This window comes from Lampris incognitus, chromosome 2, assembly GCF_029633865.1.
Source record: "Lampris incognitus isolate fLamInc1 chromosome 2, fLamInc1.hap2, whole genome shotgun sequence".
Taxonomy (NCBI): Eukaryota; Metazoa; Chordata; class Actinopteri; order Lampriformes; family Lampridae; genus Lampris; species Lampris incognitus.
The window spans coordinates 124,148,322-124,220,410 of record NC_079212.1 but is presented as its reverse complement, the minus strand read 5'-3'; the positions used below and the strand labels follow the sequence as shown (position 1 = coordinate 124,220,410).

Here is a 72,089-nt window from a genome sequence, read left to right as displayed (position 1 = left end):
GTCACAAAGGCACCACTCACGTCCTCATTGTTGGTCATCACCAGGCCGATGTAGTAGGGCAAGATGGCCACCACATCAATAATACTCATCACTGAGCGCATGAACCGGTAGCGGCTGGGTGCTGCAAACAGGCGCATCAGGTACTCCACGGTAAAGATCATGACACAGGCTGTGTCCATACAGAAGAAGGCCACGGTGTAGCGCTCCCCGCACGGCATGTCCTTCTGGTTGGCTGTGGCGCCACAGGGCACAGTCTCCACCACATTGGTGATGACTGAGATGGCTATAAAGAATCCGGTGACATAGTAGAAGACAAGGGCCATGGTGGAGGTGTGGGGGTTCTCAAAGGCCCGCCACATAGTCTCCCTGAAATTCATATTGGGCATCTTCAAGTCTTTATTTTCTTCCTGATCATCCTGAAGTCGTTCTGCATTCTCCCTTTTCCTGTCCTTGTACTCTTCATAGCAGCAGTCACCAATAATCTCAGGGATGATGCCAAAGAAAGCCAACTCTTCATCATATGCTGAGATGCACTCGTAGCGTGGGTAGTGGAGCTTCCCCGTTCGGTAGAAGTTGAGGACACTTCGGAAGGCATCTGGGTCTCGGTCAAAGAAGTACTCTTTGGTTTCCTCATCGTAAAAGAACTCCTTTTCAGAGCTGCCAAGCAGAGTGTCTGGGTAGCGGTCCAGGGTGGTTCTCCATGTCTGAAAACGACGGCCACTAACATTGAGGATGATCAGCTCATCCTGTCTCTTGCTGTGGTCTCTTGGAGCAATGGGCATGGGGCAGTTGGCTATAGGCATCCAGCCAATAGCTGCTGCCCTGGCAAAGGGGAGCCATGCAGCTACACCTGCAGCCATAGTTAGAGTCTTGGAAGTAGTTCTCCTCACCTTCAGACACCTCTCGCTTTAAAATCAACTGTCATCTGCAGAAAATAGGATAATCAAAACATGAGAAACAAGACTGTTCTTAAAGAGTAAGTAAAGAGTAACTGTGTCGGATTTACGTATGACAGCTCCCCTATCAGCATTGCCAGACAGTGCTGGTTCTTTGGGATACCTTGCAAGCCCATGTTATTAGCTGCAGCTGTGTTTATCCTGCTATACTAACATCCCAGAGTACCAAGAAAAGCCTGTCATGTTTAACCTTTACATGGTTTTTAACCTGTGGATGTCAGCAAACTCACTAAAATGGTCAAGTTACTGGTTTAGTCACTCTTTTAGAAGAAAATGAAGAAAATAGACTCTGTAGCTCATTCAAGGATTTGAGGTACACCAGTGAGTACCATTGAGCAAAAGGCAACCCAGATATACTATTTTGCAACATCATGGGTTGAGCAGTGAAGTTATAGTCAAGAGAAAAAGTGGATTTCATAATTTCCAATTTGAACTCAAGTTCAATTTTGAGTTTAATTGTTAAGTTTGCATGAACAAGGAATTTGACTTGGTTTGATGCTAAGGTGTCTCTGAATGTCTAAGTCTATTCAGAACTGATTAAGAGTATTTGTGCAAGTATCAAGCAGCTTAGGCAATAGGTATTTTGTACAGAGTGCCGTATCAACAAAATAACAGAACACAAGAAAAATTGTGGATTGTGGATAATTCATCACCACTACACATTGAGTAAACTGCTATTGACACATTAAATTGCACTATATAAATTTATCCATCCATCATCTAAACCGCTTATCCCACTCTCAGGGTCACGGGGATGCTGGAGCCTATCCCAGCAGTCATTGGGCGGCAGGCAGGGAGACACCCTGGACAGGCCGCCAGGCCCTCACAGGGCCAACACACATAACCTCATTAAATGAAACACTCAGCGGTAGGGAAAGTGCTCAACAAATACATGCATATCAGGAATCAGGAACACTATATATATATATATATATATATATATACATACACACACACATACATACATGCATACACACACACAAACACATATGTATGTATGTATGTATGTATGTATGTATGTATGTATGTATGTATGTATGTATGTATATATATATATATATATCACATTGGCAGCTGATGAGTGCGTGACACATGGTGACACATTAAACAAGCTTGTACTGTAATGCATTAAAGGTTTTTTTCTCCTACATCTATCATGATATATGTATGTATAACAATGTATGCAGATTTTATCTCATTATCTCATTTTCATCTGCATACTGTCCAATCCAGAAGAAACGTAATTAAATGTCATCCATCCTCCAGGCCAAAGCGGATATCTGACAGAGAGCAAAGCACGAAACATATCTAGCTGAATTTTTAGGGGGGGGATTTGCAAAATTCTTCAGATCGGTTTACCTGTATTCTGAACTTTAATTGTAGCAAAGTAACGCTATACTCTAAAATTTTAGATTATTGCTAAAGCTTGAGACAGTGAAACAGCGATGAGCGTTCACGTTATGCTGTTTATATTTCTATTCTAAATGCCGACGTGATCAGAGAGAATGAAAGAAAAAAGTTGGCGTCTTTTTCTCCCCCAGTGCTGCATGGCGCGGATACCGACGATAGTTCACACCGAGGCTCGTGACTGCAAGGATTCGCCGAAGGACAGACAGTGGTGACAACGACATCACAAACACAATTAACACGCATTTGTCGATATTTTATACCATTAAGAAGCAGCGTGTTTACACCTAACGGTCCACAGGGAGAAGGACCGATCGCTATAAACGGAAACCTGTTGAATCCGGAATGAGGAGTTAGGATGATATAGGATCAAGGCGTTACTCCGCCAATTCCAACACCATAAGCTTCGTTGTGCTGTCAACAACGTGCGTCTCGCCCACTTTTCCTTCCAACTTCGCCGGATGAATTATGACCACAAAAATAAACGTTACGTTAGATGTGCGCACGCAATCCGAATTAACACACTCACCGATAAACTCTTCTCAGAGACGGAAGAGAGAAAGAGGTCCTATCGAGGGTCCTCAGCAGAAGTGCGACTTGAAGCCATTCAGAGGAATAAAACGAGTCCGGCGACCGCCGTCTGCACAGCGGCGGAGCAGAAACTCTGGAGCTAAGTGATGCCTACAAAACACACCGGCATCCTTCTCTACTCAGATGTGCCGACAGCCTCATTCTCGGTTTGCCAGTTCTACATAGTGGCTTCTTTGTTGTTATTGTTGTTGTTTGGTCTGGATTACTGCGCAGGGTTTGGAAAGTGGTTCTGATGGGTAGAAGATACAGTACTCCCGTGCTGCCCTGCTCGTCTCTCTCCTCTCTCTCGTTCTGATAGCGCTGCCTCGCAACCTACCCCCCCCCCAACTTGTGCATTTACACCCCCCTCACTTCTGCATCTACCCCCTTCTGCATTTACACCCCCCACTTCTGCATCTACCCCCTCTTCTGCATTTACACCCCCCTACACTTCTGCATCTACCCCCCCTCCTCTGCATTTACACCCCCCCCACTTCGGCATCTACCCCCTTCTTCTGCATTTACACCCCCTCCCTCACTTCTGCATCCACCCCCCTTCTGCATTTACACCCCCCCTCACTTCTGCATATACCCCCCCTTTCTCTTTCTGCATCCTGTTTTCTCATCACATGTTGGAGCTTTAATTCCTTTCATCTCGCTTTATTTGCATATCATAACACTGACCATAATTGAAAAAGTGATTCAAGCAGCATCAGTAGATATCATTATATGTGTAGATCCCGGATACAAAAACGAATGCAGTGAGTTATGTGCAAAATTGCCTGGAAGAGGTAATGTGGACTTTTCCTCGATTTCAGGCCAATTCTCCTTGTCAAAATCGCAAACCCAAGCCATTTAAATTATAGATGGGTAGCACCGTAGAACAAGGTATACTTCATAAAGGGTTTCTAAGTGTTACTAATAACTTTACCACTGGTTAATAACTGATTTATTAATGTGCAGTAGATCAGTAATAAGATGTTACAACGACTAAATAAAAAGGGACTTTTTGGGTTGCCAGGTTAGGGAGCCCACATGACATTCTGAGAACAAAGCTAGCCAAACTGTTGCATTACAGCCCTACTAACCACTACCTAACCTTAACCCTAAACTTAACCAGCTATAACTGTAACGGTGTCAAATGGACTTTTGTACAAGAATTGCCCAACATTTTCAAAGTGTTATTTGTACATTGTTTGCTGAGAATGTAAATTGACAGTCCTCACCAGTCATGTGGTTTCCAAAACAATGTCTATGGAGACTCTGTCATATTGATAAAATGTGGGCATTTTGTTCAACTTTATTTTATAATTTTATCCATTTTATCCATTTCATTCCAACCTGGCAGACCAAAAAGTATGTTTGCAAATGTATTATAAAATGTAATTACAGATTTATAATGCATCGACAAATGTGTTATTAACCATGAGCAAACCACTTCTAAACCCCTTTATGGTATCACTAAATGTTTCTATGAACAACAGGCTTTGCATCTTTTGACTGGCATCTTACAATAAGTTTGTGTTATATCCCAACACTTAACACTGCCCAAAAAGAAGTGTATCTGGACTGGAATACTCCTGTATACTCCCAGACACTCAAATCGGGTGTATGCAGGAGTTTGCTGACCTGTTTCGTGGGCTGGAATACTCCTGGATATGTACCAGGTTTGGGGGCCCGCCTAGAGGCATTAGTTGTCATGATGAATAATCCCCCAGGGATGCTTGCAAGGGAACATTTGCATTTCCCACCTTGGGCCACCAGGTACCCTTCAATTGGTCAAAAGTCTTACCTTGGCTTGGTGGCATAATTTCTTGCCCTGCCTCTAAACACCTCCCCATTGGTCCAATGTGTGTCCTCTGATATGATTTCACTTGGTTTATATTACTATTATGATTGGTGTTGTTTTGTGTTCGTAGGTAGATTATATAGTCTGACAAACAAAAATGAATTACACAAATACTTGTATTATAAATGAATATAATACAGTATAATATAAATTATTAGATAGATAGATAGATAGATAGATAGATAGATAGATAGATAGATAGATAGATAGATAGATAGATAGATAGATAGATAGATAGATAGATAGATAGATAGATAGATAGATAGATAGATAGATAGATAGATAGATAGATAGATAGATTGTTTATTAGCCACACAACCAAGGCTGGTGGAATTTGTTTTCGGTACAGCATGTTATACTCTGCAGCACAATACATCCATAGACAACAGCAGACACACCACATAATATCACGAACAATACAGTCACACAATAGCAGCAACAAACACATTATGCACAACAATTAGGTGAATGGTAGTATACATGCAAGTAGTGTGTGAGGAGGGGACTATAGAGAGGAATTCAGAGTCCTGATGGCTAGGGCAAAAAACTGTGTATGCATTTAGTCTTAGTGGACAGTGACCTGTAGCGCCTCCCTGAGAGAAGAAGGTGGAAGAGGTGATGAGCAGGATGTGAGGGGTCAGAAATTATCTTTGCTCGCTTTACAGTCCGGTGAGTATGTAGAGATTCAACTGAGCGGAGTGGGTTGCCTATGATTTTGGATGCCTTGTTGACAATCCTCTGTTTTTCTCTGTGTTTGACTGTCCGTGCCGCTGTACCATACTGTAATAGAAGATGTTATGATGGACTCAATAATGGCTGAGTAAAACAGAATGAGATGCTGATGTTTGATCCAGTATTTTTTAAGCTGCCGAAGAAAGTAAAGTCATTGTTGAAGTTTTGCAATGATGTGTTCAGTGTTACTTTTCCACTTCAGGTTACTGTTGATGTATGTTCCAAGGAATTTAAGAGTCAGTGGTGGTGATGGGGTCTGCGTTCATTTCTATGGGTGTTTTGGGATTCAACATGCATCGGAAGTCAATAATGAGTTCTTGGGTTTTGGCTGCATTAAGCAGAAGGTCGTTGTTTGTGCATCAAGTGACAGTTTGGTCTACTTCAGTGCGGTACGGGGTTCCATCATTGTTGGAGATGAGGCCTACAATAGTTAGGTCGTCTACATATTTTATTATTTTCACAGAACAGTCCGTGGATGTAAAGTGGGTGGTGTAAAGTGAGAAGAGCCAAGGGGAGAGAAAACAGCCCTGAGGAGCACCTGTACTGAGGGTAAGAGGGTGTGAGGTTAGGTTATTAACTTTCACCCTCTGTGGCCTGTTCCACAGGAAGCTCTGAATCCAGTGGCATATGGCTGGGTCAATGTTCATATTCAAGAGTATGGTAAAGAGTTTGAGTGGGTTGATGGAGTTGAAGGCATATAAATTGACTATATATACACACACACATATATTGTAGTGAATTCAGGAGGCAGTCTGGGAGACCGTCGCCACAGCCGGGATGCGAACCCATGTCTCCCATTCCGCAAGCGACAATGTTAACCAGTCGACTAAAGGGTCCGACCTGTTAATCAAGGACCAACATGTCTACTTATCCATGCATGTTACAATATATAGTATATATAATATATTTGAACAGAACAGAATAGAAATGGTTTTTGGGGAAATAAAACCAACACTAATTGTTGAACATTTCCAAGAATGACCCAGATTCTGTGATCTCCATTGTGAATCTATCCAAACCAATATTGTGCATGATGACTCACAACATATGTTTGGTCTACATCCAATCTGCTCTGTAGCCCCCCACAAAGTGCAGAAAATTCTGTGCTACAGGCTGGAGGCCGGACAACCCACACTGGCCTTCCATCCAAGATGGCATCCTCCTCTTCAGACATCATATCTACTGTTGCGGTCTTCCATATCACAGCCTCTTCATCAGTTTGAAGAACACTAGCTCTGACCTTGTGCAGCTGCAAAACACAGGGAAAACAGAAATTAGACCACTGACAACATAAAATGGGGTAAAGTCTAAGAACTACTGAGAAAATTATTGTGTTTTGACTTACTCTTCTCTTCCTTTGCGTCATGCAAGTGCATGTGAGTGATGATCCCATCCTTCACTTTCTTCTCTAGATTCTCTTCTTAAGTCATCCTGTCATTCTTTCAGATAGTCTCATAATAGGTCTTGCAGGTTGCTAGAGAGAGAAAAAAATTTTCTTTATCACTAAATGCAGCCTATACAGTTGAAACATTTTTTTTAAGTTTAGGACTTTAGACATACTCCCTAACAAGGATAGGCCTAACTATCTGGACATTGTGACTCACCTTTTACAACTTCAGGATCCACAGCTGGAAAAGCCATTGACCCATCATTCAAAAGATGTGTTGTTAGCTCCTGGTTGTGTGGGGAAGATACACTGTGGAGAAGAAAGAGTGATTGATTAAAAGTTTATTTAGAATTACAGGTACTGCAATGAAACAAATGTGATGATATACCAACAAAACACATTAACTTACCTTGTCTGTGGATCATATATTTGCGTGTTGTTTTCAGCATTATGCATTCTCCGTACAGCTTCCTGTAAAAAGCAAAATTAGTACAAGGGTTAGATTCAACCATATTAAGGGATAAAGCAGATAAAGAAATGCTAAAGAAATGCGAACACATCAGAATGTGTGGCAGTTATACAAAAACCAACAGACTACAGAGATAAATTTACTTAAAGTGAATCATTTCCCGCTCGTTTTATCCTCTTTTGGAGCAGACTCCTCTTGCATCTGTTTGAGCTCTCTGACTCCATCCTGTTAGACCGCCAAATAACATTGTCCAAGAACCTTTCCTGCTGTTCAGACATCTTCTTAAAAAAAACAACAAATACATTCAACATGGACACCAGTTATTTGTTTTCGTTCAGACTTGACGTTGGAATAATCCGATATTCCAGGCGCAGAGGAGTAGTAGCGTCCCTACTCCCCTGTCATTTAGAAAACTCAAGTGTTCTTTTGCAAGCCATTTCCAAAATGCGCACTATCAACAGGATATTGTGTACAACTTTAACATTCTATAAACATGAAAATAACATTTTACTTGGAGTGATACCAGGGCTTAAAGAACCCAAAATCGATATAATGCATATCTTGAGACCTTGGCTGATGACCTCTGAGAACTGTGGGAAGAGCTTCTCATGATGGACTCTTCAACCTTGGGATGCACGGTTTACAGAGCAGCTGCACTCTGACTCTCATCTGATATCCCAGCTTCCCGCAAGTGTGGTAGTTTTGTTGGCCATGAGGCACTGAGGGGTGTTTTCTGTGATATGGAATGAACCAAACAATAAAACCCATCTGATTTTCTGTTCAGGTGGTGACAATTGTCTGAAGACATCATTTGGAGGGAAAACCGACTTCTCTGGATTTGACAGATAAACTTGAATGGACTTTGCGCGCCTCTGAAGAACACAACAGATTTGCAAAGATGACAGAGAAGGCCACAACAAAGGCAGCCCAGAAGAAAGTGGGTGTGCAGTATGGTGCTAAATGGTCTGAACTTTTCTTCCTGCCATACTATGATGCCATCCGATCGGTTGTCATTGATCCCATTCACAATTTACTTCCCTGAACTGCTAGACATGTGCTAAAACTGTGGATTGATTCAAGACAAGGAAGTGTCAGTCAGAGGTAAGAATAGAAGTAGTTCTAAAGCAGATTTTAAACATCAACACCTGTTTCCCTGAACTACTATAATTGGGGGAGGGAGAGGGGAAGAGGGCAGGCTTCAGTACCAACCCCAGGACTGCCCATAAGGGATAAAAGGAAAAAGGCTGCCCAAAAGGAGAAAGTTTTCTGGGGCCCTGCCACTGGGGGGGGGGGGGTGGAGCGGGGGGGGGGGGGCTATGGAGGCCAGAAATAATTATGTTCAGCCTAAATATAACCAATGATAATGGCAATACTTGCCATTGAGTGTGAACTGGCTAAAAAGACAGCCTTTAAAGACATCATAAAGGACGTTGTATCCAGTAAGAATAGGAAGATGGCTATATAAGAGGCAAAGATGAAGCCATAAGGTAAGAAATTGCATTTTCTGCTAAGAAATGTGTAAGTAGCAGATCGTTGTTGACCTTGGTGTATTTAAGTGTACCAAAGATTTCTATTATGGTGGTGTGTGTGTGTGTGTGTGTGTGTGTGTGTGTGTGTGTGTGTGTGTGTGTGTGTGTGTGTGTGTGTGTGTGTGTGTGTGTGTGTGCATGCACACGCCAATGCCTATGTAGCCCCCATTACTGAATAAGTCTCTCAGTTTACATGAATGTGTTTAGTAGGAGAGAGAGCACACACATGCATTGACATGAGTGAAGTAGATTATTTTTTTTGTAGGGGTGGGGGGCATTCACTGGACCTTTTTAGGGGCCCAGCCATTTCTGTGGGCCCCACCCAGACCATTGACTGTTAATAGCATTTGAAAGGCCAAGCCATTAGCTAACAAATGCAGTCATTTGAATTCCTGAAAACCTCCGTCTAACAGTTGTATTCGGACATTTGCGGGTGTTTGCAGTTCCATAAAACAAAGTTCTGTGGGCATCTGAATACCACCAAAGTTTACTTTGTCTGGACATTTCCAGATACACAACCCCTCAGGCAGTGTAACAAGATAACTCCCGCCCTTGGCTCAAACAAACCTTCACTGTCATCAGACCCTCTGAAAAGCAGAGAACAGTGACAAAAGAGAAGAACCACCCTACTTTTCTATCGCCCACGTTAATCCAAATTGATGTGCTTTCCATAGGCACCTTTAGGTCCTGCTGTCGCTGCATGATGAAGGTCTTTGAAAGAATGTGGCCTTGCAGGTGGACCTTTGGTGGAAGCAGAGAGGAAGGAAAGAGATAGGAAAAAAAGATGGGTGGGGAGCAGGAGAGAGAGAGAGAGAGAGAGAGAGAGAGAGAGAGAGAGAGAGAGAGAGAGAGAGAGAGAGAGAGAGAGAGAGAGAGAGAGAGAGAGAGAGAGAGAGAGAGAACGAACGAACGAACATGACAGAAACAGGGAGACAGTGACAAAGACATATTTGAAGACAGAACAAGGGAGGGAGAAGGGTCTGGGTGTGGCTGATGAAAATGAAAAAGACAGACTATCGACAGAGTCAAGAGCATTCTTATGTTCAGACAAACCATGAAAGAAAATATTCGTTAATTAAGACTTATTCCCCCATTAGCCGATTTTTAAGTTTAGAGACATTTGTTCAATATTTCCTTTGATATATGATGTAATAAGTTTAATTTCTAGTTTGTTAGTATAGCTCATAAGCTCGCACAGCCAAAGAATTTGATTAAAAGTATGGCCCTTAATACCAAGAAGCCACTTAAACAGCAATACAGTGTAAAATTGAAAGAAAAGTTGCATATAACAGCATCTACATTACAAAAAAAAATTGCAACTGCATATTTTCCTGCTGAGAATCATCTTGCACTGGTGAGAAAAGCATTACCATTACTGTGATGGTACACAGAAACTGAGTATTGACCTCGGTATGTGAGTTCAGATAAACCATGTGTTGACCAATCATATGACCAAATGTTACTATGATAAACTTACACAGAGCGGGAAAATGTGTAAGAATCATTTTTCACTTTAAGTATGATCTAAGGTATCTCCCTTTTTTTTATTGCACCAGTGCCTCCCATGCTTACAGAGCATTAAAAAGAAATGTTAGAGCCTCCAGTTCAAAAACTGCAGAGGCCAAAAATACAGAGAGAAAGAGACAGATTTTTCTTTTTTTTTTGACACTGCTTTGTCTTCAAGAGATGCATGTTCTTTCTTTCTTTTTTGGGGGGATGTGGGGGGCAGGGTTCTGCATTTCACCTCAATACGCCAAATGTCACCCACTCAGTCTCCATGTCATTTTTCCCACTTCTGCCACTTTAAGTGATATGTTCGAATCTCCTGGGTGGTAGTTGAACTTTGGAGAAAAATACCTATGGGTAATTTTTCTTGCTGCTTTGCATAAGTTAGTAGACAGTACAGGCTTTCCGATTTTCACCGAGGGAGGATGTCTTATGAGAAAGTGAAACTGAATGGGGAAAAAGGAAAGGCAAGGAGTTGGGATAGAATGACTTTCCAGGGAGGAAAACTGAGGTGTAGAGCATTTTATAGCTGAGTAACTATGGCAACCATCATTCAAATACAGTACCTTTTGAGGAAATGTGATCATGTTTACTCCAAATGGTCTATTTCTTCTAAATTCTCAACAGTAATCCATCTGGGATTTTGACAGGTCCATGGCAACTTATCTCCACAACATTTCATTTAGGGATACAACATATCTGATTGGGGTTTTTTTTACATCAAAAATCTTTACGATGGCAGCTTTCGGGGAATTTGAATGTCATGTATTCTGCAATTTGCAACGCACATCATGCTGCTTTGCGCTGATAATGGATCAGTCGTTTGTGTTGTGCATTTTATGAATGATAAAAATTCACGTATGAGACGTAAAACGGTGCACACTACATCCAAATGTGTGCGGATTACTGTCATTTCTCAGTTTGACTGCTCCAGTGATGTAAAACTTTGAACTATGGACTGCGACCTGAAGAATATTGTCAGCACTGTCTGTGAAGACTGATTTCAGTAGGAAGATATTACAAACAATGTAAATACACGTAACTGGACAGTTCAGTTGCATGTATTTACATTGTTTGTGATTTATTTTAGTAGTATTTCTAAATCCAAACCTATTTTTAACCTCATTACACTTCTCCTAGACTTGTGGATGACCAAATAATTTAATTATTGACCCCTATACCCAAGCACCAAGTCAATGCAGATCCAGCACAGAAAGCTGTATGTATACAGCCATTGTCTGAAGTGTGCTGCATTCCCCTGATCATTGTTCTTGTTTCTAATCAAGCTTTTAAATGAGATAAAAGCTCAATAATAGGATTCTATATTGACATTTGATCATTGTTATGTTATAAATAACACTGGGTTATTATCCTCTACCCTCTATTTGAGGAGGGATTTATTTTTTATTTTTTGCATTGGACTTAAATTGTCCAACTCTACCCATGTGGAAAATTAATGTAGCACAAAGGGCCAGGAATTTTAAATGTTTTTGTTCAGTCCCGAAGAATAAATAATTGAAGTTGGCTGAGAAAACAGTGCACTGTATTTACAGCATCCATGCCAGGATGTTTTTCAAAATGGTAGAGCATGTTATGTAGATCCACGTGTCACTGTATGCCCCCCCTCCAAAAAAATAAATTTTGCAACATAAATTCAAATAATGAATGCAAAACTTTACAATTGGAAACCAACATAAGCATTTCTCAAATGGGAAAACTCCATGCAAACTAGACACACCTTCAAGCATCAAACCTTTCTCCATACATTGGAAGTGGTACAGTGTAGGAGGTATACAGGTGTATCCTGATAAATTCCGAGGCTTTAAAGCTAATAGGAAGTGGTTTTAGAAGGCCGATGCCTTATCCATCCATCCATTATCCAAACTGCTTATCCTTGCTCAGGGTCATGGGGATGCTGGAGCCTATCCCAGCAGTCATTGGGCGGCAGGCAGGGAGACACCCTGGACAGGCCACCAGACCATCACAGGGCGCCCACACACACACACACACACACACACACACACACACACACACACACACACACACACACACACACACACACACACACACACATTCACCCCTGGGGACAATTTAGTATTAGTATAGCCAATTCACCTGACCTTCATGTCTTTGGACTGTGGGAGGAAACCAGAGCACCCAGAGGAAACCCACGCAGACACAGGGAGAACATGCAAACTCCACACAGACGAAGACCCGGTACAACCCCCAAGGCTGGACTACCCCGGGGCTCGAACTCAGGACCTTTTTGCTGTGAGGCGACCGCGCTAACCACTGTGCAACCGCGCCACCGATGACTTATGAGATTTCTTATTAGCGCCTGCCATCAGATTGGACTCACAATGTTATGACTCTTCAATCAAAGGTTACTTTGATTCATTCATTTTTTTAGACTCAATATTTATTTATTCATCGAATAGATAATATATTGCACCGTAGCCTTTGAAGGTGGCCTTCTCTTGCTAATTCAAATCTTGGTGCTGTACTCACCGACTTATAGACAAAACAACAAATCTATCCGGGCCTATTCAATTCTAAATCATAGCGCTGACTCTATCTGTGTATAATAAACACCTCATAATCTCATAATACTCACTCTGACTTCTCATATGGCATACCTTCTATATGAGACTTTCCTCTCCTCCATCGTATATTATGAAATTCAGCAGAATAACTATCGTGAACCAGTGTGCTGTAGATATTGCAAACCCGATCTCCATGCCTGTCTTTGCAGGAATCGGATTTTTCTCGTCAGTCCATCACCCAAAAAGTTGCTTCTATGCTCTGTTATTGCACGGATATAGGGGCACCATTTCAAAAAAAGCGAACGGCAACCTCATCATCACTCAAAGTATGTTATGCAGTCCCACTCAGCTGTGAATTCAACACTTTCTGAAGCCTTGATTTGAGAGACCTTGTGAACTTATAGAAAGGAGCAGTAATGAGACCAACATTATCCGTAGGTGTCCGCCAAAGATTTACAGAACACAGACCCATGGAGAGGCAGTGAGGCTAAGAGGTCACTGGAAAATAACAAAAAAGCTTGCAGATAGACAGGGGTCTATAGAGCACAGCCTCGGTGAATGAGTTTGACAATCAAAACATACAAAATGTGTGTAATGTGTGTGTGTGAAAGGGAACGAGGGAAGAGACAGAAAGAAAGAAACAGACAGAGAGATTGGTGGGGGAAGATAATGTGTCAGGGTGAGCGGATAAACGAGATGAGTTGAATGCTCAGAGTATTGATTGTGCTCAAGTGGTCATCTTGTGACTCACACAAGATCCAGGGTCAAGCCATCATCATTGGGGATTCACCGCCGAACATCAACACGCACACGGCACAAACCTCTCTGTAGTGCGAGACATCATGGCAAGCTGATGATATCCAGAACAAAAAGGTAACAGATAAACAGAGGCTGGATAGTGGTAGACATGCAAGAGGCAAGGCAGCCCCTTGCTATCCTTTGTGATAGCAAGTGTAAAGCCAGAGCTCTTCGTTGTCCGCTTCTCAGAGGAATATACCTGAATGTGAGCATCTCTTAGGCTCGGAGCGACAGAGGAAACGGAACAAACACAAATAGCCAGAGAATGCCATATGCAATGCTAGCAAACAGCACACAACGTAAAGGGACATTAGAATAAGGACAAAACATGTTAACTGTGTCATTACACAGCCATTCGAGTCAAGTTTATTTGTATAACCCTACATCACACTCACATTCACAGTATATATATATATATATATATATATATATATATATATATATATATCAATACAGATGCAGGAAAAAAAGTTTTAATACATAGCAGTACAGGCCTGTTTCGTGCATCGCACACTCTCTCTCTTGCTCTCTCTCTCTCTCTCTGTCTCTCTCTGTCTCTCTTTATATATTTTTTTTTCAAAGGGCTATAAAGCGCTATATAAAATGCAACTTGATTGATTGATATATTCACAGTAGATTTACATTATATTCTCCAATAGAGAATATAATGTAAATCTACAGAGGAGGTAAATACGGTGTAATGCCAATGGCCATTGGTACATTTTGTTTGTTTGTTTGTGTGTTTGTTTTTTCTCCAGAAAAGTAGAATGCATTACTTACACCAAGTCTACACATTTTTCAGCTATGACAGTTCTTAATTCTACCACATCCACTGTGGTTTGCATATGAATGGTCCAATCAGGTAGAAAGAAAGAATAAGAAGGAAAAAAAACACCTGCTATGGCCTTCAGTTAATTATGTGGTTCTGCCTAAAGCCCTTGTTTTGTTCTGAATTCACTTGAAGGCGTTTTTTTTAACATCCTGGGTCTTATTTATGTAGTTTTTGCCATATTATTTTATGATATTATTTTATTCACTGGCTCCACCGTGGAGCTTTTGGACACAGGAGCAATGGTCGACAAAACTTTCACATAGCCTCTCTGATCTGGAAGAAAATCTCTGCAATGAAGTAAAATTAGTAAAATGATTTCACAACCAACATGCACAAATGCAAAAACTACGAAAATAAGACCCAGGTTGTAAAAAAATGGGATTACCCTTGAAAGCCTCTCTCTTATAAAGTGCAGAACATACACCTTACTTAGATACCCACCAAAAAAATAACAAAATAAAATAAAATAAAATAAAATGAAAACCCTTCTGAAATTCATAACATCTCATGCTGAATCTTGGTTCATCCCTGTTTAGATTTTATTTTGTTTTGAGCACAAATCAAGGTTCACTCTGAACTGTACAACCTGTGAAAAACAAAAACTGTACAAATGTGTCACTGTATTTTTGAACTGTATGTATACAGATGTATTCACTATTCGGATTTCCTTCATAGAGAAGAAGTACTTGGGTTACAACAGTACTTAAATGGGCCCAGTCCACAGGCCAAACGGTGTATTGGTCTTGTGCTTCATGAAACAGAAATACAGCTTCTCCCAGTGTATTTAATTGCCCTTAAGAAATGTATAAAATGATCCTAGTTTAGTGTTTTAATGAAACCTCGGTTGAATTCAGTGAATGGTCGAAGTCTCAGGGTGTTTTGAATGAACGTAATAAATTGCATGCAGCAATGAATATTTTCAATTAGAGGTCTTGGCTGACAGAAGTCTCAAAAGGCTCAACTGAGACAAACTCCTTGTAAGAGCTAAGATGAGATAGGGCACCAGAGTCTGTTTATTTCTTTTGGTTTATTGTTACTACACTCACACACACACACACACACACACACACATACACACACACACACACACACACACACACACACACACACACACACACACACGTGCACAGTTGTGATAACTTATAGACACACACTCTTACAAACACATACGTGTACCATCCTTAACAAGCAAATACACACACCTAGTCCTTATCACACACACACACACACACACACACACACACACACACACACACACACACACACACACACACACAAACACATGCATCATTATAAATAAGGAAATACACACATCCACACTTTTACCAACACACATTCATGCACACACATACACATGAACACAGTCACACAACTGCATGCATGCACGCATGCACGCACGCACACACACACAGACACACACACAAACTTGTAACAATGTAAACATCCAAATAGACTAACCACCTCGCCAAGTGACAGACACACATACATAGACACACAAAAAAACACATGCATCCTTCTAAATAAGCAAATACACACAGCCACACTTGTACCGACACATTCATGCACACACACACATGAACACGGTCACACAACCACAACCGCACACACACACACAAACTTGTAAAATTGTAAACATCCAAATAGACTAACCAACTAACCACCTAGCCAACTGACGCACACACACACACACACACACACACACACACACACACACACACACACACACACACACACACACACACACACACACACACACACCATATGTGTACCAGCACACCATTATACCTATACAATCATGAACAAACACAGTCCCTCAACTACACAAACACACACACACACGGGGAAAAAAACCAGCAGCACGGTGCAGATGGATGGAAATGCAGTGACACCAGAGTGCTGAACCCGGAGTGGCTGTCTCCTGTCTTGACCTACTTCTAATGGCTTGTATCATTATCCACAATACAGTTGCTGAGAGACATCAAAGTGTTGAGCGCAAACAAGACAGACACCACAGAGCATCCGCGGGGAGACGGGGGCTGAATGACAGTTTGTGAAATTCCACCAAAAGCATTTGTTTCTTTTTTGGTCCGTTGGAGTATTGCACAAACAAAACCATTAGGAGTAATATAGGAAAAAGATGACAATACGGTGTATATACACACACAAATACACACACACACACACACACCTTTTTGTTATGCCTTGACAGAATTATCAAGTGAAGAAATAAATTTCACTTTGGGGGATTTGGAATCTAAAATGTTGAAAACATTTCATGCGAGAGAAAAAAGGAGAGGAAGTGAGCGAGGGAAGGTAAAGACAGAGAATAAGAGTAAGAAAGAAAGGATGCTTGGTGTATGTGTGGTGTGTGTGTGTGAGAGAGAGAGAGAGAGAGAGAGAGAGAGAGAGAGAGAGAGAGAGAGAGAGAGAGAGAGAGAGAGAGAGAGAGAGAGAGAGAGAGCTGCCAGGTTCTCTGAAAAAAACAAAACTGAAATCATCGACAGGGTCAACAGCAATACAAAACTGAAGAGATAAGAAAAGAGAATAAGCCATAATTATGTTATGATGACATTTAAGACACATTTTCATGGACAAGGTAAAATGTTCTTGTAAATAGGATGAAGTCCCTGAACTTGATGTGCCAAACACAGAAAACCGCTTTGATGCCGGTGTATGAATTTTAGTTTTAGATATCAGCAATTTAACACGTAAGTGCTTTCATTCTTGTCATGCGTGAGGTAAGTTATTTAATGGGGACTCTTGAAAAGACTTCGTTATATCAAAGACCAATGGCAATAACGATTATGAAAATTGCAATACTGACCTTAATGTGCAGCTAGAAACCACTTCATTCTTCTGCAGTGCACTAAGAACAAAGACTCGGTGCTCACACAAAATGTTAAGTGTGTGACGGAAAATAATAGGCTTCAGAAAAAAAAAAACCTTATCTTAGTTTTCACTTGTATTTTCTCGTATATTTCCCTGAATTTTGTTAATTGCAAGAGAGGTGCATGGGAGAAACCAGCATAGGATTCCCAGACCACTCCTAGCTGGCCAGATGTGTTAAATGGACTGTATTTATATGGTGCTTTTCTGGTCTACTGACCACTCAAAGTGCTTTACAGTGTACGCCTCACATTCACCCATTCACAAACTGATGGTGGGGGCTGCCATGCAATGCACCAACCTGCTCATCAGGAGCAGTTAGGGCTTCACTGTCTTGCTCAAGGACACTTTGGCATGCTCTCTGGAGGAGCCAGGGATCAAACCAGTGACCTTCCAATTACTAGATGACCCGCTACCTCCTGAACCATGCCACTCCCCCCCCCCGCGCCTTGTTTTTATGGATGTTCCCCAAATGCTGAACCCTGCACCGAGACACACCACCAAAGGAAGAGTAAAAACGAAAAAAACAACACTTCACAAAGTTAAGTATATTGCTTTTAATATTCAACTCACCCTGCATGATTCAAAACTGGTTCTGAACGCTGACAAAACCGAACTCACAATGTTTTCAAATGCAAAGACAAAACCACTGAACCTCCCGTCTATGACCGCTTTTCAGGGCTCTGAGATTGAGTTTGTGCCTCAACACAAATACCTGGGAATCAGAATGGATTTAGGCTTCACATTCAGCGACTGGTGAAAAAAAAAACTGAAGTTGAAATTGGGTTTTTATTGTAGAGCCAAGTCTTGCTTTTCCTTCGAGGCCAAAACGAGGGTTGTTGCTGCTACTCTTGTGTCTGTGCTAGAATATGGCAATGTTATTATACACATGCATGCATGCATCCACACAATGCCTACATCCACTGGATACTGTCTACCATGGAGCACTGAGGTTCACTATACATTTTAAAGCATTTACTCACCATGGTTCCTTGTATGCTCAGGTTGGATGGTCTGCCTTGTCCACCCACAGACTTACACTACTGGCATCGTTTTATTTACGAAAATGATGAAGATGAAGATACTTCATTGTCACTGTACATACCTACAATGAAATTCATCCTCTGCATTTAACCCATCCCCTATACACACACTAGAAACAGTGGGCAGCTGCCATGCAGTGCCCGGGGACCAACTCCACTTCTTCTTTCTATTGCCTTGCTCAGGGGCACAGACAGGAGTACTAACTCTAACGTACATGTATTTTTCATGGTGGGAGGAAACCGGAACAAACCCACGCAGAGAACATGCAAACTCCACACAGAAATGACCTGGGACGGCCTGGGGTTTGAACCCAGGACCTTCTCGCTGTGAGGTAACAGTGCCAACCACTGCGCCACCGTGCTGTTTATAAACTGATTGTTGGTTTGCTTCCATCTTACCTACGGATCTACATCCTTCAGAAAAGCATGTGAAATTATTGTCTCCACTCCCAGGCCTTATTCTTACTATATGTCCTTAAAGCCCGTACTGACACTGGACAAAATGGTGTTTAAGTATGCTGCTCCCTCTGCCTGGAATCAGCTGCAAAATGACTGGAGTCTTCAGGAGCTGGTCTCATCGCATGCATTTAAAGTAGTTTTTAATGATTTGGAGGCAGGCACATCTGAATGCAGATGTTTTGACTGATTTACATCGCCCCTGTATGATCCCTGATGTTGATGACATGTGTGAATATTTTCTGTCATTTATTTTTGCATTTTATTGCAAATTGTTACATTTGTATGTCTGCAACCCTGTCAATTGTGCTGCTGCCGCCTGTCTTGGACGCTCTTATAAAAGATATTTTTAATCTCAATGAGCCTTTTCCTGGATAAATAAAGGTTAAAAGAAATAAATTAAACTGCTGCTGTGAGAACTGACAAAATGGAAAAGAACCGTTTTCCAGAACAGGGGTTTATTGGTTTCAAGCCATATAAGCTGCCTATAGTAATCATATGCCTGGTAAATCATATGCAGTAAAAGATAGCGACCTCACAAAAAATACTTTTGATTCTTAAAATCCTTTTTTCACAAACAAGACGTAAAATCTGCCAGCGCTGTTGAGAAAGGGTTCTTGTTTAAAATACAAACGGTTAAAATAATTTCCACTATATCGCAGCCTTTTTTTCATGGTAAAGTGAATTCACAATTTAAAAAGATATTGATGAGTTTTCTAAAAAAAAAGAAAAAAAATCTTGACAAGTGAAACTGCAAGGTTATGTATGGCATGGTGGTTAGCACTGTTGCCTCACAGCAAGAAGGTCCTGGATTCGAACTCCAGGCCATCCCAGGCCCTTTCTGTGTGGAGTTTGCATGTTTTCCCCGTGTCTGCGTGGGTTTTCTCTGGGTGCTCCGGTTTCCTCCCACCATCAAAAATACATGTATGTTAGGGTTAATACTCCTGTCTGTGCCCCTGAGCAAGGCAATGGAAAGAAGGACTGGAGTTGGTCCCTGGGTGGTGCAGCTGCCCATTGCTCCTATACAATAGGGAATGGCTTAAATGCAGAGGACAAATTCTTTGTAAGATTACAATTTGTTGTAAGAAAAAAATGTCAAATAAAGTGGCTTTCAAAGCTTGCTTTCATGAAAATATACATCCCATTGGTTTCATTTTTACTTATTTCAAGAACACGTCCCATTATTATTGCTGTGCATAAAGCTGCATAAATACACCAAAGAAGGTTGAATCAGTTCATCTGGATACGTTTACTGACAGATACGTTTCATCACTCAACTAAGTGACATTTTCAGTCTCATAAATGCATAAATACACATTAGCATAGACACACTGTGAATATTCTAGAGAGTTGATCGTCTTCCGTTTTTTTTCCCCCTCCTTTTTCTCTCCAGTTGTATCTGGCCGATTACCCAACTCTTCCAAGCTGTACCGGTCGATGCTTCACCCCCTCTGCCGATCCGGGGAGGGCTGCAGACTAACACGTCCCCTCCAATACTTGTGGAGTCACCAGCCGTTTCTTTTCACCTGACAGTGAGGAGTTTGGCCAGGGGGATGTAGTGCATGGAAGGATCACGCTATTCCCCCCAGTTCCCCCTCCCTGCTGAACAGGCGCCCCGAATGACCAGAGGAGATGCTAGTGCAAAGACCAGGACCCATACTCACATCCAGCTTCCCAACCGCAGACGTGGCCAATTGTGTCTGTAGGGACACCCAACCAAGCCGGAGGTAACACAGGGATTCGAACCAGCGATCCCCCTGTTGGTAGGCAATGGAATAGTCTGCCCCACCACCTGGACGCCTTATCTTCTTCAATTTCTAATCTTTATATCTCACTTTTATATTTTACCCTTATATATGATCCTATGTTAACTTGATTTTTTAATTTCAATTTTTTTTTTACATTTTTATACTTTCTTTAGATTATGAATGTCACTGTATAACTGCTAAAAGTGAAAAATAAACTTGAAAAAAATATAGATTTTAAAAGTGAATATAACTGTCAGTGACTTGTTAAGATCGGCATTTTGTGCAGCGTAAAATGGACTCGATATCATTACATCCAATTTTCTTTGTCTATTCTTATACCTCATTTATAAAAGCTCTGTCACTAACCTTATTCTGGGGCTTTAATTTCCAACTCAATTAGATTAGAGTGAAGTATGACTGAGTAGTTAAAAAAAATTCGGGGGGGGGGATTCAGACCACTCCACTGTGTCCAATTTCCTCTCTGGAGTGGTATATGCCATACGGGAAATGCCCATCTAAAATAACACCACACTTTTAATGACACTGATTAAAGTTTCTATTGCGTTTTCAAAGCCTCATCGCATTTCCCTTCTGTTATGATGCTTCAGTTCATTTAACCTCAATTCAGTTTCATCCTTGTGTTATTTTTTCCCCTTTTCATTTGAGTTTTACTCAAAAGACATTGTCATTCCAAATCCTGCAGACTCTAAGCTGTCTATCATCTCACCGCCGCCAGTGTTGTTTTTACCAATGAAAATACTAAGGCTGGTTACTCTAAACATTATTGCTACAGTGAGTAATTGTGGCCTATTCTCAAGTGTGAAAGAGACCATTGCACAAAGCACAAAAACAAATAAACAATATGATACAATCTACTTCATCTGGTCAAATTGGACCACGAATCAATCTGTCTGCCTGGAGATAATAACAGAGCTGGCCATAACTGCAACTTTATATGAGCAGGCACAGTCTTCATCTCTTGCCTCCGATTACCAGCAAAGTTACATGCTGTTTATATGACTCCAAATGAAACTCCACCTGAAAGAAAATACAACACAGACTTTGATAAGTTCAATAACCTGCAATGGAACTTGATTTGTTCCAGCATCTCATTCATTCTTTGTCCATACCTCTTCTTAATCTTGTCCACAGGTCAAGGGGGGATAGAGCCCGTTACAGCAGGAACCAAACAGAAGGCAGGGCTTACATAGTACCTCCATTCTCCCAAACCACTCATACCTATGGGCAATGTGAAGTCTCTGTGAATGTGTTTGGACTGTGGGAGTAAACCGGAGTACCCGGAGAAAACCAGCATGAACACAGGGAGAATATCCAAACTCCAAACAGATGGCTGAGATTTTACCTCAGCCCGTTTTTTTGCTGCGAGGCACCATCTTCCTGGAACTCAATGGATCGAAAATCAAGTCTTACTTCAATTGGATTTTTCTTCTACGTCACAAAATCATTGTTGCCAATTTGTCTTCCCTCCCACCTTGACTCTTTTTAACTGAACTATCATTTTAAAAAAAAGAATGTGTTTCACTTCAGCAATTGATATTTTTTTTGGAATATTTGCTCAGTTTTTCTTTTTGCTTTTTTTCTTGCAGGAATGAATCAGCAAACCCCTTCAGAGATGCACTGCCACCAGTTCAATATAAAAGTGAAAAGTGCCTGGCTTTCACAAACCCAACAGCTAAAAAACATCCTGCCGTGTTGTGTCCTGTGGGATAAACCTGCTTTAAAAAAAGGTGATCCACCCCTGTAATACAGATTAGCTCAATCCACAAAGGGTAAGAGGGAAATAAAAAGGCTTAAATTAGCTTGTACATGGGGTTTCGATGGAGACATTAGAGACATACAGAGAGACATTTTATTTGCAAAACACAAATCAGATATGAAGGAGTCATTCATACTTGAATGTGTGTTTAGTAAGCTCTGACTGTTGTGCATTTTTTATTTAACAAACTACCTTGACTTTATGCATCGGATGGCATGAAGACGTTATTTTGGATCAATTTTCCCAAAACCAACATCTGCAAACAATGGGAATTAACTATATAACTAATATCAGGCTAGGGGGAGGATTTCCTGTAGTTGGTGATGTCCTGCGTCTATGCGGAGAGGCCTGTAGGACATCATCAACTACAGGAATCCCTCACCCCACACTGTAGAAAACCTTCAACTAGCTGACGACCTGAATGTGTTTTACTGCAGGTTTGATCCACTCACTTTCACACCCCTTACAACTCCAACTCAGACATCACACAACTAACTGAACCCCCTGCCATCAGGCCTCCTCTCCCTCCTGACTCCCTACCGGCACTAATGGTCTGTGAAGAGGATGTGTGTCAGCTCTTCCAGAAACATAAGATCAGGAAGGCACCAAGCCCAGACAGTGTGTCATCCTACTGTCTGAGAGTCTGCGTAGACCAGCTGGTCCCCATCGTCACATGGTTCTTCAACACATCACTGGAGCTATGTGAAGTCCCCTCCTGCTTCAAACACTCCACTATTATCCCGGTTCCCAAGAAGCCCTCCATGACTGGACTGAACGACAACAGGCCCTTCACCCTAATGTCTGTGGTCATGAAGTCCTTCAAGAGATGTTGGCCCACCTGAATGACATCACAGGCCCCCTGCAGTTTGCCTACTGGGCAAACAGGTCAGTGGATGCAGTCAACATGGGACTGCACTACATCCTGTAACACCTCGACTCCCTAGGGACATATGCATGGATCTGGTTCATGGACTTCAGCTTGGCATTCAACACCATCATCCCAGAAGTCCTATGAATCAAACTCTTCTGGCTCACTGTGCCCACCCCTACCTGTCAGTGGATAACAAACTTCCTTACAGATAGGAGGCAGCACTGGGAAAAAATCACATTCAGCACCCAGACAATCAGCACTGGTGCCCCCCAGGGATATGTGCTCTCCCCTCTGCTCTTCTCCCTCTACACAAATGACTGCACCTCCCTGTCTTTTAAAACCATGAAGATTGCAGATGACACAACAATCATCAGCCTCATCTGGGACGGTGACGAGTCTACATACAGACAGGAGGTTGAACAGCTGGCTCTCAGGTGCGGTCATAACAACCTGGAGCTGAACACATAACTCACTAAAACTGTGGAGTTGACAGTGGACTTCAGAAGAAGCCCTTCCAACACTGCCCCCCCCCCCCCCACTGCACTCAACAGCACTGTGTCTGGAGTGGAAACCTTCAGGTTTCTGGGATCCACAATCTCCCAGGGCCTAAACTGGGTGTCCAACACAGTCACAATCATCAAAAAGGCCCAGCAGAGGATATACTTTCTGCACCAGCTCAGGAAGTTCAATCTGCCTCAGGAGCTGCTGATTTAGTTCTACTCTGCAATAATCCAGTCCATCACTGTCAGAAACAGGAACAGACTACAACAGACAGTCAAGACTGCAGACAAAATCATTGGTGCCAACCTGCCCTCCATTCAGGACTTCTACATCTCCAGAGTTAGGTAATGGGCAGGCAACATCATTGCAGACCCATCACACCCTGGTCACATCCTGTTCCAACTCTTCTCCCTGGTTTATTTGGCCAAGTAGTATGTGCAGGCCTACACATACTACTTGGCCAAATAAAAGTATTCTGATTCTGATAATTGATTGAATAGTGCAGCAAGAAGGCGTGACATTGGCAGCTTCTAAACAGTGGCTAATATACAGTAGTTCTGTATATGGGCTGGGTTTTTCTTATTATGCGCAACAACAAATGCTGGATTTTTTTTTGTTGTTTTTGTTGTTTTGTCAACAAAATGACAGTAACAGTTTAAGGGCAACGCTATCTGCGTTCTTGACCAGGTTGTTCAAATGGACTCACTCAGGTGTCAGCAAAAAGCAGTGACACGGGTTTGTGCTGATGCTTGACCCCCCCCCCCCCACACACACACACACCGATAGACACATGCAGTTCGCTGACAGTGTAAGCCTGGAGAGTGATGATAGTGTAGAAAGAAAGTGCAGAAACCTATGTCAGGTCACATGGGAAAAAGGTTTTAGAAGGGCTTTGGAAAATTGCATTGTTGATGCTAAAACGTATGTACTTCTACCAAAATTTGAATTTCGAATTTGAAAACATCGGGAACACTACTGAATGTTATAAAACCTCAAAAACACACAGCAAATGGACACCCCCTTAAACAGATTGTACATTGTCCTTGTGATACAACAATGACAGAAACATGTTGTGGCAAGGTTGCTGCCACTGGACGGGTTCAGGATGGAAAAGACTGACATGTTTTCGGCGGAACACAGCTTTTTATTCAATATAATGTCCCTTTCTTTTCCTGCATGGACCGGTGCCCTCTGGTGCCAGTGTTATACCAAAATCTGTGACCCGTCAGATTATGTGACTCTGCTTAAAACACGCTATTTCAGCCAGGATGTAGCAGTTAGATAAGGTTAAATTTAGGCATAAATTTATACAAGGTTACGTTTAGGTTGGGGACAAATCTGTGACCCGCCAGATTATGTTACCCTGTCCTTAAAACACTCTATTTCAGCCTCCCCCCCAGATGCTAATCCTAATTTTAACCACACCAAACCCACATCTAATATCAGCTGTCTCCAACCCAATATCTAAACTTAACCATTTTGAACTTTATGCCTAAATTTAACCATATATAAACTGCCATTTCCTGGTTGAAATTGTTTAATTGGAAGCATTACATAATCTCACAGTTTACAGCCTCCTCGCTCTCTTTTGTTACCTGGCGTGGCTCCTTTCTCTCAGGACCTGGCTTCACTGCAGCATAAAAAGGATTGGTTGTTAGTTTGACTCACCTGAGGCTGTTCACTAATTGGCCTCCTATCACGTCTGCTCTCCCACAAGCCATATTCCCTCTCTCCACTTGCCGCTGAGGCTATACCACAATCCCCTACCACACATGCATTACAAAATGACATATCATTGTCTACAAAAACTTGCTTGGTCTGCACTTAAATGTTGGTAACACAATCTTCATGGGGGGATGTTTGGTTGAGCAGTCAGCAGGGGTGTCATATATTGTATGATCATATAACAAACACATACATAAACATGCACATCTTTGTGAATATATGTTACAACATTTTATAAGAAATTATAATTTTATAAGATTATATTTTGTCTCACAGCAAGAAGGTTCTAGGTTTGAGCCCTGGGGTAGTCCAACCTCGGGGGTCGTCTCGGGTTGTCCTGTGTGGAGTTTGCATGTTCTCGCCGTGTCTGTGTGGGTTTCCTCCGGGTGCTTCAGTTTCCTCTCACAGTCCAAAGACATGTAGGTCAGGTGAATCGGCCATACTAAATTGTCCCTAGGTATATGTGTGTGTTGGCCCTGTGATGGCCTGGCGGCCTGTACAGGGTGTCTCCCTGCCTGCTGCCCAATGACTGCTGGGATAGGCTCCAGCATCCTGTGACCCTGAGTAAAGATAAGCGGTTTGGATAATGGATGGATGAATGATTTTATCAGAAAAGGATTTTCACAAAATTAATCTGTGAGTTTTCTCCCTACTTTTTGTAGGTACCATTTGTGGAGCACATATGTTCTTCTCTTGTTCTTTTCTATGAAACCTTATTTTGATTGTCCTCTCCACCTGTGCTAAAATCAATGCTTGGGGTGTGAGAATCACATCCAAATGATGATTTTGGGGCAAGGGGGGGGTGCACTTTTACCTCAAAAATTGATGAATTATATATAACACTGCTTGGAGGCCTTATACAGATGCGATAACAGTTAACTAGTAAAAAAAGATAAAAACGACAATTATTTGCAATTACAAAAATATCGATGACACAAGATATGCTCTCAATAAGCTCTGTGTCTCTCTATGTTCCATTCATTAGAACAATTATGCAAATGTGAAGACATAGGAGAATAGGATCTTCCATCCTTGAGTTAATTTGTCATACACATTTTTCACTCAGTAGACACTCTTGATCTGTAAGTGTTTTAACCAGATACACTTTTTCCCATACTCTCCTGAAAATATGTTGAACACATTGCATTCCGACAAGAATTGAGTTGTCTGAAAAGGAATACAATAATTGTCCATTTCCAATATCTGTCATTATTATTCACACAGCATACTTGTTCAAGTGGGAAAGAGGAGAGAATTTAGACTTTGAGAGTGTAGGAGCTATTATGTGATTAAATTACCATTCATAATTTTGCTGTCTGGTGCTTTTAGTCTGGATGTTTGCCTGGCGGAGCGTGCTGTCTCCTCCGACTGAGAGTTGTAGATGCTCTGTTGTGTGATTATGAACTCAAATAGCGATAGTTTAGACAGTGTTTTGACTATCATCAGAAGCAAAGAGAAACAGGATATCTTCATATGTTAACATTTGAGAGATATTCTGTTACTTTGCCAGCCTTTTACATGCTTTCCATTTGTTAAGTGGCATCTGTTGAAGTATTCATGAATATTTGCAGCAGCAAAGGAGAATTGCTTAATTTTTCATTTCATGTCACTTTTCCTTATCTAAAAATCCTTCTTTTTTTTGCCTCCCTTCCCCCCTTGTTCTCTCGCTGCTCCACCCCTCTGCCGATCTGGGAAGGGCTGCAGACTACCACATGCCTCCTCCGCTACATGTGGAGTCGCCAGCCGCTTCTTTTCACCTGACAGTGAGGAGTTTCGCCCGGGGGACATAGCGCATGGGAGGATCACGCTATTCCCCCCAGTCCCTCCCCCCCGAACAGGCACCCTGACCGACCAGAGGAGGCGCTAGTGCAGACCAGAACACACACATCGACATCCGGCATCCCATCCGTAGACACGGCCGATTGCGTCTGTAGGTATGCCCGACCAAGCCAGAGGTAACACGGGGATTCGAACCGGCGATCCTCATGTTGGTAGGCAACGAAATAGACCGCCACGCCACCCGGATGCCACATTCGAGAGATAGCCTGTTACTTTGCCTGCCTTTTACATGCTTCTTCTTCTTCTTTCGTTTTACTGGCGGATCGCAAACAACTTTAAGGTGCTCCTGGCTGGCTCGCCACAATGTAGCGAATTCAGAGGGCAGCCGGGAACCGCCGTAGTGTAGACGCGAACTCGGGTCTGCCGCAGCACGGGCAACTACGTTAACCAGTCGACTAAAGAGTCCGACCCGTTAGCAAAGGGCTAGCGAGTCTAAACATCCATGGTCGTTACACTCAGCGCCATGTATATAGAGCAGGGGTGCCCAACCTTTTTTGAACCAAGATCTACTTATACATTTGACAGCCAGCCGAGATCTACCAGCCCAAATATGGAACCTTATTACTGTAATACCTATCCAATACACACAACAAACAGAAAATAATACTATACAGTATAATTCTCTCAGTTAGAAAACTAGAAATAAATGTAATTCTCTACCATAGTGGGACCGCTGGCACTGGGAGGAGGAGGCTAGTTTCTCATAGTCAGGGTTGTAGCAGCTGGTTGCAAGCCTTAGGCAGGCCACAAAGTAGTCATCTGTCATTGTGGATCTGTAATTCGACTTGATGAGCTTCATGTGAAAAAAAAAGCAGATTCACACAGGTAGGTTGATCCAAAAAAATGCTATGAAGTTCATGGCACATCTCCTCAGGTTGGGGTACTTTTCCTGCAGCAGTAGCTCCCAGAACGCTCCCTTCATCCTTTGTGTTGCCCTGGATTTAATCTCAATGTCAGTTTGAAGTGTGAGGATCTCATTCTCCATAGCCGGGTTGTCCAGGTGAAACAGTGATGCCACTTTGGAGGCAATGTCATCCCATCAATACATCCAAATGGAAAACACAGATAGCTGGCAACAGGTTCAGTGGATGCAAAGTCAGTAAAGTGCCTATCAAACTTTGACAAGATGCTCTGAACTTGCTCCTCATAATGTGCATTATCAAGCTGTGCTGTGTTGTTACCCTGACGTTTAAGTGCTGCCTGCATGTGAGCAAAGTTTCGCAGGTTACTGCATTGCATCCTACTTGACAGCAGTTGGAGCTTGCTTTTAAATGCCTTCACTGAGCTGATCATGTTTATTACATGTATTATCCTCTCCCTGTAGTTCTAAATTCAGCTCATTCAGCATGCTAGTGAGATTGGTTAGGAATGCCAAATCCAAAAGTTACTTTTTGTCCTCTAGCTGTGTATATTCGACATGTTTAACAAGCTTGAGAAAATCTTTGATTTCAGGCAACAACTCACTGAATCTCTCCAAAAATCTACCTCTGCTCAGCCACCTTACATCCATGTGCAGCAACAGGTCAGTGTGTTCTGCCCCTGTCTCCTCCATGTGTGCGCGAAATAGCACCACCTCTGTAGTCTCCTTGCCCTAACCAAGCATACAAACTTCACAGCTATATCCATCACTTCTTTCATGTTTAAGATCTTCCCACACAGCACTTGTTGGTGAATTATGCAATGATAATTAAGGAAGTCCGGGAAAAATCACTGTTTGCACAATCCAACGAACCCATTCGTACGGCCTACCATAGCAGGTGCGCCATCAGTTGTAATGGAGATGAGTTTAAAAAGGGGCAGTATATTCTGGTTAACAAATTCCATGAATGCTTGAAAAATATATTCGCCTCTAGTCTGTCCTTTAAGTGGCAAAATGGTGAGCAGCTCTTCTTTTGCGCTTATGTCTTTAAAGGCCATTCTAATGAAAACGCGTAACTGTGCCACAGCTACCATATTGGTTGACTCGTCAAAGTGGGGGGGGGGGGAGAACAAACATGCGTCAACGCTTTCTTCAGTTGCTCGTGAAGATTCTCGGCCATTTCCTCACAGCGCCGTGTAACAGTATTTTGCAGGGGTGAAAATCTGATATCAGCTTTGGAGGGGACAATTACATGAAATTTGCTCAAGCGCAATTCCTGAGGGGCACACCAAAAGTGGTGCTGTAACACATAGCCTATGTTGTAATATGTTAAATGTATATTGAGGAACCATAATTACTATTACTGGATAATTCATAGGTAGTTAGCTAAAGGGTTGTTCCAACTTGTTCAAATGTTTAAATCATTATACTACTACTACTAATAATAATAATAGTTACCGCAGTGTTACTTATCAGTCCAGTATGTATGCAGGCATTTGTGTTTACAACCAGCAATACAAAGAAAGGTGAGTAGGTGGCAATGATCAAACCATTGTGATGTACAGGGCGGCGGATTGCGAGCTTTCGGACTTAAATATGCACTATTAAGTGTCTACAATCAGCACATGTGCTTTAGTTGTATATTATTAATATTATTGAAATTACATAGTTATGTTTATAATGATATATTGGGGAGGATATATCATATTTTTCCCAGGATGGGGGGGTCGTGTCCCCCCCCCAGGATTTCCACCTATGGATTTCGGGATAGTTGAATGTCTTTAATTGCATTCACAATGTCCGTTTTATTGTTGAAATCACCGAAGAGTGCATCCGCAGCCACAACAAACGCCTCTTTCACAATTTCGCCGTCTTTGAAATATTTCTTATGCTTAGCAAGAACATGACGGACACGATACGATGCTATCATTGCAGCCTTACCCTTGATGTTAGGTCTCATAAAAATTGACTGTTGCGCTGCTAATTGAGACTTCAATTCCTGCAATTTTCTGATTAGTAGAGCTGTTTTCACTGGGAAATCTGTATCATAGCTTTTGTGCAGCATTTTAAAATGCCGCTCCAAATTACCCTTCTTCGGTACACACTAGAATAGGCCCTTTTCACATGACGTCAGAAAATTTCCGTTCTGACTCCTTGCAGGGTATGCTAACTTCCGGACGAACTATGGAGTTTACACAGTCGCTCACAAACCTCCCTGAAATACGGCTAGATGATGTACCACGGATTGCCAAAACATTTGCATTAACCAAACGGTCCAAACTCGACAAAAGGCTACAAATTCTTCATCGAACGGTACCTGTTTGATTATGCTTTACATTAAAGGCAATAACTTTAAATCATAGTCAGAAAAAAACGAGATCTTGAGAGAGGTCTTGAGAGAGACCTTATGACAGAGAGAGAGATCTTGAGAGAGATCCTGAGAGAGCGAGAGAGAGAAAGAGAGAGAGAGATGGAGATCTTGAATTCAACTAAATAACTTTTGGAAAAATCGCGCCATCTCAAACAATCTGAAAAAGAAGGTACAACAAAGTCGTATGGCCAGTCATGATATACGGAAGTGAAGGATGGACTTTGCCTAAAATAGATGAAAAGAAAATCAGTGCTGCCGAAATGTGGTTTTTCCGCCGTTTGCTGAGAATAGGTTGGATAGAAAAATGAACAAATGAAAGTGTGCTACAGCAACTTGGAACAAATATCCTTCTGTCAACCATTCAGAGATGAAAACTAAAATATTTCAGCCATGCTATGTGCCATAAGGCCTGCAGTATTATGAAAAATAGATATATAGACAGACAGACAGACAGACAGACAGACAGACAGACAGACAGACAGACAGATAGATAGATAGATAGATAGATAGATAGATAGATAGATAGATAGATAGATAGATAGATAGATAGATAGATAGATAGATAGATAGATAGATAGACAGACAGACAGACAGACAGACAGACAGACAGACAGAAAAAATTACTTTAAAGAAAGACAGACAGACAAAATCATAGTCATAATCATATGGCTATGATTAGCTAGTCTTAACGTTACCTTTCGAAATTACTTCAGGTTGAGCATTCCTGCATGTTCAGACGTCGTCTCTACATCCATGAGTCGTCTACGGCGCAAACGGAAGTGAAGATAACCTGCTTAGCGGAAAGGCGGAAGTTAATTGACGTCATTGTGAAAAGAGCCTATTGCAGATCAAGATAGATGAAAAAATCAAGATAGATGGATTTTGCGTTGGAATAAACGAAAAAAAATCTTCCTCCCATTCATTGTAAAAATTATAAATTTTTGATCTTTTGGCTTCTGCCATTTTTGTTGTTTGTCGTCTCCGAACACAGACAATTAAAGACAAGCGGAGCTTGTTAACGTTAGTCACGGCTCTCTTCTCCTCTTCTCCACTTTACACTGACAGTGAACGTAAGGTTACTCCTTCATACATCAGAGCTTACGAGTGAGATAATTCGCCAATAATATCTTGCTTAACGTTGAATCTGACTAACACAGGACTAATGCAGACCTTGCCTCTTAATGGTTAGTACATTCGATGTCAATCAAGATGTGAACGCAAAGGAGTGCCGATTTTTTTTAAAATTTGTTTAATTTTTCAAAATCTATCTCCATTTTTCAAAATAATCTCGCGATCGATTGGCAATCAGCCGATCGCGATCAACTGGTGTGGCGGGTAAATTGGTGATCAGTACCAGTATTACATATTTTGCAACTTTCCGTAGGCTAATAGTGAACGATAATGAGCAATAATATCAGGGACACTTGAGAAATATAAGGCCTACCTGTTTCCAGGTTTAGCCAGTGCAGGGTCAGTTCTGTATCTGGGCTCTTGTCTAGTTTATCTCAACACTACCCACACACTGCCTCGACTCAGGCTCAGGCCTGTCACTCAATCCATCCCATATGTCAATCTGACACTGTTTACATTTGCCTGATTTCTGTCAATGGTTATACATGGCTTGGATGTGCTATACAACTGATTTCCACACATCAATACCTTACAGACTCTCGGATTGCTCTAGGGAAGTTAGTTTATCGAAAAATCGTAAACACGGAAATGAACTCACCGCGCACAAGTAGGAATAAGCTGAGGGGGGACCAGCCCAGCCTGCGAATCTTCACGGTCCAAACTGCCCTCCTTTGTGCATCCTGTGGAAATCGATGCATCATACGGCCTTGTCCCGGCCGAATGGAACAGCCCCAAGCCGCACAACACACCATTTCTCCTTCAACTGCTACAAATCGGCGAGAAACGGGCGGAAAAATCATTGAAACGTCATGATCACAAATCCAGACGTTGGTAGGCAACATGGCGCCCGTCAAGCACGTGACAGGCTCTCAGCCAATCCCAGTGAGTGTTGCAAAGATCGAAGGATGGCCAGACTCTCTATACACCGCGCTGGTTACACTACCCCCCTCCTTCGGGAAGCGCAGCTCCCTCACGCTTCTGGGCGCACGCGCTTCCGATGGCCTCACGGTCCCACCACCCCACTTCTGACACCAGTGTAGCGAATTGACCTTTCGCAAAGTCCCGCCCCCCTTAGTTACTGTTGCTATGCCCGTCAAGCATTTCAGAACTATCCAGGAAGTAGCCGGAAAACACCAAAACATGAAGGAAGAAATCAGCGCATTGTGTGGGTAAGAGTAACAGTAATAATACGTTAGCTGTATTAGCTATCAATAATAGCTAGTAGCAAGCTTAGCTTGGAGCAGAGAGGTGTTTTTGTTGATTTTGGATGGATTAAGCTGGCCATGGGGTCTGCTATACTGCGAAATCTATTGCCGACATTGTGCTTCTTGCGTTCTGGGTTTCGGGAAGGGAAAGAAAATTACACCCCCTCCAAACTTTTCAGATATCTAGTATGCGATTTGCAGATCCCATAGGCACACCGTTTCAGCATTTTGTTGTGTGTTTGAAACATTGACGGACCGTTGCTAAGGTAGAATTGGACAAGCACCGTTCTGGGGCGGTACTTTGCGAAAGGTCAATTCAGGGGGTAGCCGGTAATCCACCACAGCCGGGACGCGAACCCGGGCTGCCCGCACCACGGGCAACTGCGCTAGTGTTATCTGAAGTATGAATTCATGAATATTTGCAGCAGCAGGGAGAATTGCTTAATTTTTCATTTCATGTCACCTTTCCTTATCTAAAAATCCTTCTCTGATCACTGTTAAAATCCTCTACTGTTTATTGATTCGGGGAGTTGAGTCAAGCATTGAAGTTGGGCATTGAAGTCCATAAAGTCAGTTCTCAGCTGTTTTCTAGAGGAAAGCAATGAGCCCTCTCATATCTCTATATGCAGCAGAAAGAAGTCCTGCACTCTTCAATAAATCACATATCAAGCTTCAGAATCTACTCTGGCTGAGGAGAATTTGATTTTATGATGGCAATCATTTCTTGTTGCCGATGACTTATTAAATCAAGGTCTATGGACCCTTACAGTGCCTTATTGCCCCCCCAAATCCCCACCTCCCCTTGCGTCAAAGCTTTTTAGTTTACAGAAACTAAACCTTTACAAAATAAGCAGAGTTTGAACTCAGACAGAGTCATGGAGCTCCCTAGCCCCAATGTGTGTGTTAACAAACTGTTATGCTTATAAATCACCAGCCTCAATAACAAGAGACTGCAGAGAACATCCAAATTGATAGGGCTGGTTTATTTGTTTGGTCAAGGAACAAAGACACTTTGTCAAAAGTGTCTCAGAGGGCCACATGCTAGTTCAAATGTCACCCAGGGTGCCAACAAATTACATCAGAGCGGGCTATGCTTGTAGTTGTCTCTTCTTTCTTGTAAACCCATGATTCATAGTCGGCTCCATTTTTTTTGTCGGCGGAAACGCAGGTCAGGCCCAACTGGGACACCATTTGTCTTTGCTCTGAGAGCTGTTGTCATCACATTTTCACATTATATTGGTTACATCTTTTTCAGTGACAGCTGATCATACTTTCAAGAGGCAATGCTCATCTTTTAGTCTCAGAGGACAGTATGCATTGCTGGAACTCAATCACTACCCCTGCAATAACAGAGTACGTCTGACTTTGCAGACCATTACGTTCTCAGCAATATTGGTTTGTAAGAGATACAGAGACAATATGTCCAGGCTAATAAATCTAATAAAAATGAATGGCAAAATGCCCTCCGGATATTAACTTTTGAATATTTCACCCAACTTCCTTCAGACAACTTTAAAACAAGTACTATCTACCCCTTGAGGACTCGCCCATGCTCAGAGGACGTTCAAATGATTAATCAGCACTGTCTGAAGGACAGATACTTGTGTAATTTAAATTTCGTGTGACGATTGCTGTAGCAAATCAATTTCCATGTAGCCTTGGCCTTCCTGCACAGCTCCACATCAAAGCAGGTGTGTTGTGAAAAAGCAGACACTTAACGCAGAAGGGTGGTATCGAGCAGTTCTTGCATGCACCTTCTGTATGGGTAATCAGATACAGAAAGTGACAGACATAGAGAAATAGATGAATAAATGAAAGCCCCCACAAACCTGGATGCTAGGCAAGGGATGCTGATAACCAACTCAGATTAGGTTCTAGATTGGTGTTGGCTCCCGCCATGACTTGGAAGCGATATTTGCTGCTACTTTCCTCACCTCTCCACTGATATAGTGTCTATGTTGTTGTACTGTGTCATTGACACTTTAGCTCTGGCATCTACTATCGAGCACCAGGTGGGAATTGAAGATGAAATGTTCATTTTGAGTAGGTGAACACAGGCTTTCTGATAAACAGGACAGACAGCGAGAGAGAGAAAAAGGAGGGAGATTGTAGTACAATGGTAAAATCATTCCATCAGCCCAAGCCAAAATTCCTGGGTTAATATGGCTTTATCATATTCAAGACCATGAGGTGTGTGTGATGGTTATTACCTCTTCATGTTATCACTACATACTGATGCCCCACCAACATGGACTCCTGGTGCAGTCGAATCTTCAGACTCTTGGAAGGGTATTCATCAAACGAGCAATTTTTATGGCATTTTTGCCGCCGCAACATTCTTTCATTGCTATCTGAGCTGTGTTGGGCTTCTATATATGTCAGTTCTCTTTAGATTCACATTTGGACTGTACTTGACAAAACCCCCTAAGTCAGTGATTATGTCAGGTGACAAGAGTAGGAGACAGTATGTAGTTAATAATGGAAAATGAGCAGATGAAAAATAAAATATCAGGTGCTGACAATGTAAATTTTTGATTTCCAAGTTTATCTTGCATACAAGTTTTTTTTTGCAGTTGACTATTTCTTTTAATAATGGGCTATTTCTGTAATGTGCGCGAGACGAAAAAAACAAAAACGTATGGCCAGATATGTCTTGATGCATGCTCAATAATCCAGGTAAGGAAATCCCAGAAAGTTGAATTAGTTCATCTGGACACATTTAGTGGGAGAAATGTTTCATCACTCATCGAAGTGACTGTCAGTATCAACCGACTACAGGTATCACCACCATTATAAACAATACAGTTGCATAACGACCGAACCAACGATCGGTTTCATGTGCAAATCGACATGACCATTAACCAGAGTTACAATGGTAATGTGTACTATTCACAAAGGATTGGTTGCAATCACAGGTTGCAATCACAGCATTGTAAGATGGCAACAGATGTACTCTTAGCCCCCCCCCCCGGTTCAGGGATGTTTGTTCCCTCTTACCATAGATGACCTCTTTGACTCCCTGTTCCTGTAGATGGGTGTAGACTGCATGGGTCTGGCCTGGCCTGACGTGTCAGCTCTTATGTGTTGTGCCATCCTCTTGGCCAGCATCTCTTTGGTTTCCCCGATGTACAAGTCACGGCAATCCTGCTGGCACTTAACAACGTACACTGTATTTCTCTGTGTCGGGGGACCCGATCTTTGGGTTGGACCAATTTCTGGTGCAGCATATGGCCAGATAGTGATACAAAAGCAAATGAACCCAATATCCATCCATTCCATCCATTATTCAAACTGTTTATCCTGCTCTCAGGGTCGCGAGGATGCTGGGGCCCATCCCAGCAGTCGTTCGGCACCAGGTGGGGAGATACCCTGGAATGGCTGCCACGCCATCACAGGGCCTGAAACCAACATTTGATGGGTAAATTCTGAAGAAAATAATACATCCCTTGCATTGCTAACCTTTCTAACCAATCCTTTTCACCAACTCCATGTGTGTTTTTTTTTTTCATTTTAAAAACAAATTATTCCGCTGCTATCTTTCTTGGATGTTTGGAATAGAAAAGCAAGGACACTCAAACGTTCAGGAAACAGATTCGCCATAGCAGCTTGTCAGTAGGCAGGCGGAACGGGGCGGCTTAATTGAAGAGCCTGAAATAGAGACTCTCTATTAGGACTGAAGAGGCTCCCTGTACCACCGGCAGCCTATCAGGAACTATTATTTAGCGCTGTTCTCCCTATACCCTCCGGATACGGGTGAGAAGGACACAATTGTTAAATGGCACAAAAATGCTGCATAATCATGGAGCGGATTGGAGTTCTGTTGTGACAGCCACGTGCATTTATTGCCAAGGTCAAAGGTGACGTGAATAAATTCTTGGCAGTTTGTTGTCTTTGGGGCTCCGAGCACAACGACTATCATAGTGCTTCAGTTTGTGCTCTGAATTTTGCTCTTTACCACAAACACACGATCTGAGTACTAGAGCAGACATACTTTAAAGTCCTCCATTGCAAACATATACAACCGATATCATTACACACCCAGTTAAGGTGTTAATGCATTGGTATGCATTCCCCTGTCGGCCTCGACAACAAAAAAAAAGTACGGAAATTTTCATTTGTGTTGTCCGATACTGCTCTCTATCGACACGTATTGTGTATTACAAGAGGATGGACTGAACGTGATAACGTTGCGCTGTCAGTCACTTTCAGCCGGCTATGGCTACCAGACACCAAAACAAATCCTGGTCGAATCACACGCACAGGCCTCTATTGCAAGAGAAGCGTGTTCTCTTTGAAACAGCGAGTGGATAATTTCTCCGTAAAATTAATGGCGGGGGAAAAAAACGCAGGGCAAGTCGTTACCTGCACTATGACGGTGGGAAAGAAAGGATGATCAGTCTGAATTTGGTGGACATGCCAGTTTGTTAGATTGCAGAATGTCATGGCTGTGAAATACGTGCTAATTTGTACATTGTATACTGTTTAATTTGTGGGAGAGCTGCGAAACCCATGGCACCTGCTTCCATGTCTTTCCTATTATGGGTAACTCAGAATGTAAAAAAAAAACCGCCTCAATAACTTTCATTTTTTGCGGGGCCTTTTTAAAGTTGTGTTATTTGTTTTGTTCGTGTTCACCGTTGTAAAACCTCTCGTTTTGATATGGCCTCTCTCAAATTACTTTTTTTAAATACATTTTTGTATCGTTTTTCTGAGTACATTAAGATTTTAACTCGCTGTCTTGCGATCATGCCACCAGATGGCAGTGTGGTTACACACACACACACACACACACACACACACACACACACACACACACACACACACACACATATATATATATATATATATATATAATAACGATAGCTCACGTTTTCATTGCCTGCAAAGCATCTAAAGGGTTTCCTTTTTTCTTCTTCTTTTTTTTTGGAAGAGCGTTACTACCGCAAAAGTGACACTTGAAAATAACACTACCCCTTAGTCGCCACTATAAGATTAAATGTTAATTGGAATTACGGGAAGTTATTTTCAGCATTGATCATTTTAAAAGTTCTTCATCTATTTATCATTTCATTTCAATTGATTCGGTCTAGGCTTTCTGGAGGCATCTTCGCACCACCAGGGACTTTTTCAGTGGATTTTACAAAAAGTAGCTCACAACAAAGAGGTCCAACTGTATCAAAAAGAGTAGGCCGTCCTTTTTCCGGCCCTAGATCCCCGGAGCGGGCCTCTCATTGGTTCTTGCTCCAGGGTTGGCCTCAACTATTGGTTAGATTGCCTGTCAGCTGGAATGTGTGGCTGCCCAGTTGTTCTGCCGTGTCGGCTCTCAAAACGCAAATCAAGGGAAACTAATCTCTTGACAGGACGAGAAGTTCATGCTGGAGATTCTAAAGACTTCAGAGGGACATATGAAGGTAAGTCATCTTGTAAGAAACATTTCTTATACATGCAGTGTAAAAGTCAAACTATAGGATCTGCATAGTTTACGCACAGTTTCATCGTTCTTCACCATTTTCCTTTGGTCTAGGGAGAGAGAGAGAGAGAGAAAAAAAACCCAAAACGATGCGGAGTAGTCGAGGCTGCACGCCGAACAAAGATGTGTATGGAAATTATAAATTTGTCGTCAAAAGCTGAATTGACAGTGGTTTGCCTTTTGACAAAACATTGAAAACTGTTACTTGGCCCTTATTCACCATCTACGACGAGGGAGAAACTCTTCAAAGGCTGTTGTAGATCATGGATACTCTGAAGGGTTATTGTATGATTATTAACATCATTTACATCTTTTTGAAACCTTTTATCCCAAAGTGGTATTACGAGTCTAAGCTTCTACGTGTCGTAGATATTGTCTATGTTAAGTAGGAGGGGGGGGGCGACTTCAAAACTAATTAGCTGACAAAATCCAATTTAGTACCCAGAGACAACGCATCTGGTCAGCCATGCTGAATAGTGCTGGAAGGAAGTCCATCACACTGAGTTGAACCTGATCTCTGTGTAGCCTACTTGACCCCGTCAGTACGTCAGCCTGTGGGGCCAAAGAGATTTTAAAGCCTAGGACATGACCTCACGCTGATGTGACTCAATGACGGGCAAAGCAAGTGTTCTGACTCTTCACTAAATAGAAAATACGGCCAAGAGCGGGGTAACATCAGTTTTAATTTGGATATTGGACATTCAAGGGAATTTATGGGACCGTCTTCAAAGTGCAGTTTTTGTATTACAAAAAAAACCGTCAATAACTTCCAATTTAAATGTCCAACTCATACAAAACCAAGTGTGTTAAGAACTGCATGGCAGGTGGGTCAGTCTACGGCAATTACATTTTTTGAAAAAATTTTTTGTCGATTTTTTAAATAAATACTTATATTACAAAAAAAATCCAATAGCTTCCTGTATATAAGGCCTACTCTTACGAAACCAAGTGTGTTAGAAAGTGCACATCAGGAGGGACAGATAAGGGTTAGAAAAATCATAGCAATTCACCATCAAATATTTGTAAAATTTGATTTAAGAGTGCACTAACACCTTTGTTCAAGTGCATCATAGCTTTTTAATAGTGCTGTTATGCTTTTAAAATGAATAACATGAAGATGTTATTTACCCTTGTACCTTGGCAGTGTTTTGTTTATATTAACGATATGTAGAGAATCATAGCTAGATATTGTAGGATATCAGTTTCTAACACAATATGTACCCTCATTCACAGTGAGCCTTTTCCTATAGAAACAACACCTGAAGGTCCAAGTGAGATGCATTGGGCATTATACAATAATGCGAAATAGAGGCCCCCCCCTTTTTCCCCTCTCTTTTATATGGTGCGCACTGTGCCATTACATGATGAAAGAAAGATTAATGAGCAACAACTAATAAAGGTACAATGGAATATTAAGCATTTACTTTAAAGGCTGCGCAACGGCTAATGAGTATACAGTATCGAAGACCAAAGTGCATGACCAACTGGGGTTTAAAATAATCACGGATAAGGGGATTATGGACACAGAGCTTTTCGTCATCGGAAGCGTGGCCCAGAGAATGTGTGGGCATATTTGGACACCTCACGTTATGTGCACCTTTTAAGCTTGCCAAATGCACCTCTGAGATAATGTGACTTGATATTCGCGATATATGAAGGTTTTAAAAAGTATGGTGGAAGATTCAATTTTAGGCCCATCCAGGGTCAGATGTGCCGCTCCTAGCCCAACAAAGATTCTTCACACTGATTACAGCGGCCTATGAAATTAGCAGCAAGCCCATAAACAAAAACCAAGGTTGGTGTGTATGCTGTAGTTTAATTTGCATTCTACCCATGTGGTTAAGCCACAAACCATGCATACTGGTGAAGGCATAGAAAAAACCTCTCTATCTCTCTCTCTGAGACGAGGCTAGTGCACGGATTAGGTTAAATTTATTTTAGTCTGGAAAGAACATATGCAGAAGTTAGCAAATGTTGATCATATTCAACATCATCTTTCACCTCTGCATACAGTGTAGCTGTAATGAGGCTAAATGCACATAGTTTGTGCTTTTTTTTTTCTAATGAACAATGCATTTGTTGCATTTGTTGTATGCCATGAAGCTATTTAGATTGGGGCAACCCCATTGTTAGTGTCATTGAAGAAGTCTGGGTAAAAACATTGTACAGTAGCTGTCTGCTCAAATATGAAAAGCCCATAGCTCCCATCTCTCATTATGCAACCAGTGCCCCAAGACTGTGGCCCAACCCCTCCTGATGACTTCATGATGTGGAAAGTTGTGGTGACCACAGAGAGCTTAGTGCAGAGCATAGTTGTACTGAGTGAATGGTAGTTCAAGCAACAAGAAGCTACTGTAAGAGCATACCAGTAGCAACATTTTTTGGATATTTAGGCTTGATAGCATATATATTTCACTGAAGGTGAAATCAGTCAGAACGGTCTGGATCTGTGATCAGTCCCAAGTGAGCATCAACTGCACCATCTCCATCCCACAGGATTTAATCATTCCTATTTGAAGAAGGATGTTGAGCACTTTAAAACCAACAGCTGGGATCTTATTTCAAAGAACAGCTGCATGTGTTCACTTGGCTGCAGTGTGTTTGTGTGTTTGAGGTGTGGACACCACAGGGCTTGTTAGTAGACCCAACACAGCTGTGAGATTGGGGAGCAGTGACACTACAAAGAGACCACAGCGCACACGCGCATGCCGTACACACACACACACACACACACACACACACACACACACACACACACACACACACACACACACACACACACACACATTATTCTTGTACCTCTGTCTATGTTAGGACCCCTCATTGACAACATTCATTCCCCAGGCCTTAACCCTACCCTTAACTACCAGAACTACATGCCTAATCTTAACCCTTATCCTAACCTTCTAACTTTAACCTAATCTTAATTCTAATTTTAACCCTAGAACCAAATCCTAACCCTAAAACAGAACCTTAAATAAGTGAGGAACAGCCAAAATGTCCTCGCTTTGCAAAAATATACTCACTCTGATGGTTAAAGATTCAAATTGGTCCTCACATAGAAAGAAGTGCACACACACACACACACACACACACACACACACACACACACACACACACACACACACACACACACACACAAACTCTCACAAATCATATGTTTTGTGTGTGTGTGTGTGTGTGTGTATACATATTTATCTATCTATCTATATATATATATAAAATCCAGTGATTCAAGTAAATTCTTTATGAGACAGTACAAGCCTGTTTCATGCCATAAGTAATCATCAACTGTCAATAAAGAACTTTATTGACAGCTGATGATTACTTATGGCTGGATTATTTTGCTCCTTATTTGTTGAGCACTTTTCCAATCGTTGATTGTTTATTTTAGCAACAAGTTATATAAATATATGTATAGTGTAAGGGTTAAAATAAGGTATGTAGATCTGATGATTAAGGTTAGGGCATTTTTTTCCTCCCCCAGACAATTTCCTCAATGACTTGATTACTTTTATAAATAATTCTTCTCTGTTGGAATTTTTATTGCATTTCTAAACATTACCAATGTCTAATTGGCCTGTAGCAGATGTATCACATTTCTGCAATGTCTAAAAGCTTTTTTGGGGGGGCAGTTGGAGTGTATGGGACTTGCTTCCAGCCCTTAGTTAAAAGGGAGTACAGAATCTGTTTATAAAACGCTTTGTGGGTAGAAAAGTCATCCTCATCTCATTCCTGTAAATATGTTTTATTAGAAAATTGTATAATTTTCTAGCTCTATTAAGCGAGTATAATTTAAGAAGTCTGAATGTTTGAAACCACATTCAGCCTAGGTCTCACTGGTTCTGATTATGTTCATGAGGAAAGACGTCTTTTGAACCCGTGATCCATTAACTAGCTCAATCTTTTGCCCCAGCAGCCCAAGCTGAACATGGAGACTCTGAGCAAGCCAGAGCTGCTGACGCTCTTCAGCATTTTGGAGGGCGAGCTGGAGGCACGGGATCTGGTCATTGATGCCCTCAAGGTATGCATCCATGGAGCTTGTTGCAAATGATAGTACTGTCAGCACATGGACTGAAGGCTTGGCTGTGAAGTTGGACATCAGAATTTTTTGTAACTATATATGACATGTGATCAAATTTCTTGCAGTTGTTCCCCCTGTCTGAAAGTAATGAATGTACGCAATTTTCAGTATTTTGTAAATGTTCACCGTTTTGGTGATTTTCTAGAAAGGGGAAGAGTGTGCTATATTATCGATTAAAAAGTAGTCAAACTGCAAATGCATAACAGTATTTCTGTGTCTAACATGTATATGCTGTAATCGCAGCTAACAAGTGACATGTTATTGCATGGGAGCATGTGTAACAACCACGGATGCCAAGACTCACAAGCCCTTGGCTAATGGGTCTGACCCTTAAGTTGACTGGTTAGCGCAGTCGCCCGTGGTCCGGGCGACCTGGGTTCAATTCCCGGCTGCTCCCTGAATTCGCTACATTGGTGTCAGAAGTGGGATGATGAGACCGTGAGGCCCTTGGAAGTGCGTGCACCCAGAGGCATGAGGGAGATGATATGCTGAAGCATGGGGACACTCTTCCCGAAGGATGGGATAGTGTAACGACCACGGATGTGTACACTTGCTAGCCCTTGGACAATGGGTCAGACCCTTTAGTTGACTGGTTAGCGCAGTCGCCCGTGGTCCGGGCAACCCGAGTTCGATTTCCGGCTGCCCCCTGAATTCGCTACATTATTGCAGAGTCCAAAAGTTGGTTGGGATATGTCACTACAGTAACCAAAACGAATGCCTATGTATTAACCAGAGCAAGTTGTCATTCAGAGTTGAGACTGAATATCTCTTGTACATCTGTTCTTGTACATTTAGGGTGTGTAAGTTTTGACTTGGTCATATAAGTGAGCTTGGTTTGCTTATAGTAGACACACGAATGTTCATAAGGAAAGTGCAGATAAAGAAGTTAGGTGAGGTTTTTTAATATTTGCAACATAACGATTGTTGCAGTAATCCACCAATCAGTGCGTATCAACTGTTTCACTTCTGCTGATGTTGAGCTGCAACACTCCACGGAGAGCAATGGAGGGTATATGAGAATATGCTGTAGTCAATTTAAGTATCAAAATCTCAGTAGAATAGTTGCTCACACTTTTATTTGAAGGGGTTATTAAGACTGAAATGACACGGTCATAACCATGACTTGAACGTGAAGGAGTCTTTATGAATGTTTACGACTTGTGTCATTCGGTCAATTATGCCCCCCCCCTTTTTCTCCCCACTTGTACCTGTCCAATTACACCACTCTTTGGGGCCGTCCTGGTTGCTACTCCAACCCCTCTGCCGATCTGAGGAGGGCTGCAGACTACCAAATACCTTCTCTGATACATGTGGAGTTGCCAGCCGCTTCTTTTCGCCTGACAGTGAGGAGTTTCACCAGGGGGACGTAGCATGTGGGAGGATTATGCTATTGCCCCCCGCCCCCGGGCGCCCTAACTGACCAGAGGAGGTGCTAGTGCAGCGACCAGGACACATACCCACATCTGGCTTCCCACCTGCAGACACAGCCAATTGTGTCTGTAGGGACACCCAAACAAGCAACATGTCACACGGGGATTTGAACCGCCAATCCCCATGTTGGTAGGCAATGGAATAGACTGCTACGCTACCTGGATGCCACAGTTATGTAATTTTTAATGCTAACTTAACATTGTTTCAGATGTCTTAGTTGTAGCAACCCGAATGGGACTGAGCTGTTCAATTTGATATATTTCCCGTGTCTGTAGCTCGAAAACAGACATCTCAAATAACAGATCCTTTGCATTAAAAATGACATAATTGACCGAATGACACTTAATAACAACAGTCATAAACATTCATAAAGACTCCTTCATGTTCATGACAGGTGTCATGTCATAGTTATGACGGTGTCATGACAGTCTTATGCACACCCTTTCAAATAAAGGGTTACGGAATAGTTTTAATGTTGACAATCTATGTCAGCAAGTCACATGGAAGCAAGTCATTACCCTATGGTGTCTCACATTGACAGGATTAGCCAAATATTTCATATAAAGGATTGCCTCCAGCTATTTTCCCACACATCTCAACAGTGTGGTTTCTCACTAGTCCATGTCATCGTCATGCTTTCTGTAACTTTTTTGTACGGTTCTTTTCTGCATCCTGTGGGATTCGAGTACAGTAAATGTGTCCTATGACTAAGGCTATTTCGCTAACAGTGTGACACGATGCCAGTGAAGATAGTTGTGATGAGTGTGTCTGTGCTTTAAGGGATTCAAACATGTTGCATTCTACAATGTAAAGAAGTCACTCTGCAAACTACATTTACGTATTAGTGCGTACTCCCAACCTTACGTCCGTGTTTTGAGATTTTTTTTTGAGTTTTGCAGCGGTTTAGCTCTCATGGAAAGAGATTCGGTTTCCTAGTATAAAATACACAGTTTGAAAACAAGACAGCCAGCCAGCTAGCCAGTCGGCCAGAGAGCAGCAATCTGGTTTAAAAGGCCCTGCTGCTGAATGTTCTTGTGTTGTGTCTAGACCGCATTCCTACATCTCTCCTGGGATCTGGCCATCTAAGGCAAGAAGAGTTACAGCATGCCGGGCGCTTGATGACTCAATGTGAGGGAGACGAGGAGTGAACAAATAAACATTGGCCATAACTGGAGCTTGAGGGGAATATGGCTGTGCCGCTTTCACAGCTCTGGTCGGCAAACACTGTTAACCCATTCATTGCGATGAAATTGGATCAATGCCGCAGTGTTAACCATGATGTTGCTTTGGTTTAAAGGGCACAATCTCTGGCCTGCTGTTGGAGCTTTTTGATCTCTCCCAGCAGAATCGGGCATACTTATTTATAAAACTACTCGGGCTAGTGAGATGAACATGAAATGCCCAAGTGCAGTCTCGGAGAGATGATGCTTGAGCTATTGCTACGAACATATGAACCTGAATGTAATTGAATGTAATCCTTACCGCTAATGTAATGTTCTGGTTGAACGTAAACTTTAATGTGTCTTGTGGATTATAATAGAGACCCTTTACATATTGCATGGTGAAATGAGTATCTCATGGTTTTCAGCGTTAAGGAATTGGCTGCATGGAATTTCGGGTCTTCCCCTCTCTTGGAAGAAGAGTATAATTAGTAAGGCTCTTTCCTTTTTCAACTGTGCAATTGCATGTGAACTTAGTAAAAAGAGGTTCAGTCATGTTGCCTAAGGCGGTTCTTCTAATTATGTGTCACCGCCATGCAGAATGTCATGTGAGAGATGCTCAGTAAAGCCGCAAATCTCCTTGTCAAGAAATCCATGAAATAGCGTGTGTGTGTGCACGTATGTGTGTGTGTGTGTGTGTGTGCGGGATGGGGGGGTGTCTATATACTGATAAACTGTTCACTTCTTCACTTCTCCTTTCTTTGATTTGCTTAGCTTTACCTTGTTTAAATGTGCGAGACATGGGCACATTTTCAGTCTTCATTATCAAAGTTGTAGAAACGCAGCTTTCTCACCAGTGAGTTGCCAAGTATTGCAAAGTGTACAGGATGCAAGGTTAATGATGTGGTTTTCTGTAGCTTTTTATATTCAATTACGCACAACTATCAATGGTATTCTAACCATCCACTGCATTTTTCCCCTTGTGACTCACTTCTGCAGCTGCTCACTTCTCCTCACGCTGTGGCTTTGAAAAGGAAATCAGTCTCTGGCAAAGCTCATGTTTTGGCACACAAAGCCCCGCAGTCATCCAGTTATCCCTTCGCTTTAGAAGGGAGAGTCTTTACTTTTAGCTCAAAGGGTACAAAAAAATATGGAAATGAGCCTTTAATTAACAGTCAGCTTCACAGGGCCAGGTTAACCAAAGTTGCCAAATTAAAGTACCTCATACAGTTTTACTTTGTCTGTCCTATGTCAAAGGAGTAGTCGATTGCCTGGAATGAATAACAGTTTTTAGCTTAGTACCTTATATCACTCGTAGGAAAACAAAAATAGCCCTCCTTTCAGCATTGAGATGCAGCCAACAATTGGACTTATTCACAGAGGTTATGCTTGTTTGGATCTCTGTTGCTTGCAAAATTATCACACTCAAGTATTTCACCCAAAATGGCCTTCACTTAATCTAGTACCTTGCTGGGCCCCTAATTAGCGTGTTTGGCAGCCCTCCTGTGTTTTTATATCCCCAAAGCTCTGTGGAATATAAGGCAGGATTTAAGATCATCCAACCACAAGAGATTTATTGTTTATTTCTGCAGGATAATTCATTGGGTCTTGATTTTGTTTTTTTAGAAATACTGCTTGATTATTAATGATGGATGGTGCAAGCTTTTGTTTTATGTTCAGATGACTCTCAGTTTTCCATGTATTAGTCATCCTGAGATGCAGATTACATAGAAATGAGAGCAAAAAGTATACATCCGCCTTCTTTTATCAGACAGTTTAAGGTAATTTAAAAGTCTGGTGTTCGCTATTACTATGAGTTGTTATTAGTGCTGAACTATATACGATAGCAGACTTTCGAGTATGTATGCCTCTCAGCTGTGACCTGCTCTCCCCACACTGCACCACTGAATGAGAGACATCTGACAGCATAAAATAACCTGGGTTTGAACCCATGATACCCTGGCACATAATGTAAATGGCCCCCCACCCAGTCATAGGTTGAAGTCATGTCTTCATTCACAATCAATTGGTTCTGCATGCTGGCTGACAGACTAGCGAATTAATAGGGATAGGAGGATACTTCGGCTTGATAGTCCTTCCCAAACACACGCGTACACACACACACACACACATATGCAATGCATGTTAGTGTGTATGATACATGCACCATATGAAGAAGTGAGAGCTCAGGTAGAGTTGGCTGTTAAACATTAGTCACATCAGGAATGTGTTTCCTGTCATCCTCTTTTCACTCCTACCTTCTCTAAACCACTGGAGGATGATGGAGAAGCAGGGCAAACAGCCACCCTTTGTACTCTGTGTGTGTGTGTGTGTGTGTGTGTGTGTGTGTGTGTGTGTGTGTGTGTGTGTGTGTGTGTGTGTGTGTGTGTGTGTGTGTGTGTGTGTTAAATCCTTTCTTTCCCCCAGGGGAAACAAAAATGTATGGAAAGTGAGACAATGAATGAAATTCCACTGCAAACCTTTGAGTATTCCTTGGAACTTAGAAAGTTACTTGTCTCTCTCTTTGGATAAATTTTTGTATTTTATTTTCATATAATGGTTCCCCTGAAACCTCTCTCATACGAATGAGTAGTGTATCACCTCTTTTAAAAGAAAGTACATTTAGCAACACTTTCTTTTTTCCTTTGGTGCTACCTATGCAGGCAAGTTACAGCAATGACATGTTCCTGTTCATGAGCGATGTTGTTGTTAAGATCAAGAAAGTTTATCTGAGCTTAATCTTCAGTTTGAAGGGTGACACCAGAACAATCAGTCACTAACAGCAAAAAAGACTCAGGAATCAGGAACACTTTATTTGTCATTTCATTTCATGCACTTGCACACATGAAATGAAATGAAACATCGTTTCCCCCAGCCCATAGCAGTGCAGCACAGACAAAAACACATCCGAAAACTATAAGAACACATATGTACAAACTAACTCATACTATATCCAAACTAAACCCAAAAAAAAATCACTATCCAGGAGAACGAACTGCCGGTCTGCATGGGTTATTAGTTAGCTTAGCCTGCCCCACTTCCGTGTCCTGTCAAACTGGTGTTTCTTCTTCGTGCACAGCTCTGGGCAGGGCCATGGTCCTTGGGCTCACCAGACGCAGCAGACCAGGCTCCCCAGCCGATCCAATGCTAGCTCTCCCAACCAGACACCTTTGACATACCTCCCTGCACTCCACACAACAACACTAAAAACAGCGTCAAGGCTAGGCGAGGCCGCTGCCAGACCACCCTCGGTGTTGTCGGAACTGCCGGTCCACATGGACTAGCAGTTAGCTTAGCCTGCCCTACTTCTGCGTCCTGTCAGACCGCCCTCGTGTTTCCTCTTTGGGCGCAGCTCTGGGCAGGGCCGTAGTCCCTGGGCTCACAGGATGCAGCAGACCAAGCTCTCCAAGCCGATGCAGCGCCAGCGCTCCCAGCCATCAAATGGAGACAAACTTAGACGCAGATGTGGACAAAGACACTGCATGGACGGTACTGGGTGATGCTGCCACAAACGTGAATTTGCGCGGCCATCTTCCCACACCGGTACTGGGGGAGGCCACTGCAAACGTGAATTCGCACCGCCATCTTCCCACACCCTCAGGAAGATATGGGCTGGGCTCCCAATGGGTGCATCTACACGTGGAACCTACTGTATTTTGTCAGAATAACCATGTTGTTTGACCGTGCTAGGATTTTTCTAAATGTGACGAATAACAAAGTCCTTATCCTCATTTCCTATTATTATAGTTTGCTAATCTTATCATACTCTGTACTGTATAGTAGAGAGCTCCTGTGGATACTTATTTGCAATTGCAATTTCTCATAATACTTGATATAGCATTGCTGCATTGCTTCGCTTCTTTCATTCTACCTCTCATACACAGATTTTATTGACACCAATCTAATACTCGCACTAATTTTACATAGAAAATCTACTCTTTTTTTTTTTTCAATATGCAGGGAGCACCAAACTTCTGTCCATCTTTCTATCAATCTCGCTCCCTTTTAATAATCTCTGTTACAGTATATCATAATATGTGTGGGAGCTACCTTCTTGGTCAAATTCCCGGTATGTGCATTTGACATGCCAAAAGAAAATTGGTTTGTATTACTGACTACTCTATGTGTGGTCCTGATGTTGAAACTCATACTGCTGGAGCGTGAGAATAAGAAATATGCCCTATTCAATAGACCGCTTGCAGCACCATCACCCAGACTGTAAGTCGAGTGAGTGAGCGGTTGTCAGGCTCCAGACTACCCACAATCAAGAGGCATTTTTGAATTCTCTTGGGCGTCCTGTGCTTTTTCCTGTTTCTCCCTTGTATCCTGTTTGATCTGCCTGCACATCATCCTGAGCAGACCTGATCGAGTATGCTGTAGGATCCACCGTCTTACCCTCTTCCGAATTGCAAACCATGAGCCACGATTGCAGAGGGTGACTGACATCTACAACATGATACAGACTGCATTTTTTGTGTGTCTTTGAAGCCATCCATTCTAACTCCTGCCATTTTTTTTACATTTATTTCTGATTTTTCCCTTTTTCTCCCAATTTAGTGGCCAATCGATCCGTATTTTAGTTCAAGCGCCCACCCTTGTACTGCATGCGTTTGCCAACTGCATCTCTCCGGCCGGCAGTCCCGAAGGAGACGCCTCGCCACTTTCGTGACAAGGCGAGTCCAGGCTGAACCACTGCTTTTTCCGACACACACAGACGCATTCATGTGATGAACACAAGCCGACTCCGACCCCCTCCCGAAGACAGCGTTGCCAATTATTGCTGCTTCATCGAGTCCGGCCATAGTCGGCTCTGATGAGACCGGGGCGCGAACCCCAGTCCCCAGTGGGCAACTGCATCGATACAAAGCCGATGCTTAGACCGCTATACCACTGCGTACCCACTCCTGCCATTTTTTATAAGTTTAAGAGAATACAGTGAATGATTTATTCTTTTTTGATAAAACCAGTGTCTAGGGCTGGGCAGTTATTCAATATAATAATTTATTGTATTGTATTGGGATGAAATATCGGGGTGATGGTGGGGGGGGTATAAGCAGCATAGATAAAGATGAACATAGCCTGTATTGCTGTTGACTTTGCTGACTACATCCTACACTCCTTCTGGAATGCTCATCTTGGTATCAGTCATCAGGAGCTCTGCCTTTATCCCGCAGCAGAGGGATCCTGTCCTTTCTAATCTCTTGATCCTCTTTTGTTGAGACCTCAAGAAGACACATTGCCTGGTCTCCTGAAAACTCTCCCCCTGCTGTCCTTTTCACAGCAGGCCTGAAGGCAACTCCTGAACCTGAGGAGCTTTGATGATTTGTTCCCTGTCTTTAATTCAGTGGAGAAAAGTCCTAGCTCAGCCCAGGCCCCAGCAGCTGCCCTGCCAAAGAGGGACAGACAGACAATCAGACAGAGACCATCTGTTGTGTCCCGCTCCCAAAAGCACCCATTTTTTTTCCTTTTATTTTCCATCCTTGTCCTTATTAACTTCCCCTTTGCTTTTCTATCTGTCCATCTGTCTGTCTGTCTGACTGATTCCTTCCTTTATTTACGAGTCCACCATGGCTGATGTTGCTCTTGGCATGTTGAGTTCTTATGCAGCCTCTGATTTCCTGTTTAGAAAGCTGGAGGGGAAGGATTCTTGTAGCCCTGAGGAGATGCAAGTGATGGCAACATGGAGACAAAAAAACATGACAATCTGGTATAACAATTGTCACCGTGGCTGAATGTTAGTTTCATAGTTTTCAAAACGTGTTCATGAAGGCTCCTTTACTGGCCGAGTTAAACTAAAACCCTGCTGTAGAGAAGGAATGGAATAAAACATAAATCAGCTCGGCCTGTTCAGCCATGAGAATTTTGACTGAATAACCTGCAGACTGCTAACGTGCAGAGAAAATAACAGCTGTAACTATAGAAACCCCACCAAGTGAATAATGAATTTCATACTTTTACATATAAACTCCAGGTTAATGTTATCGACACCAAAGAAAGTTCACACACACTAGGAAGTTGTTTTGTTGGGATGCTCAGCAGTAAAACAGACAGAAGCAAACACAATTTTCTAACATTATCAACCAAAAAAAAAAAAGTATATGCATTCTGCAAAACCAAAGGTGATTGAAATACCCAAATACCACATAAGAAATACAGAAAAGGGCGTCCGGGTGGCATGGCGGTCTATTCCGTTGCCTACCAACATGGGAATCCCCGTGTTACCTTCGGCTTGGTCGGGCGTCCCTACAGACACAATTGGCCGTGTCTGCAGGTGGGAAGCCGGATGTGGGTATGTGTCCTGGTCGCTGCACTAGCGCCTCCTCTGATCGGTCGAGGCGCCTGTTCAGTTGGAATGGGAACTGGGGGGTATAGAGTGGTCCTCCCATGCACTACGTCCCCCTGGCGAAACTCCATACTGTCAGGTGAAAAGAAGTAGCTGGCGACTCCACGTGTACCAGAGAAGGCATGTGGTAGTCTATAGCCCTCTCCGGACCGGCAGAGGGGGTGGAGCAGCGACTGGGATGGCTCGGAAGAGTGGGCTAGTTGGCCAAATACAATTGGGGAGAAAAAGTGGGAAAAATCCAAAAAAGAAAATGAAAAAGAAAAGAAACACAGAAAAGGAATCCTGCATGGCTTTGGTAAGTGTTGTGAGGTGCTCAGTGGCATGTGGGGGCAAACCCAGTGGTAGTTATCTGAACAAAAAGCTTTGGATCAAATCACTGATGAATGCATCCACGCTGCAATGTGGTTTGATTTTAATCATTGCTAGATGCAGTAGCCACACAAAAATTACATACTTTATTTGCAAGGAGTTAAAGTATGATAGAGTGATAGTGTAGGTATCATTCTCCTCATTACAATGCTGGCTCCCTCAACAGACCATGTCTGTCTTCTGTTTTCCTTCCCATGTAGGCTCAACGTAAAGAACTGTACATCCAAGAGCGCTATGGAAGGTACAACCTCAGCGACCCCTTCCTGGCCCTTCAAAGAGACAGTGAGGCTGTTGGGGATAAGGACTCCGGGAGATCTTCATCTGCCTCCAACCCTCTGGTGGTTCTTAGGCTGGTGGTGGGCCACTGCAGGAGGATGCAAGAGAAGATGTTGGCCCAGCTGGCTGCAGCTGAGAGCAGGCATAGAAGGGTGGGTCTGTGTGTGTTTGTGTGTGTACAAGCGTTTCTTTAGCCAGGTCGGTCATAAGAAAGCAATCTGCGCTCCACAGTAGGCTTGCTGTGGTAAGCTGCCAAGTACAATAGCATGAAAATGGGGGGAAAAAATAATTATTATTTGGTATTACTATTCACCCTTCCATGTTTGCATGCCTGTGTTGGGAAGACACCACTAACATTGCTCACATTTAAAAGTGTCGAGAGACACAAAGGTTGAGGAAAAACAGGCAAACAATATCGAAGCAACACCACTGGTAATAACTCCACACTGTCAACACAGACCTTTGGCTGCTGACAAAATGAAAGCACATTATTGCTTTCGTGCCAGTGTTTGGCAACAAGGGGGAATGATTAAATGCTTAGAATAATGCACCTAACGTATTCAATGACAGTGTAAATAAGTTGGTTTCATTGTCTAGCCACATGATGCCAGCTGCTGGTATCAAATTATACCTAGGAATTAGTTTTAGTTTCAGGTTGTACTTTTTCTACCCTACCCAGGGCTGAAATTGTCTTAAATGCACAATTTGAAATCCAGTAATATTTTTTTTTAAATTTCAAATGCCAGTATGGATAAAATTTGTTGAATGAAGAATGACGTATCATTTGTTTTTTGTTTGTTTGTTTTGCCACATCAGCAACTGGGTGACATTCATTTCATCAATTGCATAGTTGCTGGTGACAAAGAACTTGATAAACTGAATTTGTTGTGCAGTTGTGCCACAGTTATGCGATAATTAGACACTTTTGATTTCAGTTGGCTCCCTTTTGAGCTTTAGATATGAGATGAACAGGAAGCACTTTAGCCATGGTGTTGGTGTGTCAGGATCAGAATCCAAGTCAGAATCTATTTTATTTGCAGAGCAAATGTTCACTTACCAGCGATTTGACTTGTTGAATTGCTCCGTGGGGAATTTTTACATTATATAATATATTAAATGTAATAATGATACGTATATACAGTATAGAATTGTTTTCCTCTGTTTTTGGATTCAATTTTCTATGTAGTGCGAGTTGAAAGATAATGTCATTGAAGTCTACGTTTTTAACAGTTAGTATGATTAATTTACAGTGGGAATTCTTACTGTGTATATAATAATTAGAATGACTGGTTTGCAAAAATTTGCTAAAGCATAAAGAAGTAATACCAATGGATATAAGTGGTAGCATTTAAAACATTTTTTTTAAAGAAAACACATGAGATGGTGGACTCTATGCGACAGAATAAAGTATGATAAGTCTACAGTTGCAGTAGCATTAAAACGCTAGTATTTTTATATTTACACTATAGTTTTCACATCAAGAATACTACACAACAGTAAAAGATAGTGACCTTTAGAATACAATCAACAGCATAATACAGAATGTTAGTTTGCTGTTAAGCTTAATTCATGTCAGCTGTCAGCGTTTTTGTCCAAAATACAGCGATCATATTGTTTCAAAATAACCCAGGATGCTCAGCTCACGCCTCACTGACACGCCTCTGGCGCCCCCATGTGTTTATTCTAGGTCATTGCAGATCTGGAGGAGGAGAAGAGGAGGCATGCTGAGGACACAGCTGAGGGAGATGACGTCACATACATTTTAGAGAAGGAGAGGGAGCGTTTACAGCAGCAGGTAGCCTATTATTAACAGAAGTGGATTGAACTGTGATATGTGGACATAATGTGCTTGATTAAGCAAACACAACTGAATGGTCATTTGACGGTGATTGATTGGCTGAGTTGGGTGAAGTATGGTTTAAAACGATGTGAAGTCAACTGTAAAAAAAAGAGTTAGAAATAGGAATAAAGTTAAACAAAGTAATTGTTTTTTTTTAGCAGCTTAGCTAATAAACCATAACGCGTGGGCTCAGGCCTGATCATCACGTCCTGGGTTCGAAACTGCTTACACAGTTTTTCCTTGTCTGTCTACACTGTCCTGTTAAATAAAGGCAAAAGCTGTAAAAATATTCCTGGAAAAAAAAGTGCTTATTCTCAACTCTCAACAAGTTTTATAATGGACGTTTTGTGTATTTCACCTCCTCGTTGGCAGCTGGAATTTGAGCGGAGCCAGGTGCGGCGTTTGGAGAAAGAACAGCGGCGGATAACTGACCAGCTGGAAGAGGAGCGGGCTCAGCATAAGCAACTTTCCTGTGCCCTGGCCAAAGAGTGTAAGTGGGCCAGTGCCAGGGCCCTGGAGGAGGGACACAGGCTGACAGAGCTTGGCCGCAAGCTAGAGAAGGTACTGCTGTTGTCACTGCTATCAAGTATGATGATGTCACTTATTCCATTGGTACGCTTTTCCTCAATCTACGTGTTACAAATGCTGTCATCATCAGTTGACTAGGTCAGATAGGATGAGCCAAAACCTATAGGATGAGCCAAAATCTCCGATCCAACTTTGTTGTTTGAGAGCATATGGGGCAAATGCTGTTGATGATAGCAATTGGGATAACTCTTTTCATACAGTCTATGTTGATTGTGCGGGGTTGCAGATGGTTTCACCAGTCTTGCTGATGCATGTTGCCGCTCTCAGACACAAACTGTGACTTTAGACTTGGCTGTGCTTACTTGGGAGCCCATAAGAAGAAGTAAGCTAAAGTCAGTAACAAGAGCTCGATGTTGGAGAATGTTTTTATTTTCTACATTGGTGATGTTTGATGACACAGGTGTGGTTTCGACCAGGTCCCCCAGTATAATATCTTACTGGCCATAAGGCTGCCTCAAATGCCCACTGTCCTAAGACAAAATCAGATCTATTGACCTACCATGCATTTGCTGTGTGGACAGGGCTTAACACTGTTTGTTAAAATGGCCTATCTAAAATGTCATTTGACTGTCCCACCTGATGATGATAAACAATCAGTGTAATGAATGTGATGAACAATCAAGATTAATTGTAATAGCAAAATAATTACAGAATAAGATAAGCCCAAGTGGCTACCAAGCCTCTCCGCCAAAACTGAAAAAAAGAATTTACATTAAAAAAAAATTTAAACATTATACCCAGTTAAGAAAAAAAAAAAGACATTGTGATGATTTAACACCAAATAAATCCATATTTGTGAACCAGGAGAAGGAAGCGTTCCAGGCTCTGAAAACTGAGTTGGAAGAGGAAAGGAGGAAAGCACTGCAGATGGAGGCGAGGGTGGAGGAGCAGTTGGCCGAGTTTGACACTGAGCGAGAGCAGCTCCGCTCCCGCCTGAAGAAGGAGGAGGCTCTCTGCTCCCAGCTACAACAGCAGGTACTTACTACGCGCTTTCATAGTTGTCGGTTAGTGCTGATTTCATTGATGGGGAAGCATGGCGAGAAAAATCAACTTTGTAAACAAAAACTACAAGGACATGTAGTGACATTTACATTTCCTCATTGTTTTTGTTTTTTCATCTGATTGTTGAGCAGCACAGTTTGGTATAGGTTTTGTACTCTGTTGTCATTCCATCATTTTTGAGAAGAAGTTGTTCAGTTAAAAAAGATGCATACCTCACTATCTACTGAGAGCAGTTCTCAGTCCAAAGTTTCAGAGGCAGGCACAACAACAACTCACTGATGTTGTCTGATTACTTTTACTCTTACCATATTATGATCGTTTATCCATTTTTGTATGGTGATATGAATTTAGTCAGTGTTTAAAAGTGATACTGGAGGCCTAATGGATGATATTTGGTATTTGCACAATGTGGTTGTTTCTCTGCTGTATGCTTTTTAGGACACTCCTTGAATAAAGAAATCCAGCAACTATTTTACAGAGTACAATCACATTTTCTAGTAGGAAATCCCTTTAGTATATCCTGTTTTATGCAATTGTTCTATTAGGTAGAGGAACTGACAAGAAACCTGGAGGCCAGTATGTCAGGAGGAAAACTGATGGGTGTGGACATGGCATCATCAGCAGCAGAAGATGGAGGAAAAAAGGAGGAGTGGGCCAAAAAGGTGCCCCTGGCAAAAATGAGAACAGAGACCATAAGGGTTGAGGACATTGAGGAGGAGGAAAATCTCATGGCTGACCAGCCGAAAGCTAACGGTCACTATTACCCCTTGCAGACCGATGGACACCAATCTGACTCTACCCTTGATGCAAAAGTGAGCATGGAGAATGGAAATGAAGATGTCGACGTTTTACATCCTGTCCCTCATTCCACCCAGGTGTCCTCCTCCTCCTCCAACAGTGCAAGCCCCTCTTCTCTCACCTCATCCCCCGGCTCCTCCCCTTTACTCCCCAAACGCTCTGGCCCTGGAAGCTACCAGTCCTCCTATCAGGCCGGCATCAACCAGCGCTTCCACGCTGCACGTCATAAGTTCCAGGGTACTGTGGATCCGGAGCCTCCGTCCCAGACCAGTCCGCCGCCTCCTCTCAGCTCCGCCAAGGACCCCGCCTCTCTTTCAGCAAGTCCCTCTGTGGAGGCCAGCCCAGTGAAGCAGCTAGCCCGTAGCACCGTCACCCAGGTCCTGTCTCGTTTTACCACCGCCCAGCAGAGTAACGGGGCCAAACTCCCTGCACCCAACAACTCGCCCTTTGGCACAGACTACCGCAATCTGGCAACCCCCTCATCTCCAGTCATCGGGAGGGCTCTTCCTCAGGGGGTTAGATCACCTACCATCCCCAGGGCAGATAGGGGTATCCCTCCACCCATCCCTCCCAAGAAGCCCGGTCTGGCCCAGGCCCCTGGCTCCCCGGCCCCAACGCCCAGGTCTGCTGGTCATTACCCGGACAGTTCGCTCTCGGGCAGCTGCGGCCTGACCTCCAGCCAGGAGGGAGTCAAGGAACTCGACATGGTGGTGTCTTCCAATTAATTAATTGGTTGATCAGCTAACTACCTAGCTGCTAGTCTTATCTATATGTCATCATTTTGATTCCAATATTGCCTACTTTCTTCCTATGCTTATATGAGCTGGGACTCCTTTTAGACACTGTTATGTGATTCTGATTATATTTATTTGATTTCTTTATTGAATCAGTTTTTTTTTTATTAAAGTATTTTCTGTTCGGTTTGGTTGTGGAGCCTGTACTTCTGAAACGTATGATTGCTTGTTTTTGTTTCATGTTGGGAATTTTTCAGAATGTGCCAATATGCTGGTCACACTGTCCTGTTATACTGACACCGGCCAAAAAAACAAAACAAAAAACAGAGGCCTATAGAAAACAGATAGTGCTGGGGTTTTTGTCTGATGGTGTCATATTTCCCTAACAGTAGAAATCAGTTAATCAACTGCACCAGTATTATTCTGTCTGTATTTAATCTTAATTAATACCTTTTTTTAGCAAAGAGTCCTGAGACCAAATAGATAAAAACAGCTATTGGAACCAAGTTACATTTTCATAATTCAGTCTGTACTCATAAATGTCGTTTGTAAGAATGTATAGTTTATTTTTAAAGAAAAAATTCAGCAATAAATGTATAATAGTTTGTATAAAGAATATAATCTAACTTTTGTACTTAATTTTTACTCATGTATTACCAGTGGGGTTGGCTAGATAAGTGAGACTTCATATTTATCATTTTTTTTTAGATTTAAGGCTAGATTACATTGACGTTATTGAGACAAAACATTAAGTCGGCTGTTGTTCCTTCTGGAAAACGGTAGTTATGATGAAGCTCATATAGGCTAACATTGAATCACTGTGCTACGCTGCTCAGGCTGAGTTCATCTGATGACCTGTATTTTTCTCACATGAGAAAGTGTGATTACACACTGCAGGTAGTTTCTTATTATGATAATTATCCTAACACAACTCCCATGGTTGTACTTTACTGTTTAGTAAATCTATTTCAGTATTATAATTTGCCGTTTGGCGTCTGAATCAATAAATTGGTTCCAGGAAATTGCTGTGGCTCTTTTTTTTTATTCATTATCTACAGGTGGCAATGTCAATATTGAATATAAATCTGTGCATCTATTGCAAGTGGGTGAAGTAGGTTTGAAGAGGGCGAGATGATCATGGTCACACAAAAATGTACCCGGCATACATACAGAGATACATATTTTATATATATGCTTCATATGTTAGATATATTTATATTTGACATAGCTTGTACTGTAATTTTGAGCTGTGCTATGTTTAATACTGTCTATTTGCTTTATTAATTTTTATATCTTGTTTGCTATATTCTATCAGACATTGTAATCCAGTTTCCATACAGATGATAAGCGGCTTGGATAATGGAATAGAATGGAATATTAAAAATCGCATTTAATCTAATTTTAATAAAACGTTAACATTTTCAGCTATCACCATTTGTCAGAACTGACACGTTTGCCCCCTGCAGCCCATCTTTCCTCCTCCGTCTCCCCCGTGCACCGGGCTCCTTTGACCTTTTCATGTTTATTTATCTGGATAAAGTATCAGACTCATACTTTTATACATACATCCAAAAATTTAACTGGCCAGCTTGTAATGAATGAAAGGTCACGTGTTTAACTTGACCTACTCACGGGTGTACGTGCAGTGCGTGTGACGTATACAGGAAGTTGGAGACGCGCATGTTATGAAGGTTGTAACTCGGATGAACGCTAGTAAAAGCTACACAGTTAAGAACCTACGAAGTCGGCTCGTTCTTGAATTATTCTTATGTCAGTAAGACAAGGCGTCTACGGACATTACATGGTGTCAGAATAGTCTGTGTATCTGAACACGAGCGGTCATGCCGAAGTTTAATCCGCCGAGTGAATTCAAGTTTGACTGCCCCGTTGAATGGCCGGAGTGGAGACAACGGTTTTCGCGCTTCAGGCTCGCGACAAAGCTGGATAAAGACGACGGGGAGATTCAAGTGAGTTCGCTGATTTATGCAATGGGCAGCGAGGCTGAAAAGATATTCAGCTCGTTTGACTTCGCGGCGGAGGGTGATAAAGTGGACTATGATATCGTACTGAAAAAGTTCGACGACTACTTTATTCCCCGCCGTAACATCATACATGAGAGGGCGTGCTTCTATCAACGTAGCCAGCAGCCAGGAGAGACAGCGGAGATGTACATCCGGACATTGTATGAGCTGTCTGAACACTGTGAGTTTGGGGACAAGAGGGATGAACATATCAGAGATCGTCTGGTAGTGGGCATAAAAGATAAGGGGCTCTCCCGTCAGTTCCAGCTCACAGCGGACCTTACTCTGGTGAAAGTCATTGAACAAGTGCGCCAGGCGGAGGCAATAACAAAGCAGCTCAGCCTCCAAGCTAACCAACCAGAGGCCCTGCTGGCTAACGTCAATGTTGTCCGATGGCGGGACGAACGCCAAAACAAAAAGGGCGGACAGCGTCATGGTGGCGGCAGTCCGGCAACAAACAAAGTAGATGAATGCGGGAGGTGCGGCAAGACGCAGCACACCGATGAGCGGAAGTGTCCTGCAACGAACAGTAAGTGCAACAAGTGTCATAAAAAGGGACATTGGGAGCGTGTATGTCACTCTAAAGCGGTGAGAGAAGTCACTGAAGAGGTTAAACAGCTGTACTTTCTGGGAGAAGTTGGCAAAGAGAGCAGTCAGGAAGATTGGACTGTTAGTTTAACAATAAGTGATGTACCAATAACCTTTAAAATTGACACGGGGGCTGACGCTACTGTTATCAACCAAGGGACATTTAAAAAGCTGAAGCCAAACATAAAACTGGGACCTCCTGACACATGCTTCATAAGCCCAGGTGGAAACATCAGCTGCATAGGACAGTTTCAAGCCACAACCAAATACAAGGAGAAACAATACTCCTTTCCAGTGTATGTGATCAAGGGGAGAGGCAGCTGTCTGCTGAGTCGTCCAGAGGCAGTGGAGATGGGTCTAGTGAAGCGGATGAATGAGGTCAGTGGAGTTTTCGGTTCAAGTGGACTGCTGAAAACAGACCCAGTGAAAATAGCTCTGGTGGAGGGTGCCCAGCCATACGCGGTGCATACAGCCAGACGGATACCACTGCCACTTGTACCACTGGTTAAGAAAGAACTGCAGCGCATGGAAAATGAGGGCATTATTGAAAAAGTGACTCAGCCCACAGAATGGTGCGCCGCTATGGTGCCGGTGCTGAAACCGAACAAGAAAGAGGTTCGCTGCTGCGCTGACCTCAGGAGGCTGAATCGAGCGGTGAAACGTGAGAAATACGTGCTGCCCACTATGGAGGAAATAATGCCAAGGCTCGCAGGGTCAAAGTTCTTCACAACGTTGGATGCAGCAAGTGGGTTTTACCAGATCCCCTTGCATGAAGACAGCAGGGGGCTCACCACTTTCATCACCCAATTTGGGAGGTATGCTTTCTGCCGCCTTCCATTTGGTATAACGAGTGCTCCAGAGATTTTCCAGAGAAAGATGGCGGAAACTCTGACCGGGCTAGAGGGCACAGAGGTGTACATGGATGACATCCTTATACATGGAGAGACTGAGGAAATCCATGACCGGCGCCTAGCAGAGGCGCTGGGGGTCATTGAAACAGCAGGTCTCAAACTGAACCAAGCGAAATGCAAGTTCAAACAGAAACAAGTCCGCTTCCTTGGTCATATCATCAACGAGGCAGGCATCAGACCTGACCCGGACAAAGTGGCCGGAATAGAGAACTTTCCTCAGCCCCAGAACGTGACGGAACTCAAGAGGTTCCTCGGGATGGTGAACTATTTGGCAAAATACGTCCCAGAGCTGTCCACTGTAGGTCAGCCGCTTTATGGACTGCTTAAAGCAACGACAGAGTGGCTGTGGGGACCTGCACAGAACACAGCATTCCAAGACCTTAAAGCAGCACTCGCCACCGCCCCGGTACTCACCTTTTATGACGTCACTAAGGCTACGGTGGTGTCAGCAGATGCCAGCAGCTACGGGCTGGGAGGCGTTCTGCTCCAGCAGCACGGGGAACACTGGAAGCCCGTGGCCTACTGCTCCCGACGGCTGAGTGACGCAGAGACAAGGTACGCACAGATCGAGAAAGAGTGCTTAGCCAGCGTCTGGGCATGTGAAAGGTTCGAGAAGTACTTGTTTGGGCTTGACAATTTCAGACTTGTCACCGATCATAAACCACTAGTGCCTCTCATGAACAGCAAAGACTTGGATAATGTGCCCATTAGGTGCCAGAGACTGTTAATGAGGCTGATGCGTTTCAATGCAGTGGCTGAATACGCACCAGGCAAAACTTTAGCTGTGGCTGATGCACTCTCCAGAGGCCCAGAGCAGTGCTACGGAGATGGTGCTTCTCATGATGATGTTGCAGCGCACATTGATGCCATCGTGTGCCAGGTGCCTGCCACACCTCAAAGGATGCAGGAGATAAAACAGAGCACGGATGGGGATCTGCAGCTCCAGACAGTGTTGGGCTTCATCAGACACGGCTGGCCTGAGTATGTCGATAAAGTGCCGGAGACGGTCAGAGACTTTTATCAGGTGAGAGGGGAGTTATCTGAGGTAGATGGTTTAGTCATCAGAGGCAGTCGTATCGTCATTCCCACAGAGATGAGGGAGGTGATCTTAGACAGAATACACGACGGGCACCAGGGGATAGTTAAGTGCAGAGAGAGAGCTAGCCAGTCAGTGTGGTGGCCCAAAATGACAGAGCACATTACAACAAAGATACAGCAATGTCAATTCTGCAGAGAACACAAGAACACACAGAGAAAAGAGCCTTTAATGTCAAGTGAGCTCCCATCCAGACCATGGCAGAAAGTTGGCATAGACCTGTGTGAGTACAAAAAGCAAAACTACTTGATAGTGTCTGACTATTATTCCAGGTTTTTGGAGATCCTAAATCTACCAACAACTACTAGCAGTCAGGTTGTAGCTAGGCTGAAGGCTACATTTGCACGTTTTGGTATCCCTGAAATTGTAGTTAGCGATAATGGGCCACAGCTAGTTTCAGAAGAGATGAGGAGGTTCAGTGAGGATTATGATTTCATCCATGTGACTTCAAGCCCACACTACCCCCAGAGTAATGGACAGGCAAAGAGGGCTGTTCAGATAGCCAAAAGCATATTAAGGCAGGAAGACCCTCTCCTCGCCCTGTTGACATACAGAGCTACACCCTCTTCTTCCACTGGAGCCAGTCCAGCGGAATTGCTCATGGGTAGGAGACTCAGAACCACCTTACCCACATTGCAGCATAACCTGAAACCGGCCTGGCCTAAAGAGGAACTGATCAAAACCGCTGACGCCGCAGCCAAATCGAGGCAGGCTTTCTACTACAACCGCAGGAACGGCGTGCGGACACTGCGCCCACTGAACTCAGGTGACGCAGTACTCACCAAACCTGATGGACAGAAAACATGGACAATGCCAGCAGTAGTTCACAGTCAGAGCTCCACTCCCAGATCCTACATAGTGGAGACAGCTCAAGGTGAACATTACAGAAGGAACAGGCGCCACCTGTTGGCCACACCCAAAACACTCACCTTTGTCAGCAGGGATCCTGACCATGTCACTCCAGGGGAGAATGGAAACACGGATGAGTCCCGAGCAGCAGAAATGCCAACTTCCACACCATATGTTACTCGCTCTGGCAGGGTGAGCAAGCCAGCAATCCGGCTGGATTTGTGAGGCGTATGGACTTGTGTATTGTGGGGGATTTTTTATTTTTTTTGTGAAAAGGGGGGTGATATACAGGTTAGAAAATCATCTTAGAGGGGGAGATGTAATGAATGAAAGGTCACGTGTTTAACTTGACCTACTCACGGGTGTACGTGCAGTGCGTGTGACGTATACAGGAAGTTGGAGACGCGCATGTTATGAAGGTTGTAACTCGGATGAACGCTAGTAAAAGCTACACAGTTAAGAACCTACGAAGTCGGCTCGTTCTTGAATTATTCTTATGTCAGTAAGACAAGGCGTCTACGGACATTACACAGCTCGCTTGCTATTTGAAAATGCACCTGCTTTGTGCGATGTTGTCAGCAGGTAGACAGCAGACCTAGCATGGGTTTGCAGAAGACGCATTGTGTGGGGGGTTTCTGGGGTGTGGATGCCAAAGGTGAGGTGTACGTATGGAGCAAGGGATGCCTTAAGGGTCTGGAGACTGTCTTGAGAAGATCTGGTGTGGCTGCTACTAAGTAAGCAAAGAGGTGACGAAGTCTGGCTACCTCCTATTCCCAATATATGTGAAATCCGATTTGAGGAAGGCACGTCATGGCTTTGTTCAGACTGCAGGTAAATCGGATTCGTTTCTCAGATCAGGTCTTTATCTTTAAGACAGACTGTCCGCATAGTTATTTGCAAATGATAAGATCAGATTTGTGTGTCCAGACATTACCGACCTATCTGTATGGGTTGCTGTGGTAACCACGAAGGCATGTGTAACAAATACGTAACAACTGGTGACGCAGTTTACCAACGCGGAAGCATGAGAAATGGAGATCCATCGCGCTGTGAAGTCGCGGTGCATAACTCCTCTGTCGCACTAGACAAACTCAGTGACGGAGGAGGCTGATACATATTACGATGTTGCGTGCTGCAGTCGTGGCGGGCTTGTGCGAGTGACGCAAAAGACAATTTGAAAACCGATCTGGGCGGCCAGATGTCCAGACTGAGACGCATCTGTAGAGCTCTGATTGGACTCGCATCTCAAACCACCTCCAAATGTGTTTTACATCCCATTTACCAAAAATAGTATTTTTTTTGTTTTGGTTTTTTTTTGCTGTTCAGACTTTCTAAAATCAATCTGGATACAATCTGGATATGCCACAAAAAAAAAACGGATTTGGGCTGGCAGTCCGAACAAAGCCCATGTTATGCCACTAGGTGTCGCTGCCAGGCTTTATAACAGTTCAGCGGGGGTTGATAAGAACGTCCTTACTTGGTCCTGTGAATGGGGGGAGGAATAGCAGTTCAACCAGTTGGAATCGAAACGTTTTCTCCCGTTTCAAAAGCACTCAAACAATCGCTCAACAGAAGACACAATTCCCCCCATTGATTGGTGAGTGAGAGAAAACATTAAGGAGAGAGTGCGTGGGAAGATGAGATAATTATAAAAGCCACCGTGACAGAAGCTCCCCGGAATTAAGCAGATAGACAACGCGTCTGTTCCTACTGCTGCTACAGCAAGGCAGCTTCCCTGCAACGCAACCCCAGCTTAATTAATTAAAGAGAACACCAACAGAATTGAAGTGTGTGTTTTCTTTAAATGCACGTTTCGTTTTTTGTTTTTTGTTTTGTTTGTTTTTTACTTTTAATTATCGCTGTTGAACCTTAAAATAAAAAAGATGGTCTGTTGGCTGGGTCAAGCTGTTTTGTCATTTTGAAAACAATGATGCCCTTTCAAATGTCAGATTTAAACTTTGCATTTGGGTGCTTCGAGTTAGAAGGTAATTCGAAGCCTTTGTCAGCAGTTTATAATTAAGAAAATAGAATTGACAGGGTTTTAGTTGAATGATGATACAAACAACAACAACAACAACAACAACAAAAATAGGAATACAGGGCATTTTGAGACTTAAATCCGCTGGTGTCTCGATTCAGGCTGAGAAAATCATTAGACTTAGCTGGCCTGGACAACTGAGGCTTAACGACGCAAATGAAGCTCCATTTGATATTTTCCCAGCTTGTACCTTCATTCTGGATTTAAATGGACGCCAAAGAACACTTCCCATAAATAAACCTTGTATTTTATTGACTCTGTGACTCAAAAGTTCTATGCGTCATTGAATTACATAATTCTATATATAAACGCGCGCGTTTGTGCGCGTGTTCGGGGCACACGCACACATACGCTTGTCACTTTTGGCTGAAGTTCTAGACGGTAAGTCGACAACTAAATTGTTCCGGTCAAACATTTTAACACATAATTTTAACCAAATGACTTCTTTGATATTGTTTTGCCGTTAATGTATTCTGAATGTTTTTCAGGAAAACATTAGTTGTTACTGGTTAATTGGCTAGCGTCAAACATGCTAGTGTAAACTACTAATAAGACACGTTAGCCCCTAGCTAACGGATCTGACCCTTTAGCCGAGCGGTTAGTGATGTCGCCTTGTGGTGCAGTACACCTCGTGTCGAATCCCGCACCGGGCAAGAAAATAACCGGTTACACTAACTGGCTAACCAGTAAACTATGGTGGACTGGGCGATGCAGCTAATCAAGACAATGATGCTAGAGTAGCTAATGAACTGTTTAGCTGTGCTGAATCTTTAACTCAGCGCTTTGTTCTTCTTCTTTCATTTTTTATTAATTTTTAACATTTTCTACAAATGCATTCATTTATTTTCTCCATAAATATTTTTTTTATAGCTCTTGCCAAGTCAGTATGCAGCTTGACAAGACCATAACAGATTGGTCAACGCCCGCATTAACAATGGCCAGCATTGGTGCTGTGCCCTCACAGGGTCCTGATGGAAACTGTAAAATCTGCTGTGGCGACCCCTGAAAAACAGGGGAAAAGCTGAAAGAAGAAGAAAAAAAAATACACCGTTCAGCCAAAACGTTAAAACCACCTACAGGTAAGTGAATAACATTGATTATCTCATGACAACCGGTCAAGGGGTGGGATATATTGGGCAGCAAGTGAACAGTCAGTTCTTGAAGTTAAATTGTTGGAAGCAGGAAAAATGGGCAAGTGTAAGGATCTGATAGACTTTGACAAGGGTCAAATTGTGATGGCTAGATGAATGGGTCACAGCACCTCCAAAACGAAGGGTCTTGTGGGGTGTTCCCCAGTATGCATTGGTCAGTCCCTACCAAAAGTGGTACAAAGAAGGACAACCAGTGAACCAGCGACAGTGTCATGGGCGCCCAAGTCTCATTGATGTGTATGAAGGCTAGCCTGTCTGGTCCAATCCCACAGTAAAGCTACTGTAGCTCAAATTGCAAAAAATTAACACTGGCTACGATAGACAGGTGTCAGAACACAGTGCATCGCAGCTTGCTGCGTATGAGACTACGTAGCAGCAGACCGGTCAGAGTGCCCATGCTGACCCCTGTCCACCACCGAAAGTGCCTAAAATGAGCACGTGAGCATCAGAACTGGACCATGGCGCAATGGAAGAAGGAAGCCTAGTCTGATGAATCACATTTTCTTTTACATCATGTGGACAGCCAGGTACGTGTGCGTTAATTACCTCGGGGAGAGATGGCACCAGGATGCACTGTGGGAAGAAGGGAAGCCTGCGGAGGCAGTTTGATGCTCTGGGCAATGTTCTGCTGGGAAACATTGGGTCCTGGTATTCATGTGGATGTTATTTTGACATGTACCACCTACCTAAACATTGTTGCAGACCAGGTACACCCCTTCATGGCAACATGATTCCCTGATGGCAGTGGCCTCTTTCAGCAGGATGATACGACCTGTCACACTGCAAAAATTGTTCAGGAATGATTTAAGTAATATGAGAAAAACTCCAAGTTTTGCCTCGGTCCCCAAGATCTCAATCTGATTGAGCATCTGTGGGATGTGCTGGACATACAAGTCTGATCCATGGAGGCTCCATCTCACAACTTACAGCACTTAAAGGATCTGCTGCTAACGTCTTGGTGCCAGATAGCTGAGGACACCTTCAGAGGTCTTGTGGAGTCTATGCCTTGATGGGTCACAGCTGTTTTGGTGGTAAGAGGGGGACCTACACAATATTAGGCAGGTGGGTTTAATGTTTTGGCTGAACGGTATATATTTTCCCTTCACAATGTTGGTCCACCCACTAAGTCTGACTCATTACTCCCAGATGTAATGGTAGTTCCAGTCTTTCGAAGTCTTCAGAACTACATGCTGTGTGATTTTAATGTGAGTCAATGGAGAAGTCAGTTTCTCAAATAAAAGAAAAAGAAAAAAAGAATGGTGGATAGCTTGGTTGGATGTAATTTCCACACCACCACCAGCTCCAATTGGTGTACCAGCAAGGGACCCTGTGGACAGTCGTTGTAAATAATATTTGCAGAATAAGCAGGATGTTTGTACATCAGTTATCCGAACCGCTTATCCTGCTCTTAGGGTCGCGGGCATGCTGGAGCCTATCCCTAACAAGATAACATCAAATGGGGTACTTTACGTATATCATATAGTGGAGTGGTGCTGGGGCACAGTTGGAAGGGCAGACAGTTAAAAATATAATAACATCCAATAAATGTCATATGTGTATCATCACAACTTGATTCGTTGATTGATCTAATGGGGGGGGTAGTAAAGACATTGGTTTACTTGTAATTGCAAAGCAGATATTTTACCTGTCTGTAGCTGGTGGCCAATTAATTTCTACTGTTCAAGGTGGACATTATCAGGCTTGCAAATAATAAAATATTTCTCTGTCAACTTGCCAAGCATAGGTTACATCTTTTGCTGTTAATGGAATATGCATTGTTCTTCGTGAGGATTTTCCATGAAATAGAGTAACTAATATTCTTGTCTACCAATGATCAAATGTGGCAGTTTAAGGCTGTTGCATTTCTTGAATGCTCATTCCTGAAGCTACTCATATCGTCGTTAAACCCAATTTTAAAAGGGCCTTCTGTTAGTAAAATGTAAGTGTCCACTTTGCAGTTGTCTTCTCTTGTCACTGATGCCTGGCAGATGATTCCCTCTGTATGGCATTTTCCTTCAAGAGGGCACAAAGAAAGCAATCATCTGCCCTCTATCTTGAAAAATATCCAAGTGAGCATAAATAAGAGACTCTCATGTTTTATCATCTAGTGAAGCTATCTTTAATGAAGCTTAAATACAACCCACCATCAATTAGCGACAGCCAGCCAATAAATAGATAAATAAAAATTTAAAAAATGCAGCAGCAGAAGGCGAAACATTACCTGGTATAATCCTACCTACAGCGAGTGACACAGTGGCCTCTACTATTGGAAAACTATTTTTCAAGCTTTTGGATGAGTGCTTTACCCCAGACCATCAATTAAGAAAATTATTCAGTAGGAACACAGTCAAAATTAGCTACAGCTGCATGCCAAATGTTCAGCAGGTTATTTCCTCCCCACAACAAAAGCATCATTACCAAGGCACATACCCCCTCAACACAAACACCACCAACTGCAACTGCCATGCTAAGGCATCGTGCCCTCTTGAAGGAAAATTCCAGACAGATGGAGTCATTTACCAGGCATCAGTGACAAGAGAAGACAACTGCAAAGTGAACACTTACATTGGACTAACAGAGGGTCCTTTTAAAATTAGGTTTAACGCCCATATGAGTAGCTTAAGCTGCCACATTTGGTCATTGGTAGACAAGGCTATTAGTTAACTCTATTTCATGGAAAATCCTCACAAAGAACAATGCATATTCAATTAACAGCATACGATGTAACCTATGCTTGGCAGAGAAATATTTTATTCTTTGCAAGCCTGATAAGTCCACCTTGAACAGCAGAAATGAATTGGCCACCAGCTGTAGACACAGAAAAAAAACATCTGCTTTGCAATTAAAAGTAAACCAATGTCTTTATTATTATTTCTCCCCTCCATTAAATGATACACATCTGACATTTATTAGATGTTATATTTTTATATTTTAACTGTCTGCCCTTCCAACTGTGCCCCAGCACCACTCCACTATATGATATACGTAAAGTACCCCATTTGATGTTATCTTGCTATATTTTAAATATATGTTTATTCAACAGTGCCCCGGCCCTTTAAATCCTTGCTTTTTCAAAACAAGCCCCAACCCCTACCCCATTGGTTGTAATGTTTTCTCTCCCCCCATTGGTTGCTGTGCATCGTAACTACCTACCCCATTGGTTGTAATTTTTAAAATGTTCCCTATCCTCTCATTGGTTGCTGTCCACCGTAACTAGGGGCGTGACACGGGGCAATGTAGTATTTATTGACTGTGTTTTTTCTTTGTTATTTATTCACATTGGCAGCTAATGAGTGTGTGACGCATGAAACAAGCTTGTACTGAAATGTATTGAAGTTTTTTTCCCCCTACATCTATGTTAATATTCCGTTCCTCATTTGTTGAGTACTTTTATCAACACCATTGATGGTTTCTGGGGGGGGGGGAATGCTTTACACACACACACATGCACACACACGCACACACACAATGGATCTAGCAAATTCCATTGTCTGTGTCAACATGACCAGCATGACTGCCTCCTTCTCTAGATTCCAACGTTACCATAACTAGCTAGCATCTTCTGTTTACTGACCATCAAAATTGCTGTACTGATTTTAATATAAGAATATTTGCTAAAGTTGCAAAAAAAATGTACAGAACAACAATTCTGTGGAGATGCACAGGTGTATTTCAAAATGATAATTAACAGATTTAAACAAAAAAAAACAAAAAAACAAAAAACTTTGCTCTGTACTGGGATCATCAAAGACAGTAATGCATAATAGTGCCACGAAAACGGTTTAGCGCACATAATGCACTTACATGTCAAAGCTATGTGGTATGGTAAACAATGTCTGATTTGTTAACACTAAAACAACCAGGAAGATTGTTCTTGACAACACCATCAATTATTGTTGTGTTTGTCAAACTTTAACTGACACGATCACTGGAACTGAATCAAACACATTTCCCAGAACATTCCTTAGCTAGGTCTTGTTCGCTATCTTTTATCCTTGCATTGTAAAAGCCTATAACACACCCAGCTTTTTGTGTTTCAAAGCTGAGTTGGCATGAGTTATAAGACACTATTGCTTTTGTAAATATGGAAAAAATATGAAAATACAGTTAGGCTAATATCAAACAAATCCAAAATACACAGTGAATAAATAAATGAATGAATAAATAAAAAATGAATAGAAATAAAGCACTAAAATTATATTGCACACATTTATATTCTGTATTAATTTACAGACTAAATATGTTTTCAATTTATTGTTAGATTCCTCCTTTCCACATTAATTTCATTGTGCTTTTATTGATTCATTTATTGTTTTGCAACTAGACATGGGGGACATTTTTTTGCCAACCAAGCACCACTTAGCCCCCCCACCATGGCAGACAGCCAATAGAAAGAGAGAACCTGCGAGAAGAAGGCGGGACTTAGTCTTAGAGGAAGGTGGGATTGGCGAATGAGACAGGGAGAGAGTCACAGAGAGAGAGAGAGAGAGAGAGAGAGAGAGAGAGAGAGAGAGAGAGAGAGAGAGAGAGAGAGAGAGAGAGAGAGAGAGAGAGAGAGAGAGAGAGAGAGAGAGAGAGAGAGAGAGAGAGAGAGAGAGAGAGAGAGAGAGAGAGAGAGAAAGAGAGAGAGAGAGCGACACACACACACACACAGAGGTGTTGTGAGCACAGATTGCCCTTGCTGCAGCATTGAGAAGCGGCTGACAGACAGAGGGGGAGAGACTGGATTTTGAATACGGAGATTGTTAATGTAGTAGATGCTGATGATATTCAAACATAGAAAGCGTCAGCAGAGGATAGTCAAAGGAAATATAGTTAATATAAAGCAATATTAAAGAAAAGGGAAAAGAAGAGAACACAGACAGATACAAACTAATACATTTTTTTTCTAAGTGGGATTACCAGAATTTTCCCTTTTTTCCCAGGCTTCAGACACCTCACTGAGCCCAGTATCCTCTCTTCCTTCTTTTCCCAACGGATTCCTCTCCCCAGTGCTCTACTCTCCTCCGGACCCTCCTCCTCACCTTCTCTTGTCCTCTACTTCTCTCGCTTTCTCCGGCTGTTGAGGGACAGTGCCACCATGGAAACAGGGAGCCCGAGGAAGATTCAGTTTACCGTCCCCCTCCTGGACACCCACCTGGACCCTGAGGCAGCTGAACAGGTAAGGCAGGAGGAAATGGAGTTAATTAATACAGTATTGATATGGTAATACATCAGCAAAGTATGATTGGTCACTTACGGCGATGTATCAATAAGCTAAATAGAGGGTTAATTGGACTGAAGACTCCATGTTATAGAGAATTCATGAAATCCATCTTCGTACACTATATAAGAACAGCATTTCCGTGTAGTGGAGGCTAATTGAAATGTAGCCAACATGCTATAGTGTAGTCAATTGATAAACTGCTGCTTATAATAGTCATCAAGTTTTCACTTTTTTTTTTAAATTCCCATGCATCTATGTAATTGGCTTGCTACATCTTTGTAATGCAGTTCTTAAGTGACCATAATGAATTTGGCATTGATTCCCCCCGCCCCACTCACAGTAGCGCAGCAATCACTTATAGACACCTCACCACTAACCACTTAAAAGCCACAGCGACAGAAGCCCTCGCACAGAGCGGATGGTGCAGAAAAGAGATGTGTCGCCAGGGGGGTCCGATGTTGTTTCAGTCGTAGTGACTGGCTTCACAGACAGCAGCCCATAAGTAGCATTGATATACCAAGAACAGCAATTTTACTGCTATTTCGCTATCTACTCTGTCTACTCATGGCATGCCTATCTGTCCTAGAAGAGGGATCCCTCCTCTGATGATCTTCCCGAGGCTTCTCCCATTTCTTTTCCTGATAGATTTTTTTCCTGTGGAGTTTTCTGTAAGGATAGAGAATGTTGTGCACCAGTGCCTGTTCTATTTTTTTTTTGCTTTAGAGACTGTAGTGTGATTGCAAAGCTTCTTGGGACTGAAATATGTTTTAGGGCTACACAAATAAAAGTTGAATTGACGGGACTACTTTATATTTTAAAACAGGGCAGATAAAACAAAACATTTTCACCGATGTCATTGTTTGTTGAAAGCATTTTATGACTTATTATGATGTAATTACTTGAAATCAGTAGTAAAAGAGATGAGGGGACTTGATATGGCAAAAAAGATTGAAAAATCATCCAGAGTGTATTGCAGGGGAGCAGTAACAAGGACAATGGTGATGATTCAAGAGAACCTTGAAGTGCAAACTGTCAGGTTCACAAAAGACTGTCTTATAATCCCACAGGGTTACATTCACCCAGTGTCATGCATCCTGACAGGCAGAAAAGAAATTTCACTTGAGCAATGGTCACGAAAGACCCA

At 42.5% G+C, this 72,089-nt stretch overlaps 3 protein-coding genes across 4 annotated transcripts in view; 2 read left to right on the top strand and 1 right to left on the bottom strand.

The window, feature by feature from the left end:
• LOC130107602 (potassium voltage-gated channel subfamily D member 3-like) overlaps positions 1–860 on the bottom strand; it is a 192,341-nt gene extending 191,481 nt beyond the window's left edge. Inside the window, exon 1 of the mRNA XM_056274282.1 lies at positions 1–860. This exon is cut by the window's left edge and continues 243 nt beyond it. Within this exon, the coding sequence (XP_056130257.1) occupies positions 1–860 (860 nt within the window).
• Positions 861–38,335: 37,475 nt separating this feature from the next.
• LOC130107885 (CTTNBP2 N-terminal-like protein) lies at positions 38,336–58,097 on the top strand. The gene is made up of 7 exons (XM_056274675.1): positions 38,336–38,401; positions 42,377–42,484; positions 52,048–52,275; positions 53,811–53,918; positions 54,336–54,524; positions 55,356–55,526; positions 56,099–58,097. Exons 1-7 carry the CDS (start codon positions 38,363–38,365, stop codon positions 57,074–57,076), a joined length of 1,821 nt encoding a protein of 606 aa, XP_056130650.1. The 5' UTR covers positions 38,336–38,362; the 3' UTR covers positions 57,077–58,097.
• A 12,335-nt stretch (positions 58,098–70,432) lies between these two features.
• LOC130107904 (protein phosphatase 1 regulatory subunit 1A-like) overlaps positions 70,433–72,089 on the top strand; it is an 82,077-nt gene continuing 80,420 nt past the window's right edge. For both annotated transcript variants that reach the window (XM_056274702.1, XM_056274701.1), the window contains exon 1: positions 70,433–70,900. In XM_056274702.1, coding sequence (XP_056130677.1) covers positions 70,820–70,900 — 81 coding nt within the window. In that variant the 5' untranslated portion in view covers positions 70,433–70,819. The remainder of the gene's footprint in view (positions 70,901–72,089) is intronic.

Bases quoted from the DNA above. Each gene is read 5' to 3' on its own strand.
- LOC130107885 (XM_056274675.1), top strand. From the start codon at position 38,363: ATGCTGGAGATTCTAAAGACTTCAGAGGGACATATGAAG. The intron at 54,525-55,355 runs GTACTGCTGTTG...TTTGTGAACCAG, and splicing joins TTGGCCGCAAGCTAGAGAAG to GAGAAGGAAGCGTTCCAGGC. The intron at 55,527-56,098 runs GTACTTACTACG...TTGTTCTATTAG, and splicing joins GCTCCCAGCTACAACAGCAG to GTAGAGGAACTGACAAGAAA.